The 72,089-nt window shown below is 35.0% G+C and overlaps 1 protein-coding gene and 1 non-coding gene across 2 annotated transcripts; both read left to right on the top strand.

The window, feature by feature from the left end:
* Positions 1-35,291: 35,291 nt before the first annotated feature.
* On the top strand, positions 35,292-45,068 carry LOC124899514. The gene is made up of 3 exons (XM_047414412.1): positions 35,292-35,408; positions 35,934-36,077; positions 44,715-45,068. Exons 1-3 carry the CDS (start codon positions 35,292-35,294, stop codon positions 45,066-45,068), a joined length of 615 nt encoding a protein of 204 aa, XP_047270368.1.
* Positions 41,390-41,500, top strand: LOC124899816. The gene has a single exon (XR_007057380.1). It is a non-coding gene; the product is annotated as a small nucleolar RNA R71 (small nucleolar RNA).
* Positions 45,069-72,089: the final 27,021 nt, after the last annotated feature.

The following is a 72,089-nucleotide window of genomic DNA, read 5'->3' as shown; positions in this document are numbered from 1 at the left end:
GTATGTACAAGTTATTTCTATCACATGTTTTGATGGAATGGTTCTATAAATATATTATGGATTATGATGTTAGTTATATGTTCAAGTAAGTTATGCTTGGTCAATTTTTTTCCATCGAGTCCTGGGGGTACTTGTACCCGAAATATTAGCTGTGTGCGTAGAGCCATGTCATGTTTCCATGATACTCTCAATCAAGCTATGATCCTTAGACTTCAGATAGTCTTATGGCATAAAAAATATCCATGTTCTCATGAACTCAGTCAGTTGGTAGTATTCTGTCAGTCAACGAAAGTCAATAACTCAGTTCATATTCAGTTTAGTAAATCATGTTCAGTGTCTATTCAGATGGGAGTAGAAATTAGCATCGAGTGAACCCAAGAGAGAGAATTCACCTGTTATATGAGTGTGTGATTCTTAGAAGCAATCCTTATGTTCCAAAACTATATAGCCAGCATAGGTTGAGACATCATAGCCTGCTATATGAGGGTAGTTCCTACCATTCTCATTAGAGTTACCTATTATATTAGGGTCACTCACATATTGTCCTTACTAGTGGTGCAGTATTAACATCCTTCCAATCAAGGCACAGATTGGACCCCAATTTAGCTATAATATGTCATTTAGGGCATATTGGTTATATGACTACCTCCCACGGTCTCAGTATCAATCTCAGTAAAAGAACTTAGATAGTTCTTTAGAATTCAGGATTGTCAAATACAGTCAACTCAGATACATTATGGAACTCAGCTAGTTTCATCAGATTTAGGACTGTTAGATACAGTCACTCATGTTATCAGTTATCAGAATTCAATCATTAGTCATGTTAGTTCTCAGCATACTCATGTTATCATGATTTAAGATATAGTTACTATGTATGCATGCATGTATTCTCACAATCATATTAGTTAGTTAGCTAGTATTGTTCATGCATAAGAACCCCATGAATTTATCCTACATCACATGCATACTAGTACATTCAAATTACTGACACATTTGTGCTATGGTTTCTTATACAGTAGTTCAGAGACACGAGCTCCAGAGCATTTGTAGATTCCAGATATTAGCAGACAGAGTTAGCAGTGAGTCCTCATCCTTCGAGGACATGATTATTTCTCTAATATCTCATTAATTAGTTTATTAGTTGGAGTTAGTTGGGTACATGTTCCATCAACTCCTTACTCAGATAGTTCAGTCAATTAGAGGCTTTCTAGACTATCATGTTTCAGACTTCAGTATGTTCAATTTTATTTTAGGTATTCTATTACCCCACACAGATGTTATATCATTCATATCATGTTTAGTATTGAACCTTATGGCCTTTCAGTGCATGTTTCCACATTATTATGTCATATTATATAGTGTACAGGTACATGCATCAGTCATGGGTTAGCTTGTGGTCCTTCGGGGTCATGAGCACTATGTAGAATTTTGGTTACCATATTTTAGGCGTTACAAACTTGGTATTAGAGTCTAAGGTTTAATAGATTCCTAGGAAGTCTGAAAGCCACATCTAGTAGAGTCTTGTACATGGGTGTGCTGCATGCCACATTTCTGTATAGGAGGCTATAAGATGTTTTAGGAATAGTTTCCCCTCTTTCAGTATTCATGTCATGCCAGTGAGCATAATATCAAGTCAATCTCTCAGTCTAATTTGTTTCTTTCTTTGTTCTACAGAACATGCCTCCTAAAAGAAGTAACGAGAATCAGCCAGCCCCTCAGCCCGAAGAACCTTTGGGCGTACATATTTCTCATGCAGAGTTTTGAGCTACATTTACTACTCTTAGTAACTCAGTTACTGCTCAGAATGAATGACCAGCTGTCATTCCGGCCAATCCAGTGGCCAATTCAGCTTCAGCCAAGATTCAAGATTTCACCCAAATGAATCCTTCATCCTTTCTCGGGTGTAAGATAGATGAGGACCCTCAGAAATTCCTAGATCAGGTACAGAAGGTTACAGACATCATGGGGGTGACTACTGTTGAGAGTGCTGAGCTAGCTACATATCAATTGTAGGATGTTTCTCATACTTGGTTCAAATAGTGAAAGTCAGAAATGGCAGATAATGTAGGGTCGATTGAATGGGAGAAGTTTGTGTCTGCTTTCCTTGATAAATTCTTTCCCCTAGATCTTAGGGAAGCTAAGGTGTTAGAATTCATCAACCTCAGGCAAGAAATATGAAAGTACAAGAGTATTCTCTTAAGTTTACTCAATTATCTAGATATGTCCCTTATGTGGTTACAGATAGCAGGGTAAGGATGTGTAAGTTCATTTCAGGGGTGAATGATAGCGTGGTTAATGAGTGTAGATCTGCCATGCTGAATAGTGACATGACTTTAGCAAAGATTATGACTTATGCTCAGTAGATTGAGGAGCAAAAGATTAAGATAAGGGAGAAATAGAATAAGAGAGTAAAGATAGGTAGTTTCAACTTCGCTCAGCCTAAGTCAAAAAGAGGAAACCATTCTTAGTTTCATCCTAAGTCATCAATTCCAGCTCCTTCTATAGCAAGTGCTCCAGTTCCTAAGTTCAGAGAGGGTAACAAAGACAGAGCGCCAGGCTCCAAGTCCCAGGGCAGTGTTAGCAGTGCCCACACCTATCCTCTTTGCTATAATTATGGCAAGCACCATCAAGGTATTTGCAGAGTTGGTAGTGGAATTTGCTTTGAATATGGAAAGCTAGGATACAGAGTCAGAGACTGTCCTTATCTAGGTCCTTAGGGTCAACAGAATCGCTCCTCAGCTCAGTATAATTGCCCAATTTAGCAGGGTGCCACCTCCAGTGCTACTAGTAGGCAACGCCCAAATCGTCTTTATGCTCTTTAGTCCCGACAAGATCAGGAAAATTTTCCTGATATGGTTACTGGTACATTACAAATCTTTTATATGGATGTTTACACTTTGCTAGATCCAGGAGCTTCTTTGTCTTTTGTCACTCTTTATATAGCAGTTGATTTAGGAGTCAGCCCCAAAATTCTAGCAGCGCCCTTTTCATTCTCTACACCAGTGGGTAAAACCATCATAGCCTGGTGGGTATACAAGAACTGCCTAGTTATGATATCTCAGAAAGTCACTTCAGCAGACTTAGTCAAATTAGAGATGACTGATTTTGATGTCATTCTTGGAATCAATTAGCTTAATTCCTGTTATGCCACAGTCGACTGTAGAAATATAATAGTCCAATTTTAGTTTTCGAATGAACCTTCCCTTGAGTGGAAGGGTATTACTTCAGCGTTCAAAGGTCAGCTTGTTTCCTACCTTTGAGCACGGAAAATAATATCTAAAGGATGTATCTATCATCTTGTTCGAGTTAAGGACACTAGTTCTGAAACTCCCAGCCTTGAATCATTTCCAGTTGTAGGTGAATATTTAGATGTCTTTCCTGAAGATCTTCCAAGAATTCCTCCTGAAAAGAAAATAGACTTCGACATTGATCTTCTTCCAGATACTCAACCTATATCTATTCAGCCATACAGAATGGCACCAATAGAACGCAGAGAACTGAAAGAACAGTTAAAGGATCTCCTAGATAAGGGATTTATTAGGCCTAGTATTTCTCCGTGGGGTGCACCAATCTTATTCGTGTGCAAGAAAGATGGTTCTCTCAGAATGTGTATTAATTACCATCAGCTCAATAAAGTATCCTCTTCTAAAAATTGATGACTTGTTTGACCAACTTCATTATGCCGGTTATTTCTCTAAGACAGACCTCAAATCCGGTTATCATCAGCTCAGAGTTAGAGAATGTGAAATTTCAAAAATAGTTTTCCGTACTCAGTATGGTCATTTTGAATTCTTAGTTATATCCTTTGGTCTTACCAATACCCCAGCAGATTTTACAAACTTCATGAACCGTGTGTTCAAGCAGTACTTGGACATGTTCGTTATAGTCTTCATAGATGATATTCTGTTTTATTCCTACAGTGAGCGTGATTATGCAGACCATCTCATAATAGTACTTTAGACTCTCAAAGATCATCAGCTATTCGCCAAATTTAGTAAGTGAGAATTTTGGCTAAGGTCAGTAGAATTTCTTGGTCATATCATTTTCAGTAATGGAATTAGAGTGGATCCTCAAAATACCAAACCAGTAAGAAACTGGCCTCACCCTATCTCTCCATCAGATATCAAAAGTTTCATGGGTTTTGCCGGCTATTACAGATGGTTTGTTGAGGGATTTTCTTCTATTGCATCCCCTATGTCCAGATTGACTCAGAAGAAAGTCAAGTTTCAGTGGTCAGATCCTTACGAGAAGAGTTTTCAGAAGTTGAAGACTCAACTTACCTCAGCTCCAGTATTAGCTCTTCCAGATGGTCCAGATGGTTTCATAGTGTATTATAATGTCTCCATAGTAGGTTTGGGTTGTGTCCTCATGCAGCATGGTAAGGTAATAGCCTACACCTCCAGATTGCTTAAGCCCTATGAGAGGAATTATCCTACTCATGATCCTGAGTTATCAGCCATAGTCTTTGCCTTGAAGATTTTGAGGCATTATATCTACGAAGTTCATGTAGATGTCTTCACAGATCATAAAAGTCTTTAGTATGTATTTTCTCAGAAAGATCTCAATCTTCGTCAGAGAAGGTGGTTAGAGCTCTTGAAAGATTATGACATAAGTATCCTTTATCATCCAGGCAAGGCCAATGTAGTGCCCGACACTCTCAGTATACTATCCATGGGTAGTGTTTTTCATGTTGAGGACAGTAAAAAGAAGTTAGCTTAGGAAGTACATCAGCTTACTAGACTAGGCATTCGCTTAGTTGATACAGAAGAGGGTGATATATGGGTTTAGAGTAGTTTAGAATCATCTCTAGGTTTTGAGGTGAAAGAAAATCAAGATAGAGATCCCAGCCTTGTCAAGTTGAAAGAGTCAGTCCAAGATCAGAAAGTAGAGGTTTTCTCCCAAGGAGGAGATGGTGTCTTTCATTGTCAGGGTCATCTCTATATTCTAGGTATAGATGACTTAAGGCAGCAAATTCTTACAGAAGCGCATGGTGGGTGCTACTCTATTTATCCAGGGGCCACAAAGATATATCATGACTTACAGGAAATCTATTGGTGGAGTGGGATGAAGAGAGATATTTTAGAGTTTATGGCTAAGTGCTCTACATGTCAGCAGGTTAAGATAAAGCATCAGAATCCTAGTGGTTCCATGCAAGAGTTCAGTATTCCTACTTGGAAGTAGGAATTTGTTAACATAGACTTCATGACGGGTTTGCCTCAAACTCATCCTAAGCATGATTCGGTCTGGGTCATTGTAGACAGAATGACCAAATCAACTTATTTCCTTCCAGTTCATACCTTTTATTTAGCCGAGGATTATGCCAAACTCTACATCAAGGAGTTGGTCAGATTACACGATGTTCCATTGTCCATTATCTCAGACAGAGGTACCTAGTTCACCTCTCATTTGTGGAAATCATTCTAAAAGGGTCTTGGTACCTAAGTTCATCTTAGTACAACCTTTCATCCTTAGACAGATGGTCAAGCATAAAGGACCATTCAGATGTTAGAAGATATGCTAAGGGCATATGCAATCAATTTCAAGGGAAGTTGGGATGACCACTTATATTTGATTGAGTTTGCATACAACAACAACTATTATTCCAGTATTCAGATGCTCCATTCTAAACTCTCTATGGTAGGAGATGTAGATCTCTAATTGGTTGGTTCGAAGTTAGTGAGGCCTCAGTCATAGGTCTTGACTTGGTATTCGACGCCTTTGAAAAAGTCCAGTTGATTAAAGAAAGCTCTGGGCTGCTCAGAGCTGATAGAAGTCTTATGCAGATGTTTGTAGAAAAGATATCGAGTTTGAGATTGTTGATCATGTCTATCTAAAGATCTCTCCCATGAAGAGAGTAAAGAGATTCAGGAAGAAGGGAAAGCACAGTCCCCAATATATTGGTCCCTTCAAGATTCTCAGTCTCTTTGGTAAGGTAGCTTATGAGTTTGAATTAACTTTAGACCTAGCCTCAGTTCATCCATTCTTTCATGTCTCTTTTCTCAAGAAGTGCATAGGTGACCCATCAGTTGTAGTCCCTATTCAGAGAATTGATGTTTAGAACACTCTCTCTTATGAAGAGATTCTAGATGAAATCTTAGACTATTAGACTCGTAGATTGAGGAACAAAGAAGTCACTCTAGTTAAGGTTCTTTGTGAAATCAATTTGTCAAGGGAGCTACTTGGGAAGCAGAGGTAGACATGCATACCAAGTATCCTTACCTCTTCTTCACCAACTCCAATCAAGCTCAAGGTAACAGTTCTCCTTAAGCTTACTCAGTTTCATGTTCAGTGTTCATCACAAACTTGGTATGCAGTTTCATGCTCATGTTCCCATTAGAAACTTGGTATCAAGTACCATTAAATATTCAGTCATGCACTCATGTATAAGTTCAGTTATGTAATTATGCATCATACATGCATTCTCATTGTGAGAAACTTAATTTTTCAAAACACTCACTCATGCATTCATGAATCAGTTACACATGCATCAGATATGCATATTCAGTATAATATGTTTAGTTTTTCAGTCATGTTAGTCATGAGATCATGTTCCAGTTATTCATGTTCAGTATGTACATCAGTTGTCTTTTCTCCCCTCTCAGTCAGTCTCATTCAAGGATGAATGTTCTCAGGGGGGAGATATTGTAATACCCCATCTTTTCCTAGCTAATTTCATCTAAAAAATGTCTAGAATTAGCTTCTAAATTTAATGATGGTTATTACATTATGAATTTTCAAGATTTTTACTTTTTGTCATATGGGAAATTCAATAATCTTTCCATCGATATAAGATTCGCCCAAATTGAATAATCGGGTCAGAAGTTACGACTATTTCAAGTTTCTTTCATAAAACAGCGGCATATTAGTCAGTGGTGTGCCGTGCCACAAGAGAAAATAGAACTTATAAAATTCCAGTAGGGGTCCACGATTATGGCACATCGCGCCAGGGCTCAAATTTAGAGTTTGTCCATTTTTCAGTGTCTCAGCGTAATTTCCCCCGCCTCGCGCTAAAGTTCCAGGTCACAAAGGAAGTGGCAACACAATGGCCTCGCGTCGGACCATCCCTCAATTTCCCGATTGTCAAAATCCAGTGACACAGCGCGATAGCACCGCATCGCGCTAAAGGTCCAGTTAGGGAAATTTTTACAATTTTAAAAGACACATCCAAGGATTAAAAGAGTCAATTTCCTACACCTATTTAAACCCTTTAATATGTGATTCAACCACTTTTCAACCAATATACATCTCTTCTCTTAAAAAACCTCTCAAGAACAACCTTGGGCTTTTCATAGAAGATTCAAAATCAAGAATTTCCTCCATCAATGTTCACGAAATCACGAACCAACATATGCATAGTGTTCATTCATGGACTCTTTTCATCCATGAAGCCCAAGAATCCCTTTTCTAAATTCAAGTTTATGGATTTTCTTATGAATTTCATGATTGGGCTGCTCTTGTTCATGTGGATAATGAGAAATTGAATTCTACTCCATGTTGGGTGATAAATTCTATGTGGGTTAAATTATTATAGATATAGATTCATGCAGACCTATGACTAAACCCTTGAATAATGAAATTAGAATAGAACCATGATGTTTAATTATTGTACAATGATGTTAACATGTACCATGCCTACAATATGTTTGATTAAATGCCTAGATGAAGGAAAAGTGCCTAACTAGCATGATACCATGAAATCCCCAAGTATGTACAAGTTATGCCTATCACATGTTTTGATGGAATGATTCTATAAGTATATTATGGATTATGATGTTAATTATATGTTCAAGTAAGTTATGCTTGGTCAGTTTCCTTCCATCGAGTCCTGGGGGCACTTGTACCCAAAATATTAGCTATGTGCCTAGAGCTATGTCATGTTTACACGATACTCTCAGTTAAGCTATGATCCTTAGACTTCAGACAGTCTTATGACTCAGGAAATATCCATGATCTCATGAACTCAGTCAATTGTCAGATGTCAGTAGTAACCTATCAGTCAGTGGAAGTCAGTAACTCAGTCCATGTTCAGTTCAGTAAATCATGTTCAGTGTCTATTCAGATGGGAGTAGAAATTAGCACCGAGCGAACCCAAGGGTGGGAACTCATTTATATGAGTGTGTGATTCTTAGAAGCAATCCTTGTATTCCAGAACTATGTAGCCAGCATAGGTTGAGACATCATAGCCTGCTATATGAGGGTAGATTAGGTGGCTTAACCTACTATATGAGGGCTCCCACCGTTCTCATTAGAGTTACCTGTTATATTAGGGTCACTCACATGCTATCCTTACCAGTGGCGCGTATTAACACCCGTCCAATCAGAGCATAGATTGGACCCCAATTCAACTATAATACATTATTTGGGGCATTTCGGTTAGATGACTACCTCCCACAGTCTCAGTATCAATCTCAGTAAAAGAACTCAGATAGTTCTTCAGAATTCAAGACTGTCAGATATAGTCAACTCAGATACAGTATAGAACTCATCTAATTCCATCAGATTCAGAACTGTTAGATACAATCACTCATGTTATCAGTTATCATAATTCAGTCATTAGTCATGTTAGTCCTCATCATACTTATGTTATCACAATTTCAGATATAGTTACTATGTATGCATGTATGTATTCTCACATTCATATTAGTCAGCTAGCCAGTATTGTTCATGCATATGAACCCCATGTATTCAGCTACCTCATATGCATACCAGTACATTTAAAGTACTGACACATTTGCGCTATGGTGTCTTATACCATAGGTTCAGAGACACGAGCTCCAGAGCATCAGTAGATTCCAGATATCAGTAGTCAAAGTTAGCAGTGAGTCCTCATCCTTCGAGGACATGATTATTTCTCTATTATCTCATTAATTACTTTATTAGTTGGAGTAAGTTGGGGACTTGTCCCATCAACTCCTTACTCAGACAATTCAGTTAGTTAGAGGATTTCTAGACTATCATGTTTTAGACTTCAGTATGTTCAATTTTGTTTTGGGTATTCTATTACCCCACACAGATGTTATATCATTCAAATCTTGTTCAGTATTGAACCTTATGGCCTTTCAGTGCATCTTTCTGTATTATTATGTCATATTATGCAGTATACAGGTACAAATATCAGTCATGGATTAGCTTGTGGTGCTTTGGGGTCATGAGCACCGTGTAGCATTTCGAGTACCAGATTTGGGGCGTTACAAGTCCCATGTACCCCACAAGTGTTCCATTATTATGTTTGCTTGGTGGAGTCCCATGTACCCCATAAGTTGTTCATTAATATATTTTACCCCACAAGGAGTTCAATTAACCATAACCATGAACACCAAACCATTCCATTTAACCATTCCAAACCATTTAAACCATTTCGGGTTCCATTACCAAACCATACCGTGCAATAGTTCCATTATAAAGTCCAACAATATAGTAAAATCATTCTCATAGGCATTTTATCGAACATATTGGGGTATAGTGTTTCCAAAACAAAAATCAAATACCAATTAATCATTCCCATGCAACCAAGTATCCAAACCACCATTAAAATATGTAAATACAAAATTAAAAGATGGAAAACTATAACCAAATCATTATAACCAAAACCCTCCATATATATTTGGAAACTCAATACCATACAATAATTTTGCAATGAAAACAATTTACAAAATATGCCTTTAGTTGTAACTAAAAATGGGGGAAGGAGTACATGCCTTAAATTGAGTAGATAATGGAGAGAAATCACCAACATAAGCCCCAACTTAATCCTTAAGATGAAACCCTAGATTTCTTTACCCATGAACTTTAGAGAGGATTAGAGAGTGTTTTCTAAGTGTTAATGAATAGAATAATAAGGAAAATAACCTCCCAAGTGTGTTAAAAGTCGTGGAATTTAATAGGTTAAGTGGGGAAATATCCATATTACCCTCACTTAAACTGCATAAAATTCCTATCAAGGGGTACGACTAACCATTCCAGTTGTACCCTCTAATAAGAATGGTACCCGCCACTCGTACCCTAGGGCTCCTCTTTAGACCCAAAACTGTCCAAGGTATGACTTGCCCTAACCAAGTCATGCCCAAAACATATGACCCGTACCCCTAGCAGAATAGAATCAAAGAGGATTGAACACTGTCTACCATACGAGTCCATGGTATGACTCATACCATAGCTTACAGCTCATGGTGAGCCTTTCGTACTCAAATCCAAGTTAAGTACCAAGTCTAAGATTAAGTGAAGGAAATACCCCAAACTAGATGACCCGTATCCACCAATACAACTCATACCACCTAAATCGTATTTATTCTATAAACCAAATTCAACCCACCATCAATCACTGGTCAGCAGACGACCAACCTATACCACTCATACCCAAGTGTAGACTCATTCCCCCTAGTTAAAACCTGTCCAAAAACCAAAAATCCAAGAAATTTTCTAAGGGTTAAAAACCCAGGGTGTTATATGATACCATATCTATTAAGCCATGCCAATAACCATGTCTATACTCCAGGTCAATATTCATATCAATAATCATATCTATATCTATCTATACCCAAAATTAACAATAATTCTCGAACACCAAACTAGCATAATCAGTAAGCATTTAACCTCCTCACAATCACAAATAACAATTAAATAGGATGTGTCATGAGTAAATAATTCTACAAATACTAACACAAGTCTTGGTCTAAGGTGGGCTAGAGGTTCCCAACTCTAACCCCCAAAATTTATTTTAGGCCAAAAATCAACCCCAGACTAGGCTAAGGTATACATATTCATTTCTAGATGTTAAATAATCCATCATTATACTGAATATAGATATTTTCCTTTATACATGAGCAACTAAGTTATTCATGCCTAATTTACGATTTCAAGATAGCCTAAAGGTTCAACTAACCTAATAATTTTCAATCCCACTTCCAACACCTAAATACCACCCCATATCTAGTATAATATCATAATTATGTCACGAAATAGCTTAATCTATGAAGAAGATAAACCTAGCTAACCTGGGCACCAAAGAAAAGCCTGAAGAATCTGCTAAACCACTGAGTTTCCTTTTCGAGAAGCTTTCGCAAGGTGACCCACTATCAAAATCACAATCTACTCATCAATAAAAAAAACAATGATACCCATATTATAATATTATTCTTTAGGTCAAAAATTACATAAAAATCCTATGTGGCTCCTATTTATGAAATTGCATTTTCAAAAGCAACATAACATGATGCTCAAGGAATATTTACCATTAAAAATGGGTGAATATAGATCTTTAATGGTGCTATAATCAAACCACCAAAATTCTGGAGATTTTAGAAAAAGATAAAGGATTTAATCCTAAAATAGATGGAAGCTTACCATGAATTCGAAGGAGAAATGCATAAATAAACTATACCAAAGCTCTAAAATTACCACAATGATTTCTCCCAAGAGTTCCCACTTTTTAGAGTTCAATATTCTATCGAATAAAAGAAAAATGGTAAAAATCGAGCTAAGTGGGGTATCTATACCCTTCCCAGGCCCACAGATGTCTCTTAAGCAAACATTAAGTCGCTTAAGCGACCTGGTGTCACGTTCGCAACACTGGCAGGCTCAACATATATTGCATAAGAAATACGAGTATCGCTTAAGTGATGTTAGCTTACATGGAATGTGCTTTGCTTATGCAATACCAGTAGGCTAAGCTAGGCCATTTAAGCAATCGGTTGATCGTATACGTGATGCAATAGACACCAACTATGAGTTGGATCCCTCAGTATTCATTCAGAATCCCATATACACAAAATAACTTTGCTGCCCTATCAAATTTGATGTTCTAAAGCTAATTGCCTAGCCAAACTTTTCATCTGAGGTCATTTTGATGAAAAGTGGGTCCCACACCCACTTGTTATTTTTCTTAACTTCCAGCCAATAGCCTAGAATGATTTTGAGAGACTTGGAACCCAAAAACCAAGGGTCTAACTAACCTAAAATTCTATGTTTTAGAGTTGTTGGAATAGTCAGAATTGGCATACAAGGTCATTTGACTGAAGTTCTTATCCGGTGGCCAATTTGAACCATTGAAGACTTCAAAATAGGGAATTAGCTCTAAAAAAACAAACGAATCACCCGGTAACCACATTGGTAGTCCCAGCAAGTCATAAATGACTTGGGGTAGCTATAGGAAAGCTTTAAGCAACGAAAATAATCAAAAATATAGAAAATGACCTGGAGAGTCATTACAAATGTAAGCAACTAGAAGCAAAAATATACAAGTCTGATATACAAAAGAGTAAAAAGGGAAAAAAAATTTACCAAGATGGATCCCCCAGCACCTGGTAAGGCTTATACAAGAGCCACTATAGAAAAAGTACTAGATAGAACCAAAATATATAAGGTAGTCATAGGATATAGACAAAATAAGACTAGTATTAAAGAAATAAGGAGAAGGATAATCTTTGAACATTGAAAGCTCACCTAAATCTCTGATCAACAACACCACTCGAGGTTAACATTAATGATAATGACTCCTACTAGGATTACACTAGGGAAAAGATGCAAAACTATAATATGAGTACTGAAACATGTGGTACTCAAGAGGCATCATAGGCTAACTAAGAATAATTAAAGTAAAAGCATAAATAATGTGTGAGTCTATGCTAAAGGGAATTAAATGAGGGTCAGAAATGGATATAACAAGCTATGTCAAGCAAATACGAAAAATAGAATAGAAATACTCAGGAGCGTAAGCAAATGCCTGACTAAAACCTAACTAGAACTACATAAAAAACAACATTTAGCAACGAAATTTACTGACAGATCATTTTCCGTCACTGATTAGTAATGAATACATCAATTTTATTGCAAGCATAGCAAGTCCTTTTTTAATTTATGATATACCAACAGATCATAGATGGATTTTTTTTCATCGCCAAATATTGGCGTAAAAATTTGGCGCCTTAATTTTTTGACGAATTTAGCATCAAATTATGTGTAATCATTTTAATTAATTTGTAGCAATGAATTTAGCAACAGATATTTGCGTCGGTATCATTTATAATATTTTTATAAATTTTAATTATTATTAGCGACGAAATAACCCGTGCAAGTATTTATAATTATTAAAATTACTATATGTGTATATTCTTAAAATATCCAGGGCACTCATTTCAGCTTCACTCTAATTCGTCTCTCTTTCTACTGCCTCTCTCTAAAATTTTCTCTCTAAAATGCATCAATTATCTCAAACTAGTATTTCTTTATAATCTATAAAATTTATATGCCCGTTTTGTAGCTTGAATCAGGTAGGAAATTATGTTATGTTTCTCTCTCTACTTCCCGTCTCTAAATTATGTTCAAAGAAGCTGAGAAATTGAGTTTTCATTACTCAAATTTTTTGAGAATTTGAGGTTTTTTTATGTTTTTCCCGTATTTCACCATACTCCGTTGTAAATCTATGATTTTTATTGATTTTATTTACTTTTTACTGAGTCTACTACTTTACTCATTCCGTATTTGTGATTTTTTTGAATTTTTGGCTCTGTGAACTGAATCTAGGGTGAAATGTAAGCATTTAGGGCTAGGGTTCATGCAAACATTTAGAGGCTAGGGTTCATGCAAACATTTGGGATTATCAATTTTTGTTATAGAAATGGTTTTTAATTTCTAAGGGGCAAAATGAAAATTAGGTTAAAAAATGGCTCATTCTTACATATCCACAACTTCCTCAATTCTGATGGTACTAAATCTGTATGTTTTTATAGAAGTTTTAATTTTTATTATTCTTTGGTTAATATCCCAGAAAGTGTTGGGAAAGTGAAGAGTAGGTGAAAAAGCAATGGGAAAGTGTATTCTGGAGCTGATTGGAATTTACCAAAGCCATCACATTGAAGAATTTGGCCTATTAGGCTTGGTAAATTTGAATTTTTTATATGTATTGGTAGGAGAAATTGGGTATTTTGATATTTATCCCTTTGGTTGTGTATAGATTAGACGAAAACATTTGATATTTGGTAATGGCTAAAAAAAATTTTAAAAAATGCATCAATTAGGTCTTAATTTCCCAATGCGTAATATTTTTTGTTTTAAGACCTGTATTGGAAACATGTTTGATAAAGGGGTATCTGTCATTAGATTCGTGGTGCAACAGCGCGAAATATTGAAGAACTCGTGTTGAGTTTTTGTCTGGCTGAGACGTTTGAGTCTCTCTTAATTAAAACAATGATAGTAGTTGTAATTATGATTAATTCGGGTAATGAAGATTGTCTTATCATTTGTGAAAACTACTGAAATGAGAATCTCACTATATGATGTACACTCTGTTAATGGTTATCATACATAACTGGTAACTATTTTTTTATGTGTTGCTTGACCTGAGGGTCTCTCGGAAACAACCTCTTTATCTCTATGAGGTAGGGTTAACGTCTATATATACTCTTCCCTCTCTAGACATCTCTAGACACAATTTGTTGCAGGAGTCAATCCTGTATATTTTCCTGTTCTTTCATATCTATATGCAGTAGTCATAGATTAATGTTGCATGGGACTATACTTGAGCTTCCTAATCATTTCTGATTTGATTGAGTTATCTAACGAGAAAAGTTAGTTGTTCTCAAAATGTCTTATCCTAGAAAAACTGATATTGAGAAATTATACTTTTGGAACTATGACTCGGCTTGATATTGCTTCCACGTCTCTGGTTTATATGGCTCTACGAAACTATGTTAATAATAAAAAGAGTTACAGCGAGTGTAACGTCAAGATTTCTTGCCTAAATCTCAAGGTTTTGAAATACCGTGCTCCAAAGGTGAAGGATATAATTATTGAGAATCTCTTCTCTATAGAAGTTGTTCAACTAACTAACAATTATCATCTATTTTAGTTCAACTGTTGCAAACTAAAATGGTGGTATAAAAAAGTTCACATATATCAAAGCAAAGATTCATTAATGCAGATATAGAAGTACACCAATAATAATGTGAACTTAGATAATATTACTCAATAAACTTCAGAATGTTGAAAACAAGCATTTTAGGAAATCTACTACCAAGATTTAGATATGAATTCCTTATTTCCAAATATTCATTTGATGCACTTTCTTTCAAGTGCTTTTTACTGGAAAATCATAGTGCATTGTTGATCTATGTAAAGTTAAGTGGTGCGTTATAATACAGCAAGTGCTTTTTCAATAAGAAAGTTATTCAAGTAATATTTTCTAAACTTTTTTCTGATATCTTATTTTTTTAGCTATGTTTATAGGATTTTGACTCTGTTTGTAACTTATTGTTGTTATTATGCATGTAACAATAAATTTATTATCTACACAGAAGCATTTATCACTGTTACCTTTTTTATGATTAACTATGTTTGTTTTCTTCTTTGAGAACTTCACTTTGAATATCTTTCTTTTAGAGATTTTATTCTTAAGTTGATTTTGAAAATCTAATGAGATTTTTCAGCCTCTCTAGTAAGTAACTCCAAAATCTGCTTCTATTTTGAACTTTTACCTTACACAAGCCATGTATTCAATAATTTTGTAATTTAAACACTGAACTGCTTCTATTAACAGTTCATAATTGAACTCTTTACCTTGAACAAGGCAGCTATCCAACACTATTAATTTTTGATGTATATCTGTTGCTTTTCTTTTATTCACTTAATGGTCTGTCTGTATGCCATAAATAAAATGTTAGTGAAACTTCTAAACTGTCAATTGATCAACCTAATTATGCTTTATTTTCTAACTATTTCCTCTTAGAGACCCATAAATTGTCAGGCTTCTAAATATAAATTTCCAACAAGGTTAATTATTAGCATAATTGTCGTGTTTTTTAATATAAATTTCCAGCAAGCCGGTTAATTAGCACTGATTATTGTGTTTCTTTATTTCAACATTAATAGTAACATGAATAATCTAGAGAGTGGTTGGATGTATGAGAGGTTAGATGGTCAGGATCTTTATACTCTAGTTTTGTAACCGGTGTGAATGATTTTATCCAATTCACGTGTTCTCAACAAAATTGCATGAGTGGTGAAAAATTTAGATGTTCATGTGCAAAATGTCAGAAATTTGTTGAGAACTATTTTATTTGGAAGCATCAAGGGGAAAAAGATGTTATAAGTAGGACTTCTTATGGTAATGACTTGCATGTTGGTGATCAAACTTAATTAGGAGAAAATTCATACCGAAAAATGATTTTGGATGCAACTGGTCCCAAATTTTCCCAAGGTTCAAGTTGGCAATCTTATAGCATTATTTAATCTGAGTTATCTTATCCTTCTAAACATTCAATGGAGGAAGATCATAATCTCGTGTCCAAAAATGTTATGATTTGCTACAGGTTGCTGATACAAAAATATATCCCGATTCATCCCTCTCTCAACTTGCAGTTTTCTCTCAAATAATAATTATTAAAATAGATAATAATATATCACAGAAAGGTTATAACCAGATGATGCAATTGCTTAAAAAGTCTTTACCTGAAGATAACATAGTGCTAGATAGCTATTATCAGACCAAGAACCTAGTGCATATGTTAGTTTTGTCAGTTGAAAAGATTGATTATTGTGAATCGGAATATATGTTGTATTAGGGTAATGATGAACACCTTATATCTTGTAAATTTTGTAGCAAGCAAAGGTATAAGCATTGTGTTAGCTCTCGTAAGAGAAAATTGGTCCCTTATAAGAAATTGTATTAGTTTTCTTTGATTCCGAGATTACAAAGATTATATGAATCTCATACTATAGCTGCCCACATGAGATGGCATGATGAGCATAAAAAAAAGGATGGTGTGATGGAAACCATCAGATTCTGAGGCTTGGAAGCACTTCAAAAAAACTCATCCTTTTTTGTCGTTGGACTAAGAAATATCAGGTTGGGGTTATGTATGGATGGTTTTAAACCATTCAGTCAGTCTGGAAGGAAATATTCTTTATGGCCAGTGATTGTTACTCCATAAAATTTACCTCCAGAAATTGCATAAAAGAGGCTTATATGTTCTTAACAATTATTGCTCCAGGTTCGAGCAGTCCCAAACATAAAATTAATGTTTATCTGTAATCTCTAATAAAGGAATTGACCTTGTTGTGGGAGACAGGTGTGGAAGAATTTGATATCTCAAAAAAGTAAAACTTTCAATTAAGGGCAGCTTTGATGTGGACAATTAGTAACTTTCTAGCATATTCTATGTTATGGGGATAGAGTACTGTGGGTAAATTAGAATGTCCTTATTGTATGGAGGAAACACAATCCTTTAGATTACACCATGAAAGATGTCATGATCCAAAAATGAGGTTCATGATGACACTTGTCGCGGCATACCTTGACAAGTAAGTCTATCATCTAAACTAATAAGAAAAGAGAAAAAGACAAAAAATATCCCAAGGTAAGGCTTCTAGAACGAAGCCAAACCATAGAAGTAATCATAACAATGCGGAAAGAACTTATCCAAAATACTAATCATGCCCAAAACCAGGTGTCAATAGTATAAGAACTACTAATACAATCCAAGAGCCAAATGCATCGAAAAAATAACCACAAAAGAAATAATATCTGTCTCCGAATACTAATAAAGTCATAACTACTTTAGAAAGATAGAGGTGAAGTTCGGACGCACGAATATCCAACCGCTACCTTGGAAGCTCCAACAATCGCCCGAGTCAAGAAATCTGAAGTGCACATGAGCTAGGACCTGCACTGAAAGGGCAAAGTAGGCATGAGTACGGTCCACTTGTACTCAGTAGGTATCATAGGCCAACCAAGAAAAGTAGTAAATAAAGCATACAAAATATACAGTAAGGGCACGTCACCTGTAATCAAAAAATATCCCACAATGGTGGCCCACACTGCTTTCACTAACAGTTCTAATATATATCACATATATTACAATGACACACCAAGATATAGAACACAAGTATACATTATGTCACATATAAATAGAACAATAAAGAACATGTAGATACAAGATCATCTAATACAATTAAAGAAAGATAAGACAAATACATAGATGACAAGTCAATAAAGCAATACAAAACAATATAAACACAATAAAGTAAGTGCAATATATGTGATGATGATGATGATGCACGAGGTCGTCGCACAACCTCTGGGATCGTTGCATAATCCCTGTATACACCTACGGAGCTAAAGCTTCCTCACGTAGGACCCATGGGGGGTTCGTCAACCCGTATACAATTCACATATCTTATATCTCCTTTCTAGCACATTCCTTAGAAAGGATATTATAACGTTTTACAATATCTCCTCCCCAGCACATCCCTCGATGAGGGTTTTAAAAAGGTATCGCCAGTGTTTCTCAAATGTTACCATAGTGGTACAAATATTTCATGAATGAATATGATATGAGGATGTAGTGATCACAACCAATCACAATGAGTATTTCCAAAAACAACCACATGATATATTTTCACAACCAACGATAATGATACATTTCCACAACCACATGTGTCAATATTCGATCATTATTTTTGTATCATCCATGAATTTTCATATGTCTCATTTACCAATAAAGTATGAATATAATCACAATACACCAATAGTACCACATTAGCATTTTAACAACACAACACAATTATTCATATGTATTCAAGGCGATCAATATCACATAGGACCCGACACGGTCACACCTATCATATAATATCTCAATTTCGATAATTACATCACATATAAGCCCCCGCATGGGCATAACACATAGATAGACATTTTTCATGATTAGTTCCCACCCTTAACATGCATTTTGCACCATCATTTACTACCCAGCCCAGTCTGAAAGAGTTAAGTCATAACCTACCTTGAAAGCCAAAATCGATTCGCTACACTTGAACTCGTGACCTTACTTTTTACGAACAATATCAAACTCTACTAAAACCATCAAATATGAAATCTATGCATCAAAACAAAATCAACAACACCCATATTGACTACTTTTGATTCGGGGTCAAAATAGACCCCCAAAATGGGTTTCCAAAAAACAAGGGAAAAATCAGAACTTTACTTCAAAAACGTGTTCCTCATATTTTTAGGAACCTACAGCTGAAAACCCAAGTTAAATCGAGTCAAAATTGGGGTTCAAATTGAAGAAAAATCATTTTTGAGCTTTACCGGTTAAATCTTTGAAATCCAGGTTAAAATCATGAATTCGAGTTGTTTTGAAGGTTAAATAGATGAAAAACTAGTAATTATAAGATAAAAATATTATTCAAGTGAAAGGAGTGAAATTTGAGTTTAAAATCATGCTCTAAGATTTTGGGATCTTGAGAAATTAATCAAGAAATTACTAAGAAATAGTGAATTACCTTTAATGCGTAATAAAACCAAGAAAAAAGTGTTAATCTAGCTTCTCAAGCCCTCAAAAACTTTACTTTTAAGCTCCCACACTATTTTAGGGTTTAACTCGTAAGAGACAAGATGAAAATAAGCAAAATGGGCCAAAAAGGGTAAAAATTTGCTATTTATTGTAGATTTTCTGCAATAGCTGTGCAGATTTTTTTTTCCCTTTAAGTTGAAATGGACTTCGACGGGGTGTCCGAAATTCATTTGGAGTCTGATTTATGTAAACGAACTATGCAACCACACTAAATTCGACATTCCAAACGCGATGGAGATATCAGATTTTCAAGAAAACATCATTTTCACAAAGTTGACCCCCGAAACCCGAAATTATAATTTTTCAAACCAAGGGTCGAAATGAGATTTAAAAGCTATAAAATCATAACAAATATGCTAACACCCTAAAATAAATATTCTGGATCTACTGGCAAAGTCAGATTTTCTATCCGAGGTCGTTTCGATCAAATGTGGGTCCCACACCCATATTTCCAATTTTCCAACTTTCCAACCAATAGGTCAAAATGAGCTCGGGTGCACCGGGACTCAAATCAAAGGTCTAACTAGCCTAAAATTGATATTCTGGAGCTGCTGGCATAGTCTGTTTGGACATCAGTCGCATGGATCAAAAGATATCCATATAAATCCAAAATAAGGCTCTCGAAGCCATCAAAAACCACAATATTGCATAAATGATATCAAAATGCATCAAAAATTATGCCGATCACTCCCACACCACAGAAATATCATAATGTAATTATGGGGAGGGGTAAAACAGTTAAATCACACAAAATCACAAATTTCACATATTTCATCAAATTTTTAGGTCGTTACAGAAGGAAATAATCCTGGTTTGATTGCCATAGAATGTTCCTAGACCAACATCACCCATTTAGGAGAGATCAAAAAAACTTTCTTAAAGGCCAGACTATCTAAAGACCCCCACCATCATAGAACATGGGATGAAATTTTAAACCAAAGTTGTAATTTGGGGATATGAAATGTAACAGAGTTAGATGTAGAACAAGTTAATAAAATAATATGTAAGATATGTGGGAGGAAAAAGCAAAGCACCTTTTGGGATTTGTCATACTGGAGCTCTAACATAATTCGATATAATCTTGATTTCATGCATGCTGAGAAAAATTTCTTTGATAATGTATTTAACTCTATTCTTAATTTTGATGACAAAACCAAAGACAATCCACAGTCATGTCTAAATACAGTAAAGTATTGTGATTGACCTCAGTTGAGAAAGGATAGTAATGGACAATATCCAAAACATGTCTACACATTAGACAAGGAAGCAAGAGCTATCTTGATTAATTGGGTTAAAGGCTTAAAGTTTCCAGATAGGTATGTATAAATTTTGGGTAGGTTGCCAGACACAAATGCGAAAAGGTTATTTGGTATGAAAAGTCACGATTGTCATGTGTTCATGCAACGAGTAATGCCTATTGCTTTTCGTGAAATACTTCTTTGTAATGTATGGCAGGCAATTACAGAATTGAGCTTATTTTTTAAGGATCTTACTTCGACCACTCTACGAGTGAAAGATATGGTGCGATTAGAGCGAGATATTCCATAAATTTTGTACAAGTTAGAACGTATATTTCCTCTTGGGTTCTTTGACTCAATGCAACATTTTCTAATGCACCTTCCATATGAAAAAAGGATAGCTGGACAAGTGCAATATCGATGGGTGTATTCTTTTGAAAGATAAATGTGAAACTCTATGTCAAACTTGTGACGAATAATTAATACATAACCTTTCAAATGTAATTTTCCATCTTTTTATGTATATAGGTATTTGGGAACTCTTAAAGGGATGAATGGGAATAAAGCTAATGTTGAGGGTTCTATTTGTGAAGCATACTTGATAATGGAGTCAACACAATTGTTTTCTCATTATTTTGAACCTCATGTCATGTCGCGTAATTATAATGTCAATCGTAATGATGATGGTGGTGTTGTGGAAGATCTTAAAGGAAATCTTTCGATATTCTCCCATCTAGGTCGACTTTGGGGAGAAGCAAAGAAAGGAAATTTAACTTTAGATGAAATCAAAGTGGCCCAAACTTATATTTTACTACATTGTGAGGAGGTTGAGCCATTTTTGAGTTAGCCAAACTCTCTTAATAATAATAAAATCTATTCTTATATTGTGACTTCTTCTTTAAATTATTTTGTTGCAATGAAGTATGTACCTGCAATGTTTACAAGAAGAATTTTCAAATCTCTCTCAAAGTGAAATAGATAAGAGCCTTGAAGAAAATTTCACTATATGGTTCAAGGAATATGCAAGATTTAAATAAATATTAAATTTTATATCATGATGTACTTAAATTGGCTTCTCAAATATAACTAAACCTTTGAATTATTTTTAAATAAGCTTAGTGCAATTCCATTGAGAATGAATACTTAAATAGTCTTGCTCATGAATTAAACATTAATAGGAGCTACATGTCATTCTTTTTATTTTGTTAACGAATATAAATTTCACATAGAATGTCATAGTAGCGTGAGATCAATAATGAATATTAGAGTTTGTATCTCGAATCTAAATTTTGGTTATTATTATGGGTGAATAAAAGAGACTATACAAGTGGAAGACCGTGAAGCACCTTTAAAGCAAACTATTGTGAATAGTTTGAACCAATAATGGATGTTGGTGTTAAGAAGAAAAATCAGAACAAATTGATTGATATTAACCATCATCGTCGGTATAAAAAATATGAACCTTTTATTCTTGCAATACAAGAAACTCAAGTATGTTATGTACCTTATCCAAGCAAGAAAAAGGACAAGGATGATTGGCTAGCTATATTGAAGGTCAAACCTCAAAATGTTATTGAATTATCAATTGAGGAAGTGGTGACAACTTTAGAACTGAATGTTTCTTTTCAAGTTGAAGAAGTTGAAGTCCATGAGATAGATATATCTGTTTCTATTGATCAAAATATACTATTGCATGATCCAAATAGTGGTGTACTTAAAATGAATGATCCTTTGAATGATGGTTTATTTAAAGAGCATCATGAAATCCAAGATGGATCTATAGAAGAAGAATATGGAACTGAGGAGGATGCAAAAAAAGTGGAAGAGTTTGAAGAAGACATAGGTAGTGACTAGAGCTTGATAAAAATCTATTATTTTATCTTTCTTGTAATTTGTTTTTAGTAAGAAGACATAGATAGTGACAAGAGCTTGATAAATGTATGCTATTTTATCTTTGTTGTATTTTATTTTTAGTATTTTTTCTATAAAATATTATCATTTTCTTAGTTTCTGCTTTTCAGTTCTTTTTTAAAAATAAAGATAATATCTTTGTACATGCTAAGGCAGCACCTAGAGAGTGCTGTAAAGGGGAAAAACTGAAGATTGAAACACTATTTTGTAATGAGTCTCGGGTAACCATATGTTTGAAAGTGGACAGGAATCTTTGTATAGGAATCTGTATATGTTTGAAAGAAAAATTTGGATGTCTAATTGATCAATTAAATGGACAGTCTGTCAAAGATTTTGGTTTCTTTTAATAATCTATCAGTTTTTCATAGCACATGATTTTAATTTGGTTTTTACTAGTAATGATCTAACGACACCGTTATCTTTTTTTGTAGATATGACTCGAGGCGGATATCATGCAGACAAGTCCTTAGGTAGGAGTAAAACTGCTAATCGTGCAAAAATGTCTTCTATGCAAACTTTAGTTATTGAACAGGATGGTACAAGTTCCATCTCTAGCAGTATGCCAACCAATCAAACACTACTGTCCAACAGTATGTCATTGGTTAAAACATTGGGACAAAGAAGTACCCCAGTCATTTTTGAGACATCTCCTCTTTCACCTAACCAAAGCAGCCCAACAGGCCATATTATGAATACTCAAAGAAACCCAACAATTGAGGGAACATCTACTCCGAGAAATGTAACTGGTTCAGGTGATTGTAGCAGTAGCCATAGTCGGATCCTTATTTTTCTGACTTCTTCAGGGCTAGTACTTACTACTTATTTTTTGACATTAATAAGGAATGATATTGTCAATGTTTTTACTGTCTATTGGTTCATTATTAGTTAATAATCAATGTCATGGTCAAAGTTTCTACTCCTAATTTTTTTAGCTTTACTCATGCATATTTTTTTAAGTGTATAGCTATTAAGACTGGTGTGGTTGGTCTATATTTTGAAGCTAAAGTAATTCCTTAGTGGAAGTATAAAAATAAAAATGTTAAGAGATGTATACATAATATGTAAAAGTCGTTCAATTTTGATTTACATATGTTAATCAAGATAAACTATCCCAATAGCTTTTGTTGTTTACTGTTTTTTATACACACATGTAGTGTAGTGTTATTTTATACTACATCTGTATTTTCAATTTTATTGAGCATTTACTTTGAGAATTCAGAAAATGTAAGAAAAAAATAGAGTAGTACTAGGGTACATTGACTAAAAAATGTGTAGTACATGACAAACAGACTGGTCAAAGGTACCTTGTAGTAAATGATCTGTGGAATGGCCTTGACAAAAATTGCAAAATATTCATTCATGTGCTATTATTGGTGTCAGTTTTATAAATCACCCTTTCTCAATCACAGAATTGACACAGTTATTATTGGTTGGATGTGTAAAAGCTTTATTCAACTTTTCTGACATAAATTGGACACACTTTATTCTATCTTTTTTTCCTTTCATTTAGGGGGGAATTATATGTATTCTCTTTTATTTATATGAAATGTTTTTTTATCGGTCTTAATTAAACTTCCTTCGTCTAAAAGATGACAAATTAACTGAAAAAAGATGCATGCAATTTTTCTAAAACAGTACAGTAGTCATACGCAGCTTGTAGTACTGTTTACTTTCGGTTCATTGCATTCTTGCATTGAAGTACATATTTTCCCAGGCCACTGTACACCTATGAATTTCTCTTAAAATAACATCAACTCTTGTGAAGTAATTTGTGCTATGAGAAAGAATGGTTCATTCTGGTTTGTGTCTGATGTGCAGTCTAGAATTGGATTTAATTTGTTGAGTTGGGAATGTTGACACCCAATTTTTTGCTCTCCTTGCTTAAAATTAACGTCTTCAGGATTTCTAATCGTTAAAGAGCACAAAGTATAATTTTCATATATTTTTTACAATTGTTAATAAATTATTGATATTCATCCTTACTTTAGAATTTTATCAATTTATCTATTTTATCAATTTATCTTCATATTTTTACTTTATATAATTTATTGATAATTGTATATTAGAATTTTTATCAATTCATTATCGTCTTTAACATTTTTTAACAATAATGACATCATATTTTTTAAAAAATATTTTTAAATTAATTACATTTTAATAATTTCAATATTCTTTATATTCTTTGATAATTACACATCAATACCTATATTTTTGTATATTTATTCCAATTCGCAATTAAGCTGGATTAATTATTTTTACATAGTATAACACAAAAGAAAAAAAGGGAGACAAACTTCAAAAGGTAGGTTTTAAATTTCTACCCTCTCAGCACATAAAAGGGGAGCCACATAATTTATTTACAAATGACAATATATCCACACACCTAACAATATACAGAATACAGGCTTATCCACACAAAAAATATCCCCTCTCTCTCGGTAATCTCCCACTCCCCTCTTCACTGCTGCCAACAGCCTTGACCGGTGCTGGTGACCACTACCATCACTGTCGCCCCTCATCTTCCTTTTCCCCTTTCCCTTTCTCTCACTTTACCGTCACTGCTTCGCCGGAAGCGATGGACTGCAAAGCTCCGAGCTCTAGCCAAACCTCCACTAGCCGCCCCTCTTTCCTCTTTTCCTTTTCCATCTTTTTCTTTGAGCCTCGCCGGAGTTGATGCAAGTGAAGTTTCAGTTACAGCCACTTGTGCGTTTCTTTTTTTTCTCCGCATTCTCAGTGAAGCCTCCATCACCGAAAGCAGTGAACTAGCTCTACCCGCGGCTGATTCTTTTTATTTCTAATTTGCTTTTTTTTAATTATTTATAAATGAGTTATACTGCCTTAATTGCCATATTGGGCCAGAGATTTGAACTTCAATAAGGTTGTTTTAGTCGACCTTTGTTCATACTGGTTGCTCCATTTGGCTTTGCTTGTGCTCTCAACTTATTTGGTGGTTGTTATGTTTCATTATTGATGTTATATTTGGCTACTGGTTAAGGTTATAATTTTACTATCTTACCCATTTATTATTTTTGAATAAATTTATTTGAGAAGAATTCATCTTTTGGGGCCAGGTTACTTTTGCAATTGTTCTACCGGCTATATTATTTCAATGGCTATTATTTGTTGTTGTTTTAGAACTACTTTTAAATATAGTTGTCATTTTTATTCATTTTTTGGAATTATTAGTTAGTATAAAGCAGTTTTAATATCTTGCCCAATGAAATTATCTCTCCGTCAAATTTTTGAGGCCATCCCGTTACAACAGACGGACTTTACTTTCTCAAATTTATTATTTTATATCAAGGACCGACACTTAGCCGATGAAATTATCTCTCCGTCGGATATTTGAGGCCACCCCATTACAAAACATGGACTTTACTTTCTCAAAATTACTATTTTATATCAAGGACCGACACTTGACTGATGAAAAAATTCTCTGTCGATTTAGGAGGCCTTCACAAATAAAAAGACGGATATTGCATATATAAATACGGAATAAAATAAATATTTTGGGCTATGATAAAATTTTGTAACAACCCAATAGGACGGCCAACAAATTAAATAACCACTTCGTAGCCATGACGTATCTAAAATTTAAGTCAAGCTCACTTTTTTGCAAAAAAATATATTTTTTAAATACATATATGCACACATACCTTTTAAATTTATTTTGATAGTTATTTATTTATTTCTAACATTTTGTTACAGGTGTTTATATAGGTGTTTGAGAATATTCGTCGGGAAAAACATTTAAAGAAGACTTGAAATTGTGTTGTACTTTTACATTTTTATAATTGAACAAATATTATCAAAGTGAAAACTTTATCTTTGGAGTGTTGGGCAGGGATGTTCTTTATTTATACAATTCTTATCACGCGTTTAGGCAAATTTAGGCCGTTAATATTTATATTAAAATTAATTTAGATATTTAATTAAATAATTCACACTTTTTACACTAAAAAATATTATGTAATTTTTCTAAAATCAATTTCTTTTTCATTCAATCTCTGACTTTCTTTTTTATATATCCTTATATACTTTTGTTTATGCATCTTTACGTGTGTTTATATATATTTTGCAATAACATATGCATTATATTATTTTTGTATTTGCAAAAATTGATATATTTTTCTCTTTTAATAATAAACCTAAGTCTGGTCGGGAACCACATTTGTGGATTCTGTAGGGTGCCTAATCCCTTCCCTTTGGAATAATTTGAACCCTTAACTAGAATTTAAATTGGTTCACAGATTGAAATAAAAATCATACTTGTTAATAAATAAGTAGGTTTTCTATTTTTCCTTAAAAATTAGGTAGTGACTCTATACAAATTAATTCTTTTTAGAGTTTTTAATGTCTTGATCGTTTTAACCTTAGGTAAAAATTGGGTATGACCAGGAAGAAATATGTTGAGATGATGTTCCTCAATTATATAACAGTACTAAAAGGTGCATTTATTGTTAATTCAATTATTGGATCTGTTGGATTCGATGTTGTTTAGGTTGGAACTTTCTACAAAATGCTCTAGTTTCATTACAATGTCTTTCAAAAGTGAAGTTGATCCCAATGGAATCAATTTGAAAGGTGTCTCAAAAGATGTCAAAGATGGTTATTTTTGAGAATTCAAGGTATGTTTTTTTAAATCATAATCGAGATAGAATTTGTATTCATATGACAACACATATCAGTTGTTTGAATGCAGCGAACACGTAATTCAAATTCATTAATTCCACTTGAAAGTAACCCACAGTAGTTGTTTTAATTTGCAGAACAATTATCTCAACTTTTATCATTTTGACGTTATCCAATTTAACAGTTTAATTTGTTTTTCAGTTTACAAGGTGAATAATTATATTACTTTAAACTCTATTTCAGAAGAATTTCTATTGGGATGCTTTCGTTAGTGATAATGTGGTGAAGAAATAATGGACGAAGAAGGCTGCAATATGCTACAAGAATTTCATTTCTAAAATAAAAATCACAGAGCTACAGTTCAACCAGAATTTATAACTGACCATGTGTAGGAAAGGTTGATAGAAATTTGGGAAAGTGATGATTGTATTAAAAAGTCAGAGATAAATTCAAAGAACCATTGTGGTGGTCGTGAAGTAGCTATTGGGACTCACACAGATGGCTCTATCACAGTTGAAAAGCACCGGAAGAAACTTGTAAGTATAAATTTCATGAACTATATAAATGAGTATAAATGTTTTCTATTTTTTTAATTAATTTTTCAACATTACTCATGCCACATGAATCTCATCTCTTTTTTTTATTCCTTTTTGAACTCCTGCGATTACTATGGTACTTAAGATAATCATGTCGAAGCAATGTAGCATTTTGAACTCCTGTGAGTACTCTGTTTTACATATAGGATTGCAATGTGGTCATTTTATGGTGTAGTACTTTTTTTATTTGTTTGATGCTATATTTTTTGTTGTGCTGCTATATGCTCTAGTCTGCAGCTAAATTCCAAGAAATTGTTGATTAGTTTGCTGCTATATTCTTTGGTATGCTACTATGTTCTTTGGTCTAATTCTAAATTCCTTGAAATTGTTGATTTGCTGCTATATTCTTTGGCTTGCTGCTATATTCTTTGGTTTGCTGCTATGTTCTTTGGTCTACAACTAATTCTAAATTCCTAAAAATTATTGATTTTCTGCAATATTCTTTGGTTTGCTGCTATATTTATGTTCTTTCGTCTACTGCTATTTTGTTATATTCTTGGGTTTCTAGTTTTCTACTCCTACTTCTTGATGAAGCAAATCTTGACTTTTATTTGTTTGAATAGTCTATTAAAATAGGTCGAGATCCAACTCTAAGTGAGTTACATTTGCATGTCCATACACATAATCATGATGGAAAATCTTTTGTTGGTGAGCATTCCCGACTTCTCCATGTAAGTCCATAATTTACATCTAATGATATGATGATATTCTTATCTTTTTTTTGTATTGACATCTGTCGAAAGTTCTTATTATACATGAAAATAAAAGAAGCAACAGGAACTTGAGTGTATTTTAATACCTCCACTTGTTACAACAAAAGTATGAAGAAATTGTACTGGTAAAAAGACAGTGTGAATCTAAAATTAATCAATTGGAATCATATTATGAAGCTGCGGGAGGAGTAAAGATGAAAAGATTATTTGGTCTCGGATCTAAAGTTGAAAGGTACTTTGGAAAAAATCTTTGTGCCTGTAATACCTCCACATCAAGTACCACCTTTGGTTTCTTCTATACTGACAACAAATTTGGACGAGTTTGTGAAGCAATTGATTCTGGCACTTACTATCCACTTTCTTCCAGTAGTTATTGAGTGTATTGGTGGTATTAGGGTAAAAAAAGGTGTCTTGCTTGATCCTCCTCCCACTAATGATGATGAATTTGATTCGTAGCTTCGAAGTAATTGTAGCCTTGCATTAATTTTTGATAGACTATTTGTGGGAAAGTACAAAACAGCTCTTCAGTAACAAATTTGCATTCTCAAATTTACTATTTTATATCAAGGGCCGACACTTGACCGATGAAAAATTCTCCATCGATTTTCGAGGCCATCACAAATAAAAAGATGAATATTATGTACATAAATACGTAATAAAATAAATATTTTGGGAGATGACAAAATTTTTATAACAACGCAATAGGACAGCCAACAAATTAAGCAACAACTTCATAGCCATGACATATCTAAAATTTAATTCGAGCTTACTTTTTAGCAAAAATTATATTTTTTAAATACATATATGCACACATACCTTTTAAATTTATTTTGATAATTATTTATTTTCTACTAACATTTTTGTTACAAGTGCTTATACAGGTGTTTGAGAATATTGTCAGGAAAGACATTTAAAGATGACTTTAAATTGTGTTGTACTTTTATATTTTTATACTTGTACAAATATTATCTTAGTGAAAACTTTATCTTTGGGGTATTAGGCGGGCATGTTCTTTATTTATACAATTCTTATCACGCGTTTAGGCAAATTTAGGCCATTAATATTTATATTAAAATTAATTTAGATATTTAATTAAATAATTCACACTTTTTACACTAAAAAACATTATGTAATTTTTTCTAAAATCAGTTTTTTTATTCAATCTTTGTCTTTCTTTTTTATATATCCTTATATAATTTTGTTTATGCATCTTGATGTGCGTTTATATATATTTTGCAATAACATATGTATTATATTATTTTTGTATTTGCAAACATTGATTTTTCTTTTTTCTCTTTTAATAATAAACCTAAGTTTGGTCGGGAACCATATTTGTGGATTCTGAAGGGTGTCTAATCCCTTTTCCTTCGAAATAATTTAAATCCTTACCTAGAATTTAAACTAGTTTGCAGATTGAAATAAAAATCATACTTGTTAATAAATAAGTAGGTTTCCTATTTTTCCTTAATTAGGTGGCGACTCTATACAAATTAATTCTTTTTAGAGTTCATAATGTCGTGCTCGTTTTAACCTTAGGTAAAATTTAGTTATGACAGAATAGAGACTCTGTTGGGGATGAGAGGTTCTAGCCATTGTAGATTTAGGTAAATATTTATATTTTTCTACATTATTATTTGTTTCTTTCTAACTGTCTTGATTTATTTTATTTGTGTGGCATAAATTATTATTTGTTTTGTATAGCTTTTTTATCTGCTTATTCCGTTATATAAACTGCCATCCCGTTCATATTTCTTCCCTTTGGGAAAGCTGACACAATCACATATACAAGTGAAGTGTGTTTTGTGCACCCGCAAGTTTCTTTCAAAATCCTAAATTTTAGGAGAGTTGACGTATGCGTGGGGTGTCAAGATCTTTTTCTGTGTGCCCGCATAGCCTTCTCACTCTAGTAGTCCGCTCAAGAACCACAGGTATAGCAAACCCACTCTTAGTCGAACATAGGATAGAGCTAGAACAACATTTTTTTAGGCACATGCATCATTAGTCAACTTTATGTTCGAAGGGTTCACAATCCACGTGACACATTATTCTAGTCTTTGTACATATTTGAAGGATTATTGTGTCTGTACATATTTATTTGTTCTAAAGTATTTATTCTTTTGTGTGAAGGTGTAATCTAATCTTTGTTTTGTGGGGTTGATCAGTTAAAAGATACACCTTACCAACATCGCCACTAGTTGTGTATAGGTTTAAACTACGTTTTGACTTGATTCTTGTCCTGACAAAATATGTAGGCAACCTGTATTAGGGTTCGGTCTCTTCACTGTTTTGGAATAATTTATCTAGAAATCAACTGGGGCAATTTTTCAAAAATAGTTCAAAAACGCTCTCCAAAAGTCTTCAAGAGCGCAAATTCCCAATAACATTAGTGCTAGCTGTCTTACCTTCAAATCCTCACCCAATTTTGGTCTGAGAACCCCTAGCTTCTTCTTTCGAACATCATAAACTATTAAATTTATGATGTATCGATCCCCACTTTCAAAGAAAGGGTTCAATATTCTTTCATTCATAATAATCCAGTCAACTGTGGCAAAATAATGTCATAATTCCTTCAATGTCTGACTTTCTCAATCTTGTCAGCATACCGAAGTTGTGTCAAAGATCTCCTCATGCTTGACACCTATCCTCTCAGTTATCTGATCAGAATAATTTTGATGCTAAAACCAGTTCTTTTTTTAACATCTTTTACATTGCTTTCATGAATAACCATCACCTTTTTACAATTATATATTGCACATATAAATTTACAAGTTTGTCTGAACTACGTAAACCTGATTCTTGTTTTCACAAGATACGCAGGCAACCCTCATTTGGGTTCGGTCCTATTATATTTTCCAAATGAATAAAAATTCAGAATTTTGACTTGGTTGGTACCAACATAGTTAGGAGTGTGCGTGAGAAAGAATAAATTGATCTGATGGAGAAGACCAACTTCGTGGTAAATCATAGATTCCTTTGGTACCTTTTAATCAAACCTGAGTAACACTCGAAAATTCTCTTGCATACATTTAAGATAAGAACAAAGCCAACCTCATCGTTTTAAGTGCATTGTGTGGTGAGATTTAGACTAGTTCATTTGACTGTATTGTTGATCCAGAACTTGTCCTCAATGTCTGTTGAAGCTAAATTCTGAGTTACACTTAGTTTGGAAAAGAATTGTAGGCTTTTTTTTACCCGATTGTGCCTTTCACAACCCATCAAATCACATTAATCCCTAGCATTTCCCCCTTTGAGCCTGAAACCTTTTCTCTAGATAACCACATCTGAGCCTATATATTTTGAGTGCTTACATGCACTATTCCTCTCTTAGCCCTATCTCCTTGAGCGTGCTAAATACGTGCAAATTGTGGGAAATTAAAGACACAAATGACAAAGAATATATTATCCCAGATGAACAAAAATGACTTCAGAATGAGCAACCCCTCTCCCCTCTCACCAAAAAAAGAGATAACTCCGATAAAGATGGAGAATCACCATCATAAAAAAAAAAATATGTTAGGAAAAAAAGGGAAAAAAATCCAACACAAGTCGAAGAAAATACAAAACAAGGGGTAAAGAAGCACAATAAAAAATATTGAACGTCAAAGCGCAAAAAATATCAAAAGCACGAATATAGTGCAATGCTCATTGAGGAATTAGTCACTTTCAATCCAAATATCTTCCTACCCATCTCTAAACCTACATTACAAGCTAATAACAAGTCCTACAAAATCCTACGCTAAGTGTTCTCACATTAGAGATACTTACATGAAGGCCAAGCCTATGGTATCACAATTGCATTCATTGAATTTATTTCTGAGTGTAAGTGTATAGCTCCGAATGTCTCTACATTTAAAGAAAAATATTCAAATAGGTATGAGAACGAGACATTCTTTCTAGAGAGGACACTTGAAACATGAGAATAGGCATAGTTCAAAATCTTTGTTTGAAGCAAGAAGAACAAATCTTGTCGATACTTAGGCATGTCTGAGGTACCACTTGAAACTATAGGTGTTATCCTGAAGTCGATCTCGGTTAGCTGGGAAAAAAATGGGGAATTCTTATACATACTACTAATTGTAGGTACCAAATACAGTTAAGGAATATTGGACTATCACTTCATTCAAAGTGACATGTTACATTCGATATAGGTTGTCTGCCTTTCAATGAGACACATTGGACCGTCACTCCGTTCAAAGTGACATGTTACATTTATAATAGGTTGTCTACCTTTCAATGAGACACATTGGACCGTCACTTCATTCAAAGTAAAATGTTACATTCGATATAGGTCGTCTGCCTTTCAATGAGATACATTGGATCGTAACTCCGATCAAAAGTGACATGTTACATTTAAAATAGATCGCCCGCCTTTCAATGAGACAAATTGGACCGTCACTCTATTCAAAGTGACATGTTACATTCGATATAGGTTTCTGCCTTTTAATGAGATAGATTGGACCGTCACTCCGCTTAAAGTGATATGTTACATTGAAAATAGGTCATCCGTCTTTCAATAAGACACATTGGACCGCCATTCCGTTCAAAGTGACATGTTATATTCAAAATAGGTCATCTACATTTCAATAAGACATACTAGACCAACACTCCATTCAAAGTGACATGCTACATTCAAAATAGGTCGTCCGCCTTTCAAAAAGACACATTGGACCGTCACTCTATTCAAAGTGACATGTTATATTCAAAATAGGTCATCCGCCTTTCAATGAGACACATTGGACCGTCACTCCATTCAAAGTGACGGTTACATTCAAAATAGCCCGTCCTCCTTTCAAAGAGAAATATTGGACCATCCCTCCGCTCTAAGTGACATATTACATTCAAAATAGGTTGTCCGTCTTTCAATGAGACACATTGGACCGTCACACTGTTTAAAGTGACATGTTACATTCAAAATAGGTCGTCCTCCTTTCAAAGAGACACATTGGATCGTCACTCCGCTTAAAGTGATATGTTACATTCAAAATAGGTCGTACGTCTTTCAATGAGACACATTGGACCACCACTCCATTTAAAGTGACATATTACATTAAAAATAGGTCGTTCGCCTTTCAAAGAGACACATTGGACCATCACTCCACACAAAGTGACTTATTACATTTAAAATAGGTCAGCTGCCTTTTAATGAGACACATTGGACCGTCACTCTATTCAAAGTAACATGTTACATTCAAAATAGGTCGTCCGCCTTTCAATGAGACACATTGGACCATCACTCCGTTTAAAGTGACATATTACATTCAAAATAGGTCGTCCGCCTTTCAATGAAACACAATGGACCATCACTCCAAATATTAGTCATGAATCCTACACTGTGCAAATTTTTAGAAGTGCCTAATTTTTTTTCGTATTTTTCACATTTTGAACTACACCTGATCTGATCCTCATACAACTAGAGGTACATAGGCAACTCTGAGTTAGAGTTCGGTCAAATTTTCTTCAAAAATAAAAAATATATATCATTTTTATCTAGAAAAATTGGCTACACGTCAACATTTTCATCTGAAGACTTCTACATCGTCCTCAAATGTAAAGAAAAAATTGTTGACACCCAATTTTTGCTATCCATGATTAAAATTAACGTCTTCAGGCTTTCTAATCATTAAATAACACAAAGGACAATTTTCACATATTTTTTATAATTGTTAATAAATTATTGATATTCATCCTTACTTTAGAATTTTATCAATTTATCTTCATATTTTTACTTTTTATAATTTATTGATAATTCTCCGTATATTAGGATTTTTATCAATTCATTATCATCTTTAATTTTCACAATATTGACATCACATTATTTTAAAATATTTTAAAATTAATTACATTTCAATAATTTCAATATTCTTTATATTTTTCTGTAATTACACATCAATACCTATATTTTTGTATATTTATTCCAATCCGTAAATAATGAGTTGGATTAATTAATTTTACATAATATAACACAAATAAAAAAAAAGGGAGAAAAACTTCAGAGGGTAGGTTTTAACAAGGCGATTTAGGAAGGTCAACACATTGACCAACCACTTCGAAGTCATGACGTATCTAAAATTTAATTCGAGCTCATTTTTTAGCAAAAATTTTATTTTTTAAATACATATAGGCACACATACCTTTTAAATTTATTTTGATAATTATTTATTTGTTACTAACATTTTTGTTACAGGTGTTTGAGAATATTCGTTGGGAATGACATTTAAAGAAGACTTTAAATTGTGTTGTACTTTTATATTTTTATACTTGTACAAATATTATCATAGTGAAAACTTTATCTTTGGGGTGGTGAGCCGGGATGGTCTTTATTTATACAATCCTTATCATGAGTTTAGGCAAATTTAGGCCGTTAATAATTATATTAAAATTAATTTAGATATTTAATTAAATAATTCACACTTCTTACACTAAAAAACATTATGTAATTTTTTTTAAAATCAATTTCTTTTTTATTCAATCTTTTCCTTTCTTTTGTATATATTCTTATATAATTTTGTTTATGCATCTTTACGTGCGTTTATATATATATTGCAATAACATATGCATTATATTATTTTTGTATTTACAAACATTGATTTTTCTTTTTCTCTTTTAATAAGAAACCTAAGTCTGGTCGGGAACCACATTTGTGGATTCTGGGTGCCTAATCTCTTCCCTTCGAAATAATTTGAACCCTTACCTAGAATTTAAATTGGTTCGCAGATTGAAATAAAAAATCAAACTTGTTAATAAATAAGTAGGTTTTCTATTTTTCCTTAAAACTTAGGTGGAGACTCTGTACAAATTAATTCTTTTTAAAGTTCATAATGTTGTGTTCATTTTGACCTTAGATAAAAAATGGGTATGACAGGGAAAAAACACGTTGAGATGATGTTCCTCAATTATATAATAGTACTAAAAGGTGCATGTATTGTTAAATCAATTATTGGAGCTGTTGGATTTGATGTTGTAAAGGTTGGAACCTTCTACAAAATGCTCCAGTTCCATTACATTGTCTTTTAAAAGTGAAGTTGATCCCACTGGGATCAATTTGAAAGGTGTCTCAAAAGATGTCAAAGATGGTTATTTTTGAGAATTCAAGGTATATTTTTTTAAATCATAGTCGAGATAGAAGTTGTATTCATACGACAACACATATCACTTATTTGAGTTTGCAATGAACATGTAATTCAAATTCATTAATTCCACTTGAAAGCAACACACAACAATTGTTTTAATTTGCAGAACAATTATCTCAACTTTTATCATTTTGACGTTATCCAATTTGATAGTTTAATTTGTTGTTTAGTTTACAAAGTGAATAATTATATTACTTTAAATTGTATTTCAGAAGAATTTCTACTGGGGTGCTTTCGTTAGTGATATTATGGTGAAGCAACAATGGTCGAAGAAGGCTGCAATATACTACAAGAATTTTATTTCTAATATAAAAATCACAGAGCTACAATTCAACTAGAATTTATAAATTACCATGTGTAGGAAAGGTTGATGAAAATTTGGGAAAGTGAAGACTGCATTAAAAAGTCAGAGATAAACTCAAAGAACCATTGTGGTGGTCGTGAAGTAGCTACTGGGACACACACATGTGGCTCTATCACAGTTGGAAAGCACCGGAAGAAACTTGTAAGTATAAATTTCATGAACTATATAAATGAGTATACATTTTTTCTATTTTTTTGAAATAATTTTTCAACATTACTGACAACACACACGCAAGTGTACATGGTCTACCAAGTAATGTAGTGGCCTTCAAGAAAGCCGAATATTGATTCCACATAGATTTGATTTAACAGCGATTTAATTTTAGTTCACCGTCTAGTTTAATTTAGTGCAAAAGTAACCAAAAAGAGAATTTCAAATTATTTTGTAAATTAAAAATAAAATAAATAATGCGGAAAAATAAATTCTTGGAACAAGCAATGGAGTAAAGACCAGGGTTAAAGCACTCCGAACAATCATACTATGTTATCGAATCTCATTCGCTAATTTGGTTATCTTGGTTGTTGATTCGTAGGTTTAATTGCATGATCATGGTTTCCCAACCTATAATTTTTTTACCTAATGCGGATATTATAACTATATCATTGAGCGAGAATGTAATAATTCAATTAAGTTAATTAAAGCTATCATCCTACGTATGAATCAAGTAAGGCATCTAAGTACATCCCTGTCCTAGACGCTAAATTTAATTCTTTATTTTATAAAATAATAAAAACCCAAATTTTATTTATTCCCATATTCTATCTCCCTATTCCCTCTCCCAAGATCAAAAGGTCAAATATATATATATATATATATATATATATATATATTATGGGTGGTCAATTCATAAAATAATTAAAGCAAGAATAAACAAACAACCAAATATGATAAACAAAATTAATGAAATTAATTCAAAATAATAATACTCATGCTCTTGGCTTTAACCTCGAAAATAAATTTTTTTAGTCATTAATATTCATAATCACGATCAAAATAATTGAATACATCAAATGAAAAATTAAAGACTAAATAAAAAAATTAACACCTAATTAACTGGGTAACCGCCTCCGCTTTATTTTTCTCCAATCCGTGTCTTCTCCCAAGTAATTGTGCCGTCCACCGAATTGACCCCTTAGTATATTATTTAATTGTCCTCCTTTTTCCAAGATTTGTGCAATTTGAACAAGGATTTTGTAATGGTACCAGCTGTCCACCTTTTATATTATAATAATATTTTTTTCTCCAAATCCATATAGGATTATAAAATCCCTAATGATTTCAAAGATTCCCTCTTGCCTAGACAACTGTACCATGCAATTCAAATTAGAATAGGTAAAAGCTCCAGCTGTTGTCGGCTCAATTTGATTATGTGTAGCACTTATCGACGCGATGCGTTGGTCAACGCGTTAGGCATATCGACGCGACGCGTTAAATTCGTGTCGTCTCACTGGAATTTGCGTTAAAAAATTTGATTAAGTGTAGAACATCCTATTCATTGCCTATACCTTTTATAGTGTATTTCCAATAAATTTTCGTCCTTTAAATCATCAACATATCACCATATTTAATTCACCAAGCCTCCTACAATATCATACATCACAAATTAAAGATCAAAACAACACTATTCTTAACAACAAATCAAAACACAAGCTAAGATAAGACAAATTTGCAATGCTCGTCCACTTATCATTCTGACTCTTGACTTAAGCAAATTAAACTTTATCCATTACAAACAAGTTATTCCACGTAAAATTACACCATTAAAAAATTTAGAATAAATTAAACACGTTAAAATATACCGAGACCAACTCGACATACACCTTGCTCAAGCTAGTAAAACTAGTTTTTTGGGTTGAACTCTAAATTACTAAATTAAGCACAAACTTGTTTGAAAAATACTTCGAACATTGTAAATGCACACTTGTACACTTAAATGCTAATTTATATCAATATGAACACATAAAGAACACGAATTGCTCTCAAAACAAGGTGAAATAAGCTAGAATAATGATACAAAAGTGTATAAAACCACCTCATATCCCCCCCCCCCCCCCCACATACACACACACTTAAACTCTTGTTCGTCCTCGAACAACTCTTTACTCTAAGCATAAAAATCTAACGTGATGCTATACTTCTACTAAATGCAAGACACTTAAGTTAGTACTACAATGACTACACGAAATGCAAGTTTCTATACAAAACATGTTATATACACAATTGAAAGCTCATGAACACTACTCTAAAACATCCTAACCTCAAGAATTAACTCACCTAAGTGTCAAACTCATGCATATTGCTCAATTAAGAACATCATACAAATCACCCAGATTCATCAAACATGTTCCCTCATACCAAGAGAGATACCCATAATCACTCACAATAATGTAATTTATAACATAATGGGTACAAGAATCAAATTACGCTCACTCTCACAAAGAATTCACAAGTTACACACAATGAACCATAGGCTTGCCTTAGTGTAAGTCTACACTAATAGTCGAATGTAAGACTTATGATCAATTAGGATTCTTTTGGGTTGTAATGTAGGCTAAGGAATGAGTAGGAACTATTTGGGAATAGTGATTATCCTCTCTAAATGCTTTAATACACTATATACAGCCAAATGACACAATTTTTGTCTACCCATTCTTTTATTTTTGCCCCATCTCTTTTAAGCATTTTTACAAACACTTGGTGGACACATAGTTTACTACCACAAAATTTTTTTTTCTCTTTTTTCCACAATCATGGAAATATTTTTAGTATAAATTATATCACATTCATCCATCACACATCAATTATACACCAATAACTATTACCTTGGGGCATCAATTTCACTTTTTTCTTCTTCAATTTCTCAAACTCCTTACTAATTCAATATTTTTTCAATTAAAGCACTTAGGAGCTTTTTGGATCAAATTATGGTCTATCAAAGAAGGAATTAGGCTACAAATAAGGCTACCAAAGAAAAAGCTAACGAATCAATGGGGGTTAACTAGGATAATGTACATGAGTAGGTCAAAAAGAAGGTATAAAACAAGGCTATCAAAGAAATGCCTAAATCATCTCATAAAACCACATTCTTTATTTTGCTTCACACACACCGGACAAGTTCTAGACATCATATGCAACAAGGAATATACAAAAAATATTTACACGCACATGGTGCATGCTCAACTTAATAGGATTATCATAGACTCCGAATCAAACAATAGCATAAATTCAAAATTAAGCTGCAAAACTAAAGTCACAAACATGAGCCTAAGAGTCTCAAAAGTAACAATTCACACAATTCAACATGCTTTTACCAACAAACCCACTTTCATTATGTAATAAAAAATAGCACCAACAAGAATATCTCACTTATTCCTAATCTAATTTTTTCTTAAATTGAGTCAAAAATTAGAAATTTTCCCACTCCACACTTAAAAATCTACTTTATCCCCAAAGTGAACTTTTAAATTAAAAGATAGAAATACTTCCTGAGGCCTCTAGTCCTAGCTAGTAGCATCTTCATATAAAGGAGATCTATGAGACCCCACACTCATTCTTTGTCATGCTTCAAGCTTAAGTTTATGGTACTCAGACTTCCCATTAACCTGTGACTCAACCAAAAATAAAAACTATGTGAAATAAAAACTAAAAAAAAACATACCTAATTAATTTGGGTTGCCTCCCAAGCAGCGCCTAATTTAGTATCGCGACACGACCCATATCAACTCAACCATATTCCTTCACCCTTTTACCCCCTTTTGGGAGTGATTTTTTTATTCATTTCAAACTTTTTTACCTTTTAACATGTTGGGAATTGGTGGTTTCATATTAGGCCGCTCAATCAGGTAGTCGGAAGAGGTCTTTAGTTGCTTAGGAACCTACACTCATCCCTTTCCAATACATTGATCATGTATAAATCTTTATATAAGGGATTTTCAATGGGGGCCTTGTAAACATCAAATACCACCTCTTCATCATCTACCTCATCTTGAGTGTGCCTTCTTTAACATCAATCAAAGCCCCTCAGGTCTCTAAGAATGGGCGCCCCAAAATAATTGGTACCTGTTCGTCTGCCACAAAATCAAGAACAAGAAAGTCAGTAGGAATAACAAATTTACCAACCTTTAAGAGGACATCCTCAATCATTCTTTTCGAATATGCCATGGAGCTGACTGCTAGTTGCAAAACCATGATGGTCGATCTAGGCTTTTCCAAGCCCAATTTTTCAAATAGAGATAGGGGCATTAAATTTATACTTGCCCTTAAATCATTCAATGCATGGACCTATGAATAGGGATAGCAAATTTTCCTTGATCTTTCAATTTCTTAGGAATTTTTTGTGTCATTACTGCACTACACTCTTCAGTGTGTGTTATAGCTCCTACCTCTTGTAATTTCACCTTTTTTTCCACCACATCCCTCAAGTACTTTGCATACTTAGGCATACTCTGCAAAATATCTAGCAAAGGTAGATTAATATGCAACTCTTTGAATGTGTCAATGAACTTTTTGAACAATGCATCCTCCTTCGCTTTTATGTACTTTAGAGGAAAGGGTAGTGACAACCTTTTTTTCACTTCTTCTTCAGCAACTTTTTCCTTCAAGTACTCAGACTTCTTTGAATTTTTAACAACTCTATCGAAAACCTGTTGGGTTACCACCTCAGCATCTACCTCCTTTGTTGCCTTGGGAGGTTCTTCATGAAGCTCTTTACCACTCCTCAAGCTGATTGTCATTACTTATTTTGGATTTTTTGTATCAGCAGGCAAACTACCTTATGGTCTGGTATTTAACACTTATTGTATCTTCCCAACCTACAACTCTAAATTTCTCTGGGTCACTTTCTGATTCTGTAATTCTGCCCTTTGACTATTCAGATCCGCAATCAATTGTATTTGACCAGCTACGAGTTGCTTCAACATCTCTTTTATGTTGCTAGTTGACTGATTCGATTAGGCCTGTGGATGTGGGGCATTCTATGACTGATTTGGTGGCTGAGGTTACCACTTCATATTGTAGGCATTACCATAATTTAGTCGTTAAGCATTGCCAACATATATCATAAATTTTGGATTTGAAGCACACATAACCGCTGAATGACCACTATTTCTGCATACCTCACACCAACCTATAGTTTATTGGATAGCATTAACTGTGGCTGCAGGTTGTGCTGCTCCCAATTTCATGGTGCTGAATATTGTGTTGATCAAATTTTGTAAGGCAGAAACCTATACTGATAAGGCTGTGAATTGGTCCACCTCTAATATACCCGTAGTTATTTTCGTGGTACTTCTAGAATCTGAATGGCACTCTGGATTTCCTTGTGCTATGCGGTTCAGCAATATGTACAACTCATCAGAAGTTAGCTTCAATGCTTGACTACCTGCGGCTGAGTCTAGCAAAATTTTTGTATTGTGATCAAGAGCTTCTACAGAAGTATAAGCAAGTACATCATTATACTGTTGGTGATCTGGACAATGTCAAAGAAGATCCTTGAAGCATTCCCAAGCATGATAGAGCTTTTCATCAGGCTTTTGTTTAAAGCTCACTATCTCACTGTGAAGTCTCGCAGTCTTGCCTGATGGAAAGAATCTGATGAGGAACCTTCTGGCTAAGTCATCCCATGTTGTGATTGAACTGGCCGGCTCTGCATTCAACCACCTTTTAACTTCCCCAATAAGTGAATAGGGTAAGAGTGCCAGCCTCACATAATCTGGAGTCACCTTGGTTGGAGTGAATGTATCTGTAAGCTCAATGAAGGTCTGCAAGTGGACTTGTGGATCCTCGTGTGAAAGCCCTGCAAACTGTCCATTGGTAATAGGAAGTTGTACCATATTGTATTTCAACTCGAAATTCCCTTCAGCTGTCAGTCTTTGAATTGGGGAAGTCAAGTTCGTTGGAAGTGGGACTACCACTTCCCTAACCTTCTTACCAGCTGCTTGTTGTTCAGCCATAGGAACAGTATGCTCTTGGTCTTCTTAGAATTGAGGAATTCTCGGGAGAAAGATTGCTTCTCTCCTGCGTTGATGGTAAAGTTGCTTTGGTTCAGAGCTTGGTTCAACCAAGTCATGATCCCTTGCCAGCTTTCTACTTTGAAACCTGTTTCCTGCAAAAACAAAACCAAGACCAAGCGTAAAAAACACCAAATAAATTTAAACGTAAAACTAAAATAAACAATTGCTAAATAACAAGTCCTCGGCAACGGCACCAAAAACTTGACAGGGCACACGCAAGTGTTCATGGTCTATCAAGTAATATAGTGGTCTTCAAGAAAGCCGAATATCAACCCACAGAGACTTGATTTAACAACGATTTAATTTTAGTTCACCGTCTAGATTAACTTAGTGCAAAAGTAACCAAAAAGAGAATTTCAAATTATTTTGTAAATTAAAAAATAAAATAAATAATGCGGAAAAATAAATTCTTGGAACAAGCAATGGAGTAAAGCCCAGGGTTGAAGCACTCCGAACAATCATACTATGTTATCAAATCTCATCCGCTAATTTGCTTATCTTGGTTGTTGATTCGTGGGGTTAATTGCATGATCATGGTTTCCCAACCTATAATCTTTTACCTAATGTTGATATTGCAACTACATCGTTGAACGGGGATGTAATAATCCAATTAAGTTAATTAAAGTCATCATCCTACGTATGAATCAAGTAAGGCATCTAAGTAAATTCCTGTCCTAGACGCTAAGTTTAGTTCTTTATTTTATAAAAGAATAAAAATCCAAACTTTCTTCATTTCCATGTTCTATCTCCATATTCCTTCTTCCGAAATCAAAAGATCAACAATATATGTATTTTATGGGTGATCAATTCATAAAATAATTAAAGCAAGAATAAACAAATAACCAAATATGATAAAGCAAAATTAATGAAATTAATCCAAAACAATAATACTTATGTTCTTGACTTTAATCCCGAAAAGGAAATTTTTAGCCATTAATATTCATAATTATGATTCAAATAATTGAATACATGATATAAAAAATTAGAGATGAAATAAAAAATTAACACCTAATTAACCGTGTAAGCCGTCTCCGCTTTATTTTTCTCCAATCCGTGTCTTCTCCCTGCTAATTGTGCCGTCCATCGAGTTGACCCCTTAGTATATATTTAATTGTCCTCTTTTTCCCGAGATTTGTCCAATTTGAACAAGGATTTTATAATGGTACCAGCTGTCCACCTTTTATATTATAATAATATTTTTTTCTCCAAACCCATAGAGGATTATAAAATCGTTAATAAAGATTCCCTCTTTCCTAGAAAACCATGCCATGCAATTCAAATTAGAATAGGAAAAAACTCCAGCTGTTGCTGGCGCGATTTGATTCTGTGTATCACTTATCAACGTGAGGCGTTGCTCAACGCATTGGGCACATCGATGCCACGCATTCACTTCGCGTCGTCTCACTAAAATTTATGTTTAAAAATTTGATTGAGTTTACAATGTCCTATCCTTTATTCATGTCTTTTGTAGTGTATTTTCAATAAATTTTTTACCTTTAAATCATCAACATATCACCATATTTAATTCACTAAGCCTCCTACAATGTCATACACCACAAATTAAAGATCAAAACAATACAATATTCTTAACAATAAATCAAAATACACGCTAAGATACGACAAATTCGCAATGCTCTTCCACTTATCATTCTCACTCTTGACTTAAACAAATTGAACTTTACCCATTACAAACAAGTTATTCCACATAAAATTACATCACTAAAATATTTGAAATAAATTAAACACATTAAAATCCACCAAGACCAACTAGATACACACCTAACTCAAGTTAGTAAAACTAGTTTTTCGGGGTTGAACTCTAAATTACTAAATTAAGCACAAACTTGTTTGAAAAATACTTCGGACATTGTAAATGCACACTTGGACATTTAAATGCTTATTTATATCAATATGAACACATAAAGCACACGAATTGCTCTAAAAACAAAGCGAAATAAGCTAGAATAATGATACAAAAGTGTATAAACCATCTCAAATCAATTACTCATGCCACAAGGATCTCATCTCTCTTTTTATTCCTTTTTGAACTTCTGCAAGTACTATGGTACTTAAGATAATCATGTCGAAGCAATGTAGCATTTTGAACTCCTGCGAGTACTTTGTTTTACATGTAGGATAGCAATGTTGTCATTTTATGGTATAGTACTTTTTTGGTTTGTTTGCTGCTATATTCTTTGTTTTTGCTGCTATATGCTCTGGTCTGCAGCTAAATTTCCAGAAATTGTTGATTAGTTTGCTGCTATATTTTTTGGTATGTTGTTATGTTCTTTGGTCTAATTCTAAATTCCTTGAAATTGTTGATATTGTGCTATATTCTTTGATTTGCTGCTATGTTCTTTGGTCTATAACGAATTTTAAATTCCTGAAAATTGTTAATTTGCTGCAATATTCTTTGGTTTGATGCTCTATATATAGATATATTCTTTGGTCTGCTGCTATGATGCTATATTCTTTGGTTTCTGGTTTTCTGCTCCTAATTCTTCATAAAGAAATTATTGACTTTTATTTGTTTGTATAGGCTATTAAAATAGGTAGAGATCCAACTCCAAGTGAGTTCCATACACATAATTATGATGAAAAATCTTTTGTTGGTGAGCGTTCCTGACTTCTCCACGTCAGTCCATAATTTACATCTAATGATATGATTTTTTTTTTGAATTGACATCTGTCGAAAGTTCTTATTATACATGAAAATAAAAGAAGCAACAGGAACTTGAGAGTATTTTAATATCTCCACTTGTTACAGAAAAAGTATGAAGAAATTATACGGAAAAAAAGACAGTGTGAATTTAAAATTGATCAATTGGAATCATATTATGAAGTTGCGGGAGGAGTAAAGATAAAGAGATTATTTGGTCTTGGATCTAAAGTTGAAAGTTACTTTGAAAAAAATCTTTGTGCCTGTAATGCCTCCACATCAGTACCACCTTCAGTTTTTTCGATACTGACAACAAATTTGGAGGAGTTTGTAAAGCAATTGATTCCAGCACTTACTACTCACTTTCTTCCAGTAGTTATTGAGTGTATTGGTGGTATTAGGGATCAAGAAGGTGTTGTTCTTGATCCTCCTCCCACTAATGATGATGACGTTGATTCGTAGCTTCGAAGTATTCGTAGTCTTGCATTAATTTTTGATAGACTATTTGTGGGGAAGTACAAAACAGCTCTTTAGTAACAAATACTAATTTTGATGGATGTTTATTTTTTATGGGTTTTGACAGTAGTTTATTTTTGACAAAATACTTGAACTTGTGGTGACACGACCTGAATGACGGCCTTGTTGTGATGGGCATCCCAAGTCAGACTGGGATCACAGACCACCCACGTTACCCAACCTGCCCTCCAGCCGCTTGCCCTAGGTTGAATGAATTTCGAGCATATAACAACATAGTGTAATAGCTCACGTGAAGACTCTGGGATAAGATCACAACTGTTACCGACCCAACTGAGTCCAACCATCCCATACCAACCATCCAATCATACCAAACAAAACCTATACCGATATAAGGGCCATAAACCAAATAAGTTCCAAAACATAATATGATTAATCCAAAAATAAAATACGTTGGAACAGTGATAAATTAAATCTAATGATGTCGGCTTTAATATCAATGATAATATTAAGGCTGACACCAATACCGATCCTGCCCATTCCAATCCATAGCAGTACCATAAAGCCGCTAACCAAAAGAGTAAGAATATTCGGTTAGTACATGCCCCCAACTATAGACAAAACCAACATCCATAAATAAATCATAATGTCTAAAACATCCATAACACTAAATGGAACCTTCCGAAAAGATGGAAGCTCACCACTTTAATCCAACAGCTGTCCCTGAGTCAATCACTATGTAGGAGGAGTAGAACAGTCGGTTCCTACATAGCATAGGTATACATCCACCCGAAGACGGGTTAACGAGTGATCGCTAGCATGAACTCAGGATAAGGTTAAAATAATTCCATTTATAAAACCAAGTAAAACCATCCATATGCACACAACCATACATATATATATAACCATGTCAGGAAAGGGAAACCAGATTAAGCATGCCATAAAAACCTTTACCTGGGCTATGTAGCTTTGCCGTCCTAAACCACCTACGGGCTATATGCGTTCAGCTCCCCTGTTAAAAAGGCCACATCGTGTGAAGCCGCACGACCAGAGAAGAAAACCTGGGATGACTAGTACATCCCCTAAAATATAGTGTGACATCATGCACATGGTCACTTGGACCAAACCTCATATCAGCAAATATGAGTTTCCAATTTAGATCCCCACGGGAACACCACCTTCCACAGCTTTGCTATACTTCCCTCCTTTAAGCCCAATTAAGACCATTTTTCATCCAAACCATTATTCTATTAGTATTAACCGAGGCTCTTAGAAGTGGTATTGTCATACCAATAATAACTTGCAAGTATTATCCTTAGCCAAACCTTAGGGGATTCCATGTACCCACATGATTTCTAGTTAACCAAAACTATGGCCACCAAGGCCTTTTAATCCATTTAAAATCATTCATACCATTTAGGGTTCCATTACTAAGTTTAAACCATGCATAAGCTCCATTGAAAAATCAATATTATAATGAAAACATTGTTAAAGACATTTTATCAAACACATTGGAGGCATAGTATTTCCAAAACCAAAGTACATTACCAAAGAACCAATCCCATGCAACCAATTATCCAAAACCACCATTAATGAATATAAGAGCATAATTAAAATATGGAAAAACCATAACCAAATATTTATAGCTGAAAACTCGCAAAACATATTGGAAAACCCAAAATCATACAATATTCAAGTCATAAAAACATTGTATAAAACCATTCCTTTAGTTGGAACTAATAATGAGGGAATAGAGCATTCCTTAATTGACAAAGTATACGGAGAGAACCCACCAACAAGATCCCCAAATTAGTTATCCAGTGAAAACCCTAGCTTTCTTGCCCAAAAGCTCTTGAGAGAATTATAGGGTGTTTAGGAAGAGTTTCTAAGTGTTAATGAATAGAACAATAGGGTAAATAACCTCCAGATAGGAATATAAGTCATGACACTTTTTTAGGATAAGTGGGGAAATATCCAGATTGCCCTCACTTAAGTTGCACAAAAATCCTATCACAGGGATATGACTGACCCTTACGTGTCGTATTCTCCCTGTACGAGTTGTACCCACCACTCGTACCCTTGGCCTCCCCCTTGAACCCAACACTATCTAAGGTATGACTCATCCAACTCAAGTATATCCAAATATACGATTCGTAAACTTCTCCCATATCCCTGGTAGAATCGAATCCTAATAGGATTGAACATGTTCCACCATACGAGTCCTGGGCACTACTCGTACCCTGGCTTATGGCTCACGGTGAACCACTCATATTTAGATAAAACCTAGGTTACCAAGTCTAAGGTTAAGTGAAGAAACTAAACAATCCATATTCGACCATACGACTCGTACTATACAAGTCATACCCATTCCAATGATCAAAATCCATCCCACCAACCAACACTGGTCAGCATACGATTGGACCATATCGTTCGTACCCCAACATACAGCTCGTACCTATGAGTCATATTTTGTCCAAAGACCAGAATTCCAAGAAATTTTCTAAGGTTCAGAAACCTGGGTGTTTCAGTCTCCCCCACTAGGAACATTCATCCTTGAATGATGGACAAGGTAGGGGTAACTACACGCATGAGTCATTTACATTATCATATATATTTCCAATCTTTAACAAAGTTTGAAAATAAAAAGGCAAAGATATTAATCTTTCCTTTAATTAACTCAGAAAATAAAGATGTGTTGAAGATACATACCTTCCGCACGAATCCTAGGAGTAGAAAACAGACGTGGATACTTGGACTTTATCTCCTCCTCCGCTTCCCATGTAGATTCTTCCAACTTATGGTTCCACCACAAAATCTTAACTGAAGCCACATCCTTGGTTTACAACCAACAAACTTACCTATCCAAGATCTCAACCGGGACCTCTTCAAAAGATAGGGAGTCTGAAATGCCTAATCCCTCCAAAGGAATAATTGAAGAAACATCACCAAGACACTTTCTCAACATGGAGATATGAAATACCAGTTGAATGGAGTTCAAACTAGAAGGCAACTCTAATTCGTAAGCAATATTTCCTACCCTCCACAAAACCACATAAGGACCAATATCGCGGGTACTGAGCTTTCCCTTTTTGCAAGACCGCATTACTCCCTTCACAAGAGATACCTTAAGTAATACCTTATCCCCAACCTCAAACTCTACGTCTCTACGCCTTACATCAATATAGGACTTTGGCGACTTTGATCAGCCTTAAGCCTATCCCGAATCACCTTTACCTTTTCCATAGCCTGATAGACCAAATCCATACCAAACATATTTACCTTACTAAGCTCGATCTAACTAATAGGAGATCTACACTTTCTACCATACAATACTTCAAAAGGGGCCATGCTAATACTAGAATGATAGCTATTGTTGTAAGCAAACTCCACCAAAGTTAGATGCTCAACCCAACTGCCACCATAATCAACCACACATGCCTGAAACATATCCTCTAATATTTGAATAGTTTTTCTGCTTGCCCATCCGTCTGATGATGAAAAGCAATACTCAGATTCACCTTAGTACCTAATACCTTCTAAAAAACCACCAAAAATGGAAGAGAATTGCATACCACTATCAAAGATAATTGAAATAGGTACTTCATGCAACTTCACAATCTCCTAAAGATATAACTTCACATAATCCTCCACTGAGAAGGCAGTCCTCACTGGCAAGAAGTGAGCAGACTTTGTCATCCTATCCATGATGACCCAAATTAAATTATATTGATTCCAAGATCGAGAAAGACCTTTAATGAAGTCCATATTGATTACCTACCATTTCCATTAGGTCAAAACAATCTCTTGATATAACCCACCAGGTCTCATGTGCTCAACTTTAACTTGTTGACACACCAAGCATTTGGCCACGAAATCAGCCATGTCCATTTTTATACCGTTCTACCAATACATCTCCTTGAGATCATAATACATCTTTGTCGATACGAGATATACAACGTAGTGTGATGCATGCACCTCAGTCAAAATCTTTTGTCGCAAACCAACGACATCAGGAATGCACAACCTCCCTTGGTATCGTAAAGTACTATCGCCACTGATCTCAAACACCATTACCTTTTACATACCCACATTACTCTTGATTTTTATCAAGATATGATCTAGCACTTGCTTCTCCTTAATCTCTGCACTAAGTGATGACCAAACTACTTTCTGTACCATTACCCCACCACCCCCAGAATCTATAAGACGTACTCCAATATTTGCCAAACGGTAAATATCTTTCACTAATTCCTACTTCCCTTCCTCTATATAAGCCAAACTCCCCATGGATAACCCGCTAAGAGCATCAACAACCACATTAGCCTTACCTGGGTGATAGTGAAGACTCATGTCATAGTTTTTAAGAAGTGCCAACCATCTCATTTGCTGAAGATTAGCTTGTTCTGGGTGAATGCATACTGTAGACTCCTATAATTAGAAAAGATGTCTATGTACACTCCATACAGATAATGCCGCCAGATTTTAAAGGCAAAAACCACCGCCAACAGCTCTAAATCATGAGTAGCATAATTTCTCTCATGTACCTTTAACTGCCTGGAAGCATAGGCAATCACCTTCCCATATTGCATCAAAACACAACCAAATCCCACCCTTGATGCATCACAATAAACCACAAACCCCTCATTGCCCTCAAGCTATATCCATATTGAGCCAAAGTTAACTTATCTTTCAACTTCTCAAAACTCCCCTTACAAGCATTCGACCAAGAAAACTTTGCCCTTTTCTAAGTCAACTAAGTCAAAAGAGCAACAATTATCGAAAAGCTCTTCACAAACCACCGATAATACCCAGCCAAACCCAAGAAGCTCTGAATGTCGATTGGAGTTATGGGTCTAGGCCTCCCTTTAACCATATCCACCTTTTGCGGATCCACCATGATCCCCTCGCTAGAAGCAATATGACCAAGAAAAGTCACAACGTTCAACCAAAACTCACACTTAGAGAACTTGGTATATAATTGTTGTTCCTTCAATGTCTGCATTACCACACGAAGGTTCTTAGCATAATCCACCTCACTTTTAGAATAAACTAGAATGTCATCAATAAACACAATGATAAAGAGATCCAAGAACTGCTTGAAAACACTGTTTATTAAGTCCATAAATACCATCGGGGCATTAGTCAATCCAAATAACATCACCAAGAATTCAAAGTGCCCATACCAGTATAAATAGTCATCTTAGGGATAGCCTCCTTCCTAATCTTAAGCTAATGATACCCAAACCAAAGATCTATCTTGGAAAAGAACCTGACACCTTGCAACTAATAAAAATGTTAGCTATTCTCAGAAAAGGGTACTTGTTCTTAACTATTACCAAATTCAACTACCGATAGCCAATACACATCTGAAGGGAACTATCTTTCTTACGTATGAACAACACTGATGCACCCCATAGAGATATACTAAGAGAAATAAACCCCTTATCTAGAGGATCCTTAAGTTGCTCTTTCAGTTTTCTCAACTTAGCCAGAGCCATTCTATAAGGAGGAATAGATATTGGGAGAGTGTCTGGAACCAAGTCAACATCAAAATCTATTTCCCTATCCGGAGGAACACCAAGAAGATCATCCAAAAAGACCTTAGGAAACTCATTTACTACTAAAACTAAATGAAAAGATGGACCTTCCGCGTTAGAATCTTTAACCCGAACTAAGTGATAAAGAAAATCCTTTAGAGATTAACCTTCGAGCTCTAAGATAGGTAATAAACCTCCCCTTCGGAGCTAACGAACAACCCTCTTACTCTATAACTGGTTCACCAGCGAACCTAAGGACAACCTTACGAGTCTGACAATCCAATGACGCGGAATAAGACTATAATCAATCCATTTCCAAAATAACATCAAAATCCACCATATTAAGTTCAAGAAAATCCACCAAAGTCTACCTACCACCAATCGATACCACACATCCCTTATACTCTCTCTTATTAATAACCAACTCACCTACCAGGGTAGAAATAGAAAAAAGATCTGAAACAACCTCAGGATCAAAACCAATACATACAGCCACATATAGGGTCACATAGGAAAGAGTAGACCCCAAATCAAGTAGACAATACATGCTATGGGTAAAAAGTTATTACATACCAGTAATGACATTTGGTGATGCCTCAGATTCCTGCTAAGATACAAGAGCATGCAACCTATTCTGGCCAGTGCCATCACCAAAAGTAGAAGTAGATACCAAAACCACACCACTAGGAGTAGGAGCATAAGATAAAGCACCCAGAGCTTTGACTACTCCCGAAGCTCCCTTACCAACTGGATAATTCTTGAGTATATGACCTGGCTGGCCATATTTAAAACACGTGTCCCTTTCTTCATCATAATAATCCTAATAAAAATGATCGTAAAACTGGCAAGGAGGGCATGAAAAATTTACTGACCCCCACTCACTTGAGATTGGGCACCCTATGCCCAAAAATTATCACTACCTTACTGATGCCTATCACCCACCTGCCTCAGGTAAGAAGCGCTAGCAGTAAAGAAGGAACCAGAATTCTCCTACTTTTTTTAGCCATTTACCTTCACCCGAACTACCTTTCAACTGAGCACCTACCTAATCAGAAAACCTACTCCTCTTACCCTGCCTATCTCCAAACTCTGCCTGTTTCCTCTTCTTATCCTCCACCTGCTACATGTGAACAAATAACCTCAAAATATCCATATCCTTAATCAGCAAAACATTTTTGCTTTCCAAGATAAAATCTCGATTCAATCCAGAAGATAACTTTCTCATTCTTGCTCTCATGTCAGCCACCAAATCAGGAGCATAACTTGATAGCTGATGAAACTTTAAGGCATATTTCTTGACAGACATTCTCCCTTGCTTAAGATTTACAAACTCCTCCATCTTTGTTTCCCTTAGCTCTTGAGAAAAGAAAAGATCCAGAAAAGCTTTAGAAAAAGCATCCCATAAGGATGACTCCTCCATATCTCCTCTATCTTTATCCCACTCTTGGTACCATTGGTACGCAGTATCTTTGAGTTGATAAGCTACAAAGTTTACACCTTCCATATTAGTGGTCTGCATCACCCAAAATATCCTCTTAATTTTATCCAAGAAACCCTGAGGATCCTCCTCCACCTTCACACCAGTAAAAAGTAGGAGGATTCTATTTCATAAACTGGCCAACCCTTGTAGCCTTAGAAGACAAACCACTAGATTTATCCCACTCAAAATAAGTAGTAACAACTTGAGCAATAGTATAAATACACTGACAAAATTCCATATTAGCCACCTCACTCTGAGGAGGACTAGTAGCAATCGAAGGAACTCCAGAACGATCAGGGATAGGACCTTGAGATCGAAGATGAACTTCAGAAGTACGATGTACCCCATCAAAATTGTTCCCTAATAGGACTGAAGAGTTTCTTTGTGTTGTAGATTATCGAGGCATAATCTAAAAAGTGAACAACCGAGGATTAGAGAAGAATTCCAAAACTTAAACTCCAATCTTGAAAATAAAATACCAAGAAAGTGAAATATTCCTAAATACCTTGTAGCCTCTCGTTTATGAGTATGGTACACTACACATCCTTAAAAGAGACTCTACTAGACATGACTTTTTGGAATCCCAATTGACCATGAACTTAAGGCTCTGATACCAACTTGACATGATAGTGTAACAACTTACATGAAGACTCTAGAATAAGATCACAACCATTACTGACCTAAGTAAGTCCAACTATCCTATACCAATCATCCAACCATACCAAACCAAACCAATAACGATACAATGGCCATAAACTAGGCCATAACCAAATAATTTCCAAAACATGATATGATTAATCCCAAAAAGAAATGTGATGGAACAGTGAGAATTATGTCCGATAATGGCAGCCTTAATACAAATACCAATATTAAGGCCTACACTAATACTGATCCCACCCATTCTAACCCATAGCAGTACCACAAAGCCTCTAACCAAAAGAGTAAGAATATCTGGTCTGGACAATCCCCTAACCATAGCCAAAATCAATATCTATAAATAAATCAGAATGTCTAAAAATATCCATAATATAAAATAGAGCCATTTGGAAAGATGGAAGCACACCACTTCAATCCAACAGCTATCCTCGAGTAAATCACTATGTAAAAAGAGTAGAATGGTCGATTCTTACATAGCATCGGTATACAGGCACACAAAGATAGGTTAGAGAGTGATCGCTAGTATGAACTCAAGATAAGGATAAAATAATATCATTTATAAAACCAAGCAAAACCATACATATATAAACAACTATACATACATATATATATATATATATAATCATGATAGGAAAGAGGAACGAGGTTTGGCATGCCATTACAATCTTTACTTGGGCTGTGTAACTTTGTCGTCCTAAACCACCCACGGGCTATTGGGTTCAGCTCTCCTACTAGAAGGGCAAAAATACCTGAAGCCATATGACTAGGGAAGAAAACCTAGGATGACTAGTACATACCACAAAATATAATGTGACATCATGCACACGATCACTTGAACAAAACCTCACATGAGAAAATATAAGGTTCCAGTTTAGATTTCCCCGAGACCACTACCTTTCACGGCTTTCCTACACCTCCCTCCTTTAGGCCCAATTAAAACCATTTTCCATCCAAACTATTATTATATTACTATTAACCAAGGATATTAGTAGTGGTATTATCATACCAACAATAAATTGCAAGTATTATCCTTATCCAAACCTTAGGGGATTTCATGTACCCCACACAATTTCCAATTAACCAAAACCATGGCCACCAAGGCCTTTAAATATATTTAAAACCATTTAAATTATTCATACCATTTAGGGTTCCATTACCAAGTTTAAACCATGCATAAGTTCCATTGAAAAATGAATATTATAATGAAAATATTGTTAAAGGCATTTTATCAAACACATTAGGGGTATAGTATTTCCAAAACCAAAATCCATTATCAAAGAAACACTCCTATGCAACCAATTATCCAAAACCACCATTAATGCATGTAAAAGCATAATTAAAACATGGAAAAACCATAGCCAAGCATTTATAACTGAAAACCCCCAAAATATATTGGAAAACCCAAAATCATACAATATTCAAGTCATGAAAACATTGTATAAAACCATGCCTTTAGTTGTAACTAACAATGAGGGAAGAGAACATACCTTAATTGACAAAGTAGACGGAGAGAACCTACAAAAAAGATCCCCAAATTAGTCATCTAGATGAAACCCTAGCTTTCTATCCTAAAAGCTTTTAAGAGAATTATAGGGTGTTTAGAAAGAGTTTCTAAGTGTTAATGAATAGAATAATAGGGTACATAACCTCCCAATAGTAATATTAGTCGTAGGAATTTATTAGGATAAGTGGTAAAATTTCCAGATTGCCCTCACTTAAGCTGCATAAAAATTCCCATCATAGAGATATGACTGACCCTTATGAGTTGTATCCTCCCTGTACGAGTGGTACCCACCACTTGTACCTTTAGCCTCCCCCTTGGACCCAATATTGTCAAATTATATCAGAATATATAATCCATAACCTTCACATATATCCCTAGAAGAATTGAATCCTAAGAGGATTGAACATGGTTCACCATACGAGTCCTGCGTATGACTCGTACCCTGGCTTATGGCTCACGATAAGCCATTCTTACTCAGATCCAACCAAGGTTACAAATTCTAAGGTTAAGTGAAGAAATCGAATGATATATATCTGACCATACAACTCGTGTACAAGTCTTACCCATTCCAGTGACCAAAATCTATCCCACCAACCAACACTGGTCAGCAGACGACTAGAACATACCATTCATACCCTAATATATGGCTCCTACCCATGATTCGTATGGGTATAGAGACTAAAATTCCAAGAAATTATCTAAGGTTCGAAACCAGGGTGTTTCATGTAGATGTTTGGACACAATTATGTGATGGATTTTGCTATCTATATATTTTGAACATTCTAATATAAGTAATTATTTGATATGAATGTTGGTTATTTTAATCATTCAATAATTACACATTTCAATGCTTTTCAAACAAAATTATTAGTGACAAAAACATTAATAAACATTTTTGTCGTTGCTAATGAAAAACTTTAGTGACAGATTGTCAAATATAAATTTTGGTCGCTAAAGACAGCTATTCAGTTGATTAGAATCTATTGCAACAGATCAATAATAAAGTGTTCCATGGTAAATTTAGCCAATATAAAAATAAATTTTCAAAATAGCAATGGTTTAACAACAGGCTAGTCCGTCGTTAACAAGTAACAATTGATAACGTTCGTCATGAAGCAGTCATAAGCTTTACGATGAAATTTATTTTTTCATTTCTAAGTGGCTAGAAACGAGCAAAATAATAACCGACAATAATCCATAGCTATTCCATCATAATTTCTATTTAGCGATAGATTTACATAGAATAGAGACAATTTGTCTATTGCTAAATATTGTTTTTTGTAGTGTAGACCTCTATAAGCCTGGAAGGTGCACATAATAAAAAATAAACCAAAATAATACCCACAAGCAAAGTAGGTACAATTAAGAAGTACTATAATATAAGGCCATGTAAAGCAATAAAGAAAGTAAAAATGAGCCAAGATATGTGGAAAATTTACCATACTCTCCTCCTTCAACTATAACCATACATCTTATCAGTCTTATCAAATTTCTAATTAAAGTTTAATAACGATAATATTAAATATCAGACTCAAATCAAAACTAATGGATAATAACAATATACTAGATGTTGAACTCAAAGCAAAACTACAAAATAATAATTAATAACCAAGGTGTTGAACTCAAATCAAAACTAGCAAGTTATATACAGTAAATAAAGTATTGGACTCAAATTGAAACCAATAAGTAATAATACTATGGAGGTCTAATTCATAGCAAGTCTACTTAGTCTTTTTCCCATTTTAGAAGGCAAAATTTAGTAAAAGAGTGCCAGATTCCATTGATAACATTGAAAACTATGATTTTAGGTCTAGTTACTTGCATGCTAAGAAGATCGAAGCAAATAAGCATAATCTAGTGATCTAGCCAACCTATTCCTAACAATCATCTAATGAAATAGTTCTATAATCACTTAAGTCAAAAAGGATGCTACCCTAAAGCAACCTACCAAAAAAGGGCGATATGGCCCATTACAAGTTATAAGAACCTAATATAAGGAAAACATCTAATCAAACCTAGGCTAAGGTTTATAAATTCAGTCTGAAGGCCCTAAGTAACCTAAGTCAAGTGCTAAAAGAAAAGCAACTACTAACTTAATAAAAACTGATATGGGAACAACCACGAAAATGGATGCATGTGAGATGTATCGAACTAGAGACTTGGAATATGCAAGTGAAGTGAAAATAAGGACCTAAAAGCACCCCAAAACCGTCCATACAATACACTCCAAGGGCGCCTATTTGAAGCATTTTATTAAAGGGTCTTCTTCGATATTTCACATCTTATTTTGTAATAGCCTATATATAGAACATGTTAGGGTTTTAGTAGGGAGATTTTGATGATATTAAAATTTGTATAACACTTTGAAATATTTGTCTCTTGTGGGAAAGGCCCTTTGGCCAAAACTAGGGCAACTGCAAGCGTGGATTCACTTGTGTTGTGTTCAAGGCTTGGAAACATTGGTGCTTAGGGAGATTGGCATCCCTCTTGTGTCTACATAAGAGTGTCGGTGTTGTTATTACATGTATTAAGGGTTTTGGTGTTTGATACACACCTTAGTTCTTAGTGTTTGTAATAATCTATGTCACACTACCTATATTTCATTCTTATAATCGTGTAGTAGTGTTTGTTCTTGTAACCTTGTGTTCTTCTTGTGTTGTTGAATCCAAAACTTATGTTCATCTTGTTCATCACGTATTGCTGCTATTTTGGTATTGAAACACCTTGTTATTCTTGTCGTATTATTGTGTTTGTGGTGTTGTTGTTGAAGCCGAGACTTGGTCTTATAGTGCTCTCAGGTTCATGTTGTTTTTGTGGACTATTTTTGGTGCATTCCAAGTTTGGTTTGTATCATTTGGTACCAAATCTTGTGGTTGATTTTTTCCAATAAAATCAATCTTGGGCTTGCTTGAAAAAAATTGGTGTTCTTGGCCAAGAGTTGTGTCTTGATGTTGTCTTGGTTGAGACTTGTCTTTGAGTCTAGATCTAGGAGTCATTTTATGTTTTTTGTTGTTTCCAGTGTTAGATTCTTCATTACTAACACTAAAGAAGTCTAAATCTAAGATTGAGCTTATATTGTTGATGTTGTTGTTGTGAACTAGACTTGGCTGTATGTTGAAGAAATTGTTGTTTTGGATTTGGGAGTTGGCCGTATGAAATTGTTGTTGTTCTTGGTGGTTTTTGTTATTGCTCTTGATATTATTCACCCTCTTCTTATATTTTTAAACATAAGGTAAAAGTTAGATCCAAAAAGGTAAAGGAAAAAGGTGTAGTACTTGTTAGTGTTGAAAGACTTACAACTACTCAAGGACTTATCAATCACTTCTCAACCACCTTCCATGATTTAAGGACCATATTTTAAGGAGAAGTACAAGGAAGTCAAGTCTTGAAATTTGAATTGAAAAGAGCTCCAAGACTTATATTTTCCCTCCTTTAAACAAATCCCACCAATTCCAAATTGAAAATTTGATCAAGGCTTCCAAATTTGGAAAATAAAAATTGTTAAAAAAAACCACCACCGATAGTGGACTGCCATGTCACCATTTTACTGTTCATTCAACATTTTTAGGCTCAACTTTGATTTCTTATTTTCATTTTCTTGTTTCTAAGTTTAATTTGTTGGTTCTAATACTAATTGACAAGCTAGTAATCTCCTACTAGGTTGTAAGTTAGTTTTCGAGTCCATTTGTTCGTGTTTGCGTTTGTTATGTACTTTTGTCTTTGTGAATCATTGTTAGTTCTTGACTTACATCCTACAAGATTTTTTTGAAACTCAACCCTCAACTCCTCACGGGTTCCTTAGCCAGCTTACAACACTTGTGAAGCTAAGCGTGAGGTAATCAAAGTGTACGAGCGTGGTGAGGCTATTTTGATCTAACTAGTTTGTTATTTTCTTTGTTGTTGTCTCTTTTTTTAGGTGCCATGGATATTAATAAATTTAATGCCACGTTTGATAGATTCAATGACAATTGTGAAGATTTCAAATGGAACCTTGAAAAGCTACACCAATTGATATCCACACTTATCCCACCAAATTTAATTCTTCTTGTCCAAGAACCTTGTGATAAGAGCTTCCCAAGTGAAGGCCATAGATCATGTGAGCTACAAGGTAAAAATACTATCCCCTACACTCTTATAAACTCAAAATATTATGATGTGGCTAGTAGTATCCAAATGGATGTAGTTGTGGGTTTATGGAGAATAGAGGTGTTTGAGTCTTCCTTTTGTAATACTCTTAGTGTTGTTAGGTTTCATGAGAACCAAACTCTTATTGCAAGTATGCAAGCACTAGTTGATTCTTTAGATGACAAAATTGATTGTTCTCTTAAGAATGCTTTGTGTCCATCTAGTGCTAGCACTTGTAACTTGAATAGGGTCCCTTTGACAAGTGATAAGAGTATTCACACACTATTTGAGTATTGTGAAAACCAAGGTGAGTCTAGTTGGTAGGCAAGTTGCCAATAACTAGTAAGGGAGTGCAAAATGATCAATCGGGTGAAGATGACCTTTACTTCCTTAGATGTTTAGGAAACCCAAATTGTGATTGTAGTTGTGAAAATGGTTTTAATTATAATCCTTTTTCTGCCCATGGTAGTTTGAAGCTATATACGTATTACCCCCTTGAAAGAGAGTATGGTCAAAACCTATGTCCATGGCTATTTTTTCCATTTGATCTTGGTTCCATCTTAGGGTGTGGAAGGAGTAGTCTCGACTTATGTTCATTATCTCTTGATGGATTCCATAACCAATTCCTTTGTGCATTTGTCAATAGCTTTCTAATGTGTAACACGAAGGACTTTTGGTTATATTTCAAGTATGTACCACCTTGGCATGTTAATGTGTTTATTGTGCTAACTCTAACCCTTATGTCATGAGGATGTAGTGATTGTTTGTCTTTTCTTTGTTCTTGCAAGGTTTGTATTCGAGGTTTAATCCTTTTCAAGAAGGGGAGGATGATACAGGAACGACCACAAAGATGGATGTATATGAGATTTATTGAACCCAATACTTGGAGTGTGTAAGTGAAGTGCAAAGGAGGACCTAAAATCACCCCAAAACCATCCATACAATACACTCCAAGGGCACTTATTTGAAGTATTTCATTAAAAGGGTCTTTTTTGATATTTCACATCTTATTATGTAAAAGCCTATATATAGAACATTTTAGGGTTTTAGTAGGGAGATTTTGATGATATTAAAAGTTGTATAACACTTTGAAACATTTTTCTCTTGTGAGAATGGCCCTTTGGCCAAAACTAGGGTAACTACAAGTGTGGATTCACTTGTGTTATGTTCAAGGCTTGGAAACATTAGTGCTTGGGGAGATTGACGTCCCTCTTATGTATACATAAGAGTGTCGATGTTGTTATTACTTGTATTAAGGGTTTTGGTGTTTGATACATACCTTAGTTCTTGGTTTTTGTAATAATCTATGTCACACTACCTATCTTTCATTCTTGTAATCATGTAGGTGTTTGTTCTTGTAATCTTGTGTTCTTGTTGTGTTGTTAAATCCGAAACTTGTGTTCTTTGTGTTCATCTTGTTCATCACATATTGTTGCTGTTTTGGTGTTGAAACACCTGTTATTCTTGTCATATTATTGTGTTTGTGGTGGTGTTGTTAAAGTCGAGACCTGGTCTTATAGTGCTCTCGGGTTTACCTTGTTTTTGTGGATTGTTTTTAGTGTTTTTGGTGCATTCCAAGTTTTGTTTGTATCAGAAACATAGGCTGAAATCTGCCTTAAAGCCCCCAATTAGCTAAAATAAGCAATAATGTACTAGACAACTATCTAAACTATAAGAACCCACCCACAACTAGTACAATACCGTACCAACACCATAAAGCAAAGTTTAGAAGACTCAAAAGTCCCTTATAATGGAGATTTTTCCTTTTGAGAAGTCTCGACTGTTGCCAAGCTATCAAAATAATAATCTAGGCATTAGTATAAGAATTATGATACCCATATTGCAAAATTTCACTCTAAGTAAAAAATAGAGCTAAAAATACCTATAGGACCTACTTGAGGAATCCCAAAATTAAAACCGCAAAAACGTCGCTCAGGGTACAGTGATCTTACGCTCAAAATTTGAGTTTCACTAGCTTATCATTTGTGCACCAAATCAATCCCAATGATAAATAAGAATTCAAGAACTAATTAGAGAATTAAGAGGAAATTTAGCCATAAAATTCTGGAGAAATTATCGCAAAAAGCACTCTTGCCTTAGGCTAAGTCTTACCTCAATGGAAAGAGTTATATAGCATCTCATATATTAAAACACAAAGTGGTAGTGTCTACTCTTTCCCATGGGGTGTAACCATTATTTGAAAGTCCTTGGGCTACGTCTTGCCTCTAAGAAAAGACTTATAGAGCATCTCATAAATCATAATATAATGTGATAGTTTCAACTCTTTCCTATGGGGTGTGACCTATTGTTTGAAAGTCGTAGAACTAAGTCCTACCTCTAAGGCATGAGATATAGAACATCTCATAAACCAAAACACAATATGGTAGTGTAACATTTCGAGTTTTTGATCTTTGAAAATTTCTAAAATTTTATCCTCACTATCCTGACTACGACTCCCCTAATGAGTCATAGGGAGTTTTGATGGGTCGTAGGGACTCAATCACAACTTAATTAAAACAAGTGCCTTAGTATTCTTCTAAGAGTACAAGTGTCTTTCAACTAGTCATCAAGACTTTTTAAAGGACATAAGGACCAAGTCGAAAGGTGCTCAAAAAGTTTGACCCAAGACACTGTCTTCATTACGACTTGAGGCCATGAGTCATAAAGACTCATGATAAGTCGTTATGTCCTAATCATAGGGTGTACATTGTGTCATCCTAAATTTTTTGTTGTCTTGAGTATGAGAAGGGGTTATGAGTCATTAAATGTGGTTACAAGTCTGTGTTATAAATTGTAGCCAGACCAGTATGGTGCCTTGGTAGTTTGTCTTGACTACGACTGCTTGTGGTGAGTCGTAATGTATCATTATAAGTCATATAGTGACCTATAGTCACTAACGACTAAATTTCAGCTTTTAATTTGAGGGCACTTTGGATAGTTTCCTCCATGCCCAATTAAAACCCGACATCCATAAATTACTTAAGGGGGTTATATTCCATCCTAAACGTACTCAAATACTTCCAAAGCTTTCTCAAATTCTCTCAAGAAGCCATACTTAGGGTTTTCAAGAAGTAGGTCATCCAAGGGATCAAGGGTTAAATTCTTTCTGTGAAACTTTATATTTTAGGTATGTTACTCTTCCCTCATTGTTAATATGTTAAAAGTATATGTTTTAAAGTATTGTTCATGAAATATTAATGATTGGTTTGAAACAAGGGTTGAGGGTTTTGAATGTGTAAGTATTGAATAATGTTTCTCATAGTTTACATGTGATTAATCATGCATTAATTATGATTTTGAACTTGTGGGTGCATGGGTATGGTGAATGAAATAGGGTCCCCAAACTTGTGACTTTTGAAGTGGCTATGACCCCAACCCCATATTATGAAATTGCTTTTAGTAATGAAAAATATGGGAATTTGAATTGTTCTTGCACTATTGCATAATGATTTTAAATTGAACCTTATGGGGTTGTATAATTCCCTAAACTAATGTGTAATTGAACCAAGGGGGATTTGAATTTCCCCAAGTGAAGATAATTTGTATGGTATGTTGATGTTACCTTACAAGTGTAGTTGGTATGACGATACCAATAATGTATGCCTTAATGTGTAATGTGGTTCAATGAATAGAAAAGTGTAATACTTGTTTTAAATGGAATTTAATACAGTTTGTGTAGCTGAGTCGTAAAGGTAGAGGTCCCAACAGATCAACATTAGAAACCATGGTTACCGATGTGACGTTTATATATTCGAGAGGTTTGAGTCCTTATTATTATTATCAATTGATTAGGAGGTTATAGTCCCCCGCATCATATTATATGATTTGGTGCTTGTGTCACCTTGGTATGTCATAGGTTTGAGTCCCTCATAGTGGATATGTGTACCCTGTTGTTCATATGGTCACACACACTAGGGCCCTACCAGTCGGGGAAGAGCTGGGCCCATATAGCTTGTGGTTAACTTTGTATATTATAATGGTTGAGATATACAATCCAGGCAAAGGTTTTAAAGCACATGTTAAGCCTTTTTTCCTATCCCAGCATGTGATATAGATATATATATGCATGTGACTATGGGCATTGGTTTTGAATAATTTTGAATTGTGATCATGGAATTATGTTATCCTTATCCCTAAGTTACATACTAGTATTCACCCCACTAACTGTCTTCGAATGCTGTATCCCTATGTAAAGCAAGCACTAGAGCTATTTCTATCTTTCCTATGTAGAGTTAGGTCAACCGGCTCAGTTTATTGTATTGTGGTGAAGTGGTGAGATTTCATCCCCCGAAAGGCTTAGGCATTTCACCAGCTTTCATTATTATATTTGAGTTGATAGTTACTTTCATTATCATTAACATTATCATTTTTATTCTTATTGTCATTTATTAGAATTAAGGACTTGTCTCAACCAAGATAGGTTTTGGTTATTTGTTTAGAAGGATTTGTTTGAACTATTGTGGATATTGAGTAATGGTGGTTGGTTGTTTGCCATTCATCGATCATCGTTTATAGACATGTTTTGACTTTCCTTAAGTTTGTTGCATACTATCTTATTATATGTTCAAAATTCATCCGACATTGGGGGATGTTGTGTTTGGTTTAGTTAGGTGTAGGGATTGATCTCCAGTCAACGTGGGAGTTGAGATACCCATCATGGCTAGTCCCTAGTTTAGGTCATAACAGATATGGTATTAGAGCCTAGGTTTGATGTCATTGGGTGTCCAACAAGGTCATGTCAAGTAGAGTCTCATTTATGGGTGTGTAGCGCGCCACACTAAGATGGGAGAGGCTAAGAGTCATTTAGGAATGTTTTTCTTACTTATTCTTTTTTTGAGCCATAGAGTCTAAGTTCTTGAATCTCCTCTAATTCCCGTATGATCGCTTTTCAGACCATGCCTCCTAGAAGATCTGATGCTCGTGGAAACCCTTCTATCCCATTTGAGGACAATATGGATGGAGCTTCTTCTACTCAAAGAGTTTAGACCCGGTCAAGGGTTACTGCTTCTGAATGCCTTAAGGAGCTCCACCGATTCCTACGATCCCTTCTCAGGCACCCCAGGCTGGTGTGTCTAATGTTGAGTTTCTCCAGTTGATTTATTTGCTTACCCAGTTGGTGGCCTCCCAGACTAATTGTACTGCTTATGTTGCTCTAACATCTGAGGCCACTAGAGTTGGCCAATTTATAAGGTTGAGTCCTCCTATTTTCACTGGTTCTAAGGTTGGGGAAGATTCTCAAAATTTTATAGATGAGATAAAAAGATCTTTTGTGTGATGTATGCTACTGATGTAGAGGGTGTAGAGTTCACAGCTTATCAGTTGAAGGATATAGCATACCAGTGGTATGAAGAGTGGAAATAGTCTAGGGTGAGGATGTTGTGTTCGCTTTGTAGGATGACTTCTCTAGTACTTTTCTTGAAACCTTTTTTCCTCATGAGTTGAAAGAGGCAAAGGACAAGAAGTTCGTGAATTTGAAGTAAAGCAGGATGTCAGTGAAGGCATATTCCCTAAAGTTTCATCAGTTGTCGTGTTATGCTCTAAAATTTATGTCTAGAATAAGGGCTAGAATGAGGAAGTTTACCTAAGGGTCGTCCCATGAGTTGATCTTAGAGAGAAAAGCTGCTTTGTTTAAAAATATGGACATCTCTAAACTTGTGGTGTATATGCAACAAGTGGATAAAGAAAAGAAGAAGCAAGCAGAGATGAGTACTGAAAGGCAGAGTAAGAAGTTTCTTTATTCAGATCAGGGTGGAGGCCGGCATCAAAGTGGTAGAGTCGGTGGGAAATGGTCAAATAAAAGTGGGGCAATTCTAGTTCCTACTCTACAGTTAGTGCTTTTTATCTAAAGTCATTAGGTGATAATCGTTCTCAGTATTATAGTGGGTTTAGGACATCAGGATCCCAGTCGTAGGCTAGTGGGGCTCAGTCAGCTCCATCGTATCCTCCCTATAGATTCTGTGCTCAAGTGCACCGTGGTGTTTGTGAAGAGGAGAGGAACAAGTGCTTTAAATATGATCAGATTGGTCACATACAGAGGAATTATCCTTCTAAGGTTGTTTCTAGGGAAAATAAGATTCTTGTTGCTACTTTATTAGCTCCCGCACCCAGAGGTGCTACTTTTAATTCTGGATCCAGCACTGGTCTAAATCGTCTATATTCTTTTTCCACCCATAAGGATTCTAAGGAGTCCCCTGATGTTTTTAATGGTACGCTCAAATGTGACCCAGGCCTACTCTCTCTTATATGACCCCTTATTTGGCAATCCATTTTAGTTTTGATCCTAAGTGTATTTTGGACCCCTTCTTTTTGTCCACCCCTGTGGGTGACTCCATTGTGTCTAAATGAGTTTATTAGGGTTTTATGATGTCATTCCATGTAGGGATACATTGATGGATCTAATAGAGTTGGACATACTAAACTTTATGTGATTTTGGGGATAGATTAGTTGCATTCGTTCTACGCGTCTATTGATTGTCAGACCAGAAAAGTCAGTTTCCATTTCCATAATGAGCTGGTAATCGAGTGGGCGGCAGTTCCCTAGTGCCTAAGAAAAGTTTCATCTCCATATCTTAGAGCCCAAAAATTGGTTTGTAAAGAGTTCCTCTATCACTTAGTGCATACTAAGGATTCTAGATCCGAAGGTACTTCCTTGCAGACTATCCCCGTGGTCTACAAATTTCTCAAGGTATTTCCTGGTGATCTTCCTGGTATTCCTCCTGATAGGAAAATTGATTTTGTAATTGATCTTCTTTCGGACACTTATCCTATTTCTTTCTCTCCTTATAGAATGGCTCTGGCTAAGTTGAAAGAACTCAAGGAGCAGTTGAAAAAACTTTTGGATAAGGGTTTTATATGCCCTAGTGTGTGTCCATAGGGTGCTCCCGTGCTTTTTGTGCGTAACAAGGATGGTTTCCTTCAAATGTATGTTGATTACCGCCATTTGAATAAGGTGACCATGAAGAATAAGCATTCGCTTCTGAGGTTTGATGATCGGTTCAATCAGTTTCAAGGTCCTAAGTTCTTTTCTAAGATTAATCTTTGATATGGGTACCATTATTTGAAGATTAGGGAGGCAGATATCCCTAAGACTGCTTTCCAAACTTGGTATGGTCATTTTGAGTTTTTGGTGATATCCTTTGGTTTGACCAATGCCCCAGCAGCATTCATGGATCATATAAATCAGTTTTTCCATTAGTTCTTGGATTTATTCATGATTGTCTTTATCGATGATATTTTAGCATATTTTAAGAGCAACGTAAATTATGTCAATCACCTCCACCTTGTGTTGCAAACCTTGAAAGAGCAACAGTAGTATGCAAAGTTTTCTGAGTGTGAGTTTTGGTTGAATGTTGTGACTTATCTGGGATATTTTGTTTCTAGTGAAGGGATCATGGTGTATCCACAGAAGTTGTGGTGGTTAAGAAGTGGCCTAGACCCAAGACCCCAACCGACATTCGGAGCTTCTTGGGTTAGCCAATTATTATAGAATATATGTTGAGAGCTTCTCTTCTATTGTTGCCTCATTAACTAAGTTGACTCAAAAGAAGGTAAAATTCTTGTGGTATAATGGTTGCGAGGGTAGTTTCGAGAAGTTGAAGGATAAGTTGACTCCGGCTCTGGTCTTTACTCTGCCTAAGGGTACTGATGGTTTTGTTGTCTATTGCGATACATCCTGGGAAGGGCTGGTTTATATGTTAATGCAGCATGGCAAGGTGGTTGCATATGCTTCTAGACAGTTAAAAGTTCATGAGAAGAATTACTCTACCCATGATTCAAAATTGTTAGGTGTGGTATTTGAACTAAAGATCTAGCAGAATTATTGTTATGGGGTCCATGTTGATATTAATTCTGATCATAAGAGACTGCAATATGTGTTCACTCAAAAAGAGATAAATCTCAGGCAAAGGAGGTGGCTTGAGTTGCTAATGGACTATGACATGAGTCTCCACTATTATCTAGGTAAAGCTAACATAGTTGTTGATGCTCTTAGTAGGTTGTCCATGGGAAGCTTGTCTCCTATGGATAAGGAGAAGCGGGATTTGGTGAAGGATATTCACCGATTGGATAATCTTGGAATCCGTCTCTTAGATTCCAAATATGGTGGTGTGATTTTTCAAGCGGTGGCAAAGTCATCTCTTGGTGTTGAAGTAAAGGAGAAGCAAGTTTTGGATCCTATCTTGATGCAAATCAAGGATAATGTGGGTAGGCAGAAAGTGATGATTTTCAAAATTAGTGGTAATGGTGTCTTGGGGTATCAAGGAATATTGTGTATTCCCGGTGTTGATGGGTTGCGAATAAGAATTTTGGACAAAGTTCATAAGTGGTGTTATACTATTTATCCTGGTTCAAAGGACTTTTATCATGATCTCAATGAAATTTATTGGTGGAATAATATAAAGTGGGATGTGGCCAATTTTGTGGCTAAGTGCATGGTGTGTCAGCAAGTGAAGGTAGAGCACTTGAGGCCTAGTGGGTTGACTTAAGAGATTGAGCTTCCGGTGTGGAAGTGAGAGATGATTAATGTGGATTTTGTTACCGATCTTCCACTATCTGACCAGCAGGTTAATTTGTTTTTGGTCATTAGGGATAGGATAACTAAGTCTTCTCACTTCTTTCCAGTGAGGACTAATTTCTCTTTTGAGGATTATGCCAATTTATTCAACAAAAAGATTGTAAAGTTGCATGGTACTCTAGTATCCATCTTATCTGATTGGGGTACCAAATTCTCCTCTCGCTTTTGAAGGTCATTTCAGAGAGGTGTGGGGATAGGTGACCCTTCGTACCTTTTTTCACCCACAAATGGATGGGCAAGCTGAAAGGATAATACAGGCCTTGACAATTATGCTTTAGGCTTGTGTTTTTTTAGTTGTAGTTGGATTGACCACTTGCCTCTAATAGAATTTACCTGCAACAACAATTATCATTCTAGCATTGGTATGGCTCCTTTTGAGGGCTTATATGGTAGGAGGTGTAGGTCTCCTATTGGGTGGTTTGATATTGGTGAAAATAAGTTATTTAGCCCTGATTTGTTTCACTAACCCATAGAAAAGGTGAAGGTGATTTAGGATAGACTTAAGATCACCAAAAGTCCTATATGGATGTGAGGTGAAGGGAGTTGGAGTTCAGTATTGGTGTTTGGGTGTTTTTGAAGGTGTCCCCCATGATGGGAGTGATGCGGTTTAGTAAGAAGCAAAAGCTCAATCCCTGTTATGTCGGTCCATACTTGGGTTTGATGAGGATTGGTAATGTTGCATATGAATTGGAGTTACCTTCCAGCTTAAGCTCTATTTATCTAGTATTTCATATTTCAATGTTGAGAAAGTGCGTGGGTGATACTTCGATGGTTGTTCCTTTGGAAAAGGTGGGAATTTTGGATTCCTTGTCTTACGAGGAGGTCCCGGTTGAAATTTTGGATCGACAAGTCCGTCGGTTGTAGACAAAGTACGTGGCTTCGATAAAGGTTCTTTGGAGAAACCAAAAGGTTGAGGAAGATACTTGAAAAGTCGAGGAGGACATGAAGTCCAAGTATCCATTCTTGTTTCCCATTATGAATAATCATGCTTGAGGTATGTGTATTTCTTAACATCTTTGTTTTCTGACTTTGTTAAAGAAAGTGGAGATTTCCTTGGCATCTTTGTTTTTTGTCTTTGTTAAAGGTAAGAATAATGGTATGTGGAGTTAGGTTCTAATAAATGTCTTATCATGTCATTCGAGGATGAATTATCCTAAAGGAGAGATGTTATGCCCCGAGTTTTGGTCCTTAAAATTTTCTAAAAAATTTTCTTCACTATCCTAATTATGACTCCCCTGATGATTCATAGGGAGTTTGGATGGGTCGTAGGGACTCGATCGCAACTTAATCAGAACAAGTGTCTTAGTATTCTGCTCTGAGTAAGAATTCATACGGGTCATAAGGACTAAGTCGTAAGGTGCCCAAAAAGTTTGGACAAAGACACTATCTTCGTTATGACTTGAGGCCACGAGTCGTAAAGGCTCATGAAGAGTCATTATGTCCCAATCGTAGGGTGTCCAGTGTGCCGTCCTAAATTTATTGTTGTCTTAAGTATAAGAAGTGGTTGTGAGTCATTAGGTGTGGTTATGAGTTGGTGCTAGAAATTATAGCCAGACCAGTATAGGGGCCTCAGTGGTTTTATCTAGACTACGACTCCTTGTGATGAGTCATAATGTATCTTTACAAGTCTATACTGAACCGTAGTCACTGACGACTAAATTTTAGCTTTTAATTTAAGGGCACTTTGGATAGTTCCCTCCTTTCCCAATTAAAACCCCACGTCCATAAATCACTTAAGGGGGTTATATTCCATCCTGAACGTACTCAAACACTTCCAAAGATTTCTCAAATTCTCTCAAGCAGTCATACTTAGGGTTTTCAAGAAGTAGGTCATCCAAGGGCTCAAGGGTTAAATTCAATCTGTGAAACTTGATATTTCAAGTATTTTAATGTTCCCCCACTGTTAATTTTTTAAAAGCATATATTTTAAAGCATTGTTCAAGAGATACCGATGATTAGTTTTAAACAATGGTTGAGGCTTTTGAATGTTTATGGATTAAATAATGTATCTAATGGTTTACATGTGATGAATCATGGTTTAATTATAGTTTTGAACTTGTGGGTGCATGGGTATGGAGAAATGAACTAGGAAATTATGATTTTCCCCAAACTTGTGACTTTTGAAGTGGTTATGAACCCAACTCCATATTGTGAAATTAGTTTTAGTTATGAAAAATGTGGAAATTTGAACTGTTCTTGCACTATTGCATAATGATTTTAAATTGAACCTTATAGGGTTGTGTAATTCCCTAAAAAAATGTGTAATTGAACCAAGGGGGTTGTAAATTCCCCCAAATGAGGATAATTGGTGAGGCATGTCAATGTTACTTTGCAAATGTAGTTGGTATGACGATACCAACAATGCATGCCTTAATGTGTAATGTGGTTCAATGAATGGGAACATATGATATACTTGTTTTAAAAGGGCTATAATAATGGTTGTTGATGTGCTAGCTTTGTGTTAGCACATTTAAGGCTTTACCTCAAAATAATTGTAAGTTCTTAAGTAACTATTGTTGGTTTTTATTATATATCTTGTGATTTTGCCGGGAAGTCAAGAGGCATGAAAACCTATGAAAACTACGTTAAGAAGGATGATTTTTAGTGAAGTAGATAAGAAATAAAGTTTTGAAGATTTCAGTTGACAACTTGTCTGATAAGTTGTTAACTTGTTGATAAGTTATTAGAAGAGGTCGTCGCCTTTGGACAGAAAATGGATGTTGAAGAAGTATGTTGACGACTTGTCTGATAAGTCGTCAACCAAGTGATAAGTCATCAGATGATGTCGTCACTTGGAAGTAGAATACAATTGTTGGTAAGATAAGTTGACGACATGCCTGATAAGTCATCAACCTTCTGATAAGCTATCAGGTAAAGTCGTCAGTTATGGTGCGGACAATCTGGAATTTGAAATTTGAAGATTATGAGTATAAATAGAAAAGTTTAGGTTTTCATTGGCATCTTGAACTTATTCACAAGAACAGTTTTTATATTTTGGTTTTCTTAAGTTCGATTTTGAATTTTCTTCGAATTATTATTGTGGTTTTTGGGATCCTTGGTTGAACTTGAAGGAAGAACAATCTTCAATTTCCATCTTTTGTAGTTAACTACTTTTGAATTATGGATCTAATGCATGCTATTTCTTCCTATCTCATGAGGAACTATATCCCATAACCAAAGCTGTGGGATCTATGAGTGTTGCATTATGAATCTATAGTTGGCTAAGATTTGAATGACTATAGGAACTTCTTGAAAATTCTTTTGTAATTAATTTTATCTGTTGGTTGCAATAAACAGATTAAGCCTTACATTGGTTTGCTTGAACTAAGAAATCAATTAAAGGAAGGGAATTATCAATGGGGATTTGGAAACGTTAAATTTTAATCTAATGATTAATGTTGTAACAAGATTAATCAACTCGAGAAGACATTAGTTTAAACATAAGGATTTCCTATGTTTGAGAGAATTAGGTAATCAAGCATCTAAATAGGTCAGAAGACATTTAGACCAATCACCGATAGTGATAATTTGTTGTTTCCTACATGTCATGAGAATCTTCTGTTGCAACTATTGTTCAATATATAGCAGTATTCATAGTGAGCACAACTCTGGTTTTGCCTCATCATTAATTTGAAATATTGAAACAATGACTTTGGGTTACTAAAACAAAGTGAATAGTAATATTTGTTTGAATTCTAAACCCCCCTCCCCATTTATAGGAAATTACTAGCTATTAGTCGATTAATGCACAAATAGTATTGATTAACACCATATTCCCTATGGGATTCGACCCTAACCTAGTTGGGTTATATATTTGAAGACGACCGCTTACTCTCTTATAAGAAATATGTAATTTGGGCTTATCAAATTTTGGCATCGTTACCGGGGAATACGGTTGTCAATTAAGCATCTTTGTGTAAATTGACTTACAGTTAAGTTTCCTAATTTTACTTTTATTTGTTGTTTTTGATCAGTATAGGTTCTTTGTTGTATATTACGCAAACCAGAAGATCAGGAGAACCATTATTACCTTTCAACCCAGAACCTCATCTTATTGGGAGAATGGCTGAACAATAAGAAGCTGAAAGATTAGCCACTTTGGCTAATGAAAACTCAATCAGCAAAATGCTGATAACCCAAGTTGGGTGGCTAATACAGTTGATGATGACCTGGGGGATGATGATCTAATTGATCCTGCTAATAGGAGACGTCCAGAGAATATAGCTGCACCTGTGAATTAAAATTGGCCAGTTAGAGGGAGAGCAAATCGCCAACCCTGATGTGCAGTTTGCATTTGATGATAAGGATGATACTAATTTGGATGAAGCTGGTGATACAGGAGAAATTATTCCACCTCCATTAGCACCGGGTTTGAAGTTCAACATCACAAATACTATGATACAGTTGTTAAACCTCAAAAGGTTGTTTGGTAGACTTCCAGGGGATGACCCGAATATGCACCTGGTGAACTTTATCGACATCTACAAATATTTTGATAATCCTAAAGTAGAGCAGATTGCAATTCGTTTATGGTTATTCCTATTCTCTGTATGGAGAGGCAACATTGTGGCTGAATGAATTATCTCCCGATTCCATAATAAACTAGAGGCAATTGAAATGAGCTTTTCTATAAAAGTTCTTTCCGTCTTCTAGGATGTTACAGTTGAGGGACGAGAATAGTAACTTTAGGAAGTTACCAAATGAAGCTCTTCATGAAACATGAGTGAGATTCAAGAAGAAGTTGATACAGTGCCCTAATCATAAGAAGACTGACGAACATTTTATGAAAACATTCTATAGGGATTTAAGCTCTATCATGAAGCCAACTTTGGAAAATGCTGCAGGGGAGCATTCATGGACCTTACTTTTACTGAGGCTGTGGAGATGGTGGAAATACTGACTAATACAAGTAGAGCTTGGAATACCAGGTATTTTGTGGTAGCAAAAAATACTGTGTCTAGTGGGATGTCAGCTAAACAACATAAGAGAGAAGATGAACATGACCAGGACATGTCATATATGAAAACCCAGATGGATTTGCTCACAAAGCATTAACTATTTAGGAAAACAGAAAAGGTGAAAGCTATTGGGTCTCAAAGTAGGGGAGCTGAATCGTATTCTGAGGAAGAGGAAA

This window comes from Capsicum annuum, chromosome 6 (genome assembly GCF_002878395.1).
Source record: "Capsicum annuum cultivar UCD-10X-F1 chromosome 6, UCD10Xv1.1, whole genome shotgun sequence".
NCBI lineage: Eukaryota > Viridiplantae > Streptophyta > Magnoliopsida > Solanales > Solanaceae > Capsicum > Capsicum annuum.
This window is presented reverse-complemented; position numbering and strand designations above follow the sequence as displayed.

Excerpts from the sequence above, each read along its gene's own strand:
- LOC124899514 (XM_047414412.1), top strand. The coding sequence starts at position 35,292 with ATGGGTATGACAGGGAAAAAACACGTTGAGATGATGTTCCTCAATTAT. Across the intron at positions 35,409-35,933 it reads TTGGATTTGATGTTGTAAAG|GAAAGGTTGATGAAAATTTG; the intron begins GTTGGAACCTTC and ends TACCATGTGTAG. Across the intron at positions 36,078-44,714 it reads GAAAGCACCGGAAGAAACTT|AAAAAGTATGAAGAAATTAT; the intron begins GTAAGTATAAAT and ends CACTTGTTACAG.